Source organism: Aotus nancymaae, unplaced genomic scaffold (genome assembly GCF_030222135.1).
Source record: "Aotus nancymaae isolate 86718 unplaced genomic scaffold, 86718_ANA_hifiasm-v0.15.2.pri h1tg000058l, whole genome shotgun sequence".
NCBI lineage: Eukaryota > Metazoa > Chordata > Mammalia > Primates > Aotidae > Aotus > Aotus nancymaae.
In genome coordinates, this window is record NW_026988472.1 from 13,676,463 (window position 1) to 13,748,551 (window position 72,089).

Consider the following 72,089-nt stretch of genomic DNA (forward strand, 5'->3'; position numbering starts at 1 on the left):
AAAATAATTAAAACAATGCAAATTTTCCTTCAAAAAAAAAAAAGAAAAAATTACTTAAAGTAAAAACAAAAAACAAAATATATAAATGCAGAGTGGTAATACATATAGAATAGAATAAGAATGTTCATCATGTCTCTAATATAATTTCCAAAAGAAGGGAATACAGAACCTGAAAGAGAGACAATGTTTTAAAAGCTAATGACATTAAGAACCATACAAAGTCCCAAGCTGGATAAATAAAAAGAAATCCAGAAAATACAGCCAGACACACTATAGTGAAACTGTGGTACATCAAAGACCAAGAAAATATCTTAAAGCTATCTGGGAAAAAATAGACAGATTAAAGACATACTGACATCACATTCGTTATCCAAAAGAGGTTAACCCAGAAGGTAATGGGGAGCTGAAAGAACATAGCTGTGTCCAGCTAAACTATTTTTCAAGATCAAGGTTAAAAGAAAAAGGTTTGTGGACAACACTGAATTTAGTACCAACATAACATCACGACGTAATTTATTCCTCATAGACACTAAAATCCTGAATGGCTGCTTCTGTTTCTCAACCTGGAGCTCAGCACCTCAGGACTTCAATTTTACTCACAGCTTCACATTTCTGTTCCATTTTCTTATTTTCAGAGCTGAGTTGACTGTATCTTTTTTTGCTTTCTGTCTTTACATTTTATCACTCTGCTATGTGTTCAGACTATAGTGGTATATCAGATGTGAAATTACTATATTGTCCTGGCTAGACATTTCCCTATTTCTTTATGCCTTTATTTTATTTTTTGTTAATTTTTTATTTGAATAGCTTTAGGGGTACTGGTGGTTTTTGGTTATATGAATGAATTGTATAGTGGTAAAGTCTGGGCTTTTACTGTACTCATCACCCAAACAGTACACACTGTACCAAATAAGTGATTTTTCACCCCTTACCCCTATTCCCAACTTTCCCCCTTCTGAGTCTCCAGTGTCTATTATACCACCCTATTTGCCTCTGCACACCCATAGCTTAGCTTTCCCTTATAAGTGAGAACATGTGTATACACTTCATTTTAACTTCCACATAACCTCCAGCATGATCTAGCTCAGTGCTTCTCAAACCACCTGCAATAAAGGAGCAGTACCATGTTATTCTTTTTTTAAAATTTCCAACAAATAACAGACTAATACTTTGTCCAATTCAACTGATTACGCACTTGGAAGTGGCAGCAATGTCAAATTACTATAAAAATGTTTAGATACTTAATTTCTATATTTGTTGTATATCTATTGCAAATAGTTCTTGGTCCAGCACTGATGTGTGGACCTTGCTTTGAGTAGTACTGGTCTAGCTAAAATTTAAATCTTAAAATATCACTTAAAATTATATAATGGATCTCCATTACTTATAAGAGAAATTCAAATTTCCATATGACAAGCCATGCTAAGTCCTTTCTGACCTGACTGTCTGTCCAGTTGTTTCATCCCTTACCTTTGTCTATCTCAAACTTTAGACTCAGAAACAATTAAGCACTTAGTTTTTTAATCATTAAGAATCATTGGAAAAACTGAAGAAACCATTTCTAAGCTGAGCTTCCTTGAATAAATTCCGAAGCTGAACTGAAAAACTGGGCCACCAAAGAAGTTACTATTTCCTCTACATCAAGACACTTCTGAATCCAGAAGCATATAGCCACTGCCATAATTTAAAAGCTACCACAATCCGGATGCAATCAATAGAGGTGCCACTGCATAATCACACCATAACTGCTATAATCTACACCAGAAAAAATAATACCCCACATCTTGCCTCTCAACACTGAAGAAGCTAGTTACTTGACATTAAGACCCCTGTTAATGCTGCCTCAGAAAAACTCTGCCTTCCATATCGTACACAAGTGCATCTGGTTAGTTTGACCTTACATACATTCAGAATGCTAGCTGCAAGGGAGTCTATGAAATGTACATTTAAATTTTTCAGCCTCTGCATCACAAGAACATTTGATTAGAGATAGATGTTTAAGGGTCTTATGTGTTTGAATAATATCCTAGAATTTGGACAGTATGCTGTGCAGTGAAAATTTTTAAGCAAGAAACTGATATGAATCATTTATGTTATTTTCAAATAACTCTAGTGACCAAGTTTCTCTAATGAGAAATAGTAAGGTAGCCTAGAAAGCAGTTATGAGGCTATCACACAAAAGCAGGTAACAGAGGATGGGAGTTTAAAATGAGGCAGTGAAAAAGGTGAGCAAAAGGGGAATGCTAGTTCAAGACATCACTTAGTAGAATAAACAAGACTTAGAGGAAGAAATTAACAGTGAAGAAAATTCATCCAGGTATGTTCACATGTGACATCAGAATACTCAGAATTTTTTGATGAAAATATCATTCACAAGTTAGACATACATAGTTATCTCATTATTTGGTTAGACATTCAAATAAAGTGCTATTTTGGTATTGTTTTAGATTTATTTTAGATTAATTTAAGAAAATGAATTCACACTCCAATCTGGTCAGAATTTGATTAGCTGCCTAGTGCAATTTCACTTATTTCACAAACATAAAATAAAGCTGCTCTTTATTTATGATAAAGACATACTGGTGACTTGATACTAACAAGATGTTACAAACACAAAAGGAGCCAAATGTGGCATTTTTCCCACAAGTCTGACCACCATGAGGCACAGACTGATCACAAAATAAAGCTAACAAACCTTTTCCAAGAACCAGAGCTTGGACAACATTGTATATTGTGGCCCCTCTTGGACGGTCACTATATATACTAGCACAAGGCTCCAAAACGTCATGCAGCAAAAACATGTTCAGTTTTGCTTAATCTAGTATTTTCCATCCTCTCAAGATGATTTAAACCTTCATTATTAATTTATTAATAGTATCTATTTACATTCAGTGAAAACAGTGTAAGTTATAGTACAGTTTGAAGAATGAAAGTTTAGAAAAATGGTCTCCAAACTTTTTTTTTTTTTTGAGACAGTCTTGCTTTGTTGTCCAGGCTGGCGTGTAGTGGCACAATCTTGGCTCACTGCAACCTCCGCCTCCCGGGTTCAAAAGATCTTCCGGTCTCAGGCTTCTGAGTAGCTGGGACTACAGGTGTGTGCCACCATACCTGACTAACTTTTTGTATTTTTAGTAGAGACAGGGTTTCACCGTGTTAGCCAGGATGGTCTCGATCTCCTGACTTCGTGATATGTCTGCCTTGGCCTCCCAAAGTGCTGGGATTACAGATGTGAGCCACCGTGCCCAGCCCAAACTTTTAAATAATAAACCTGCCAGCACTATAATACATATATATTATATTTTACATATATTATACAACCACTGTTGTACTTAAGTATTATATACATGCTATAACATTCACAGAACACAAATTTAAGATTATGTAATACAGAAGAATATTTTTAAAAAATTTTTTAAATTTATTCATGGCACAAAAAATCTATACTCATATCAAAGTAGACTTAGGAGCAAGAAAAATTACAAAGGATAAAAATTGACATTACATAATGATAAAAGGATCAATTCACTAAGAAGACATACGAATTCCAAATGTGTAAACATCAAACAACAAATCTTCACATGATGCAAAATCTGACAGAACTGAAGGAAGGAGTGAATACATTCAAAATTGCAAATGGAAATTTCCAGTAACCTTTTTTTTAAACTTTTATTTTAGGTTTGGGGTAAATGTGCAGGTTTGTTAGATAGGTAAATTATGTATCATGGAGGTTTGGTGTACAGATTATTTCATCACCTAAACAGGCATAATACTGATAGGGAGTTTTATTATCCTCTCCCTTCTTCCACTCTCTACCCTGGTGTCTATTATTCCCTTCTTCGTGCCCATATGTACTCAATGTTTAGCTCTCAATTAAAAGTGAGAATATGTGGTATTTTGTTTTCTGTTCCTGTGTTAGTTTGCTTAGGATAATGGTCTCCAATTGCATCCATGTTACTGAAAAGGAAAATCTCATTCTTTTTCATGGCTGTGTAATATTCCACAGTGTAAAGGAACCACATTTTTTTAGTCTAACATTAATGGACATTTAGATTGATTCCACATCTTTGCTATTGTGAATAGTGCTGCAGTGAGCATACACGTGCATGTGTGTTTTTGGTAGAATGACTTATATTCCTTTGGGTATATACACCCAATAATGGGATTGCTAGGCAGAATGGTACTGTTCTAAGTTCTTTGAGAAATCACCATACTGCTTTTCACAATGGCTCAATTAATTTGTATTCCCACCAACAGTGTATAAGCATTCCTTTTTCTCTGCAACCTCACCAGCATGTTATTTTTTTAACTTTTTAATAATAGCCATTCTGAGTGAGGTGAGATAGTATCTCATTATGGTTTTGATTTTTTTCTCTAATGATTAGTGATTTGGGGCATTTTTTATATGCTTGTTAGCCACATACATGTCTTCTTTTGAAAAGTGTCTGTGTCCTTTGCCCACTTTTTAATGGGTAGTTTTTTGCTTGTTAATTTAAGTTCCTGATGGATTCTGGATATTAGACCTTTGTTGGATGCATAGTTTGCAAAATTTTTCTTCCATTCTGTAGGCTATTTACTCTGTTGAAAGTTTCTTTTGTTTTGCAGACCCTCTTTAGTTTAATTAGGTCCCATTTGCCAGTTTTTGTTTTTGTTGCAATTGCTTTTGACATCATCGTCATGAAATCTTTGCCAAGGCCTATGTCCAGAATGGTATTTCCTACATTGTCTTCTAGGGTTTTTATAGTTTTAGGCTTTAAATTTAAGTCTATAATTCATCTTGAGTTGATTTTTGTATGTGGTGTGGAGAAGGGGTCCAGCTTCAATCTTCTGCATATGGCTGGCCAGTTATCCCAGCACATTTATTAAATAAGGAATCTTTTCTCCATTGCTTTTTTTTTTGGTTGACTTTGTCTAAGATCAGATGGTTGTAGGTGTGTAACTTTATTTCTGGGCTTGCAATTCCGTTCCATTGCTCTATGTGTCAGTTTTTGTACCAGTGCCATGCTGTTTTGGTTACTGTAGCCTTGTGGAAGAGTTTGAAGTCAGATAACATGATGTTTCTAGATTTGTTCTTTTTGCTTAGGATCACCTTGGCTACTTGGACTCTTTTTTGGTTCCATATGAATTTTAAAATAGCTTTTCTAGTTCTGCATAGAATGTCATTGGTAGTTTAACAGGAATAGCATTGAATTTGTAAATTGCATTGGGTAGTATGGCCATTTTAACAGTATCGATTCTTGCTATGCACAATCATGGAATATTTTTCCATTTGCTTGTTTCATCTCTAGTATTGCTGAGCAGTATTTTGTAATTCTCACTGAAGGGATCTTTTACCTCCTTGGTTAGCTGTATGCCTAGGTATTTTATTCTTTTTGTGGCTATTGTGAATAGAATTGTGTTCTTGATTTGGCTCTTAGCTTGGAAGTTGTTGGTGTATAGAAATGCTACTGATTGTTGTACATTAATTTTGTTTCTTCAAACTTTGCTAAAGTTGTTTATCAGATCTATGAGCTTTTAAGAGGAGACTATGGGGTTTTTTAGTTATAGAATCATATCATCTGCAAACAGATAGCTTGACTTCCTCTCTTCCTATATGGGTGCCTTTTATTTCTTTCTCTTGCTTGATGATATGCTCTGACTAGGACTCACAGTACCATGTTGAATAGAAGTGGTGAGAGTGAGCATCCTTGTTTTGTTCCCGGTCTTAAGGAGAATTCTTCCAACTTTTGCCCATTCAGTAAGATATTGGCTGTGGGTTGATCATTGATGACTCTTATTAATTTGAGGTATGTTCCTTCAGTGCCTAGTTTGTTGAGGGTTTTTAATATGAAGAGATGTTGAATTTTATAAAAAGACTTTTCTGCAACCATTGTGATGATTATGTGGTTTTTTGTTTTCAGTTCTGTATATGTGGTGAATCACATTTATTTATATGCATATGTTGCATTAACCTTGCTTTCCAGGGAAAAAGCCTAGTTAATCATGGTAAATTAGCTTTTTGATGTGCTGTTGGATTTGATTTGCTAGTATTCTCTTTTTTTTTTTTTTTTTTTTTTTTTTTTTTTTTTTTTTTTTTTTTTTGAGACGGAGTTTCGCTCTTGATACCCAGGCTGGAGTGCAATGGCGCGATCTCGGCTCACCGCAACCTCCGCCTCCCGGGTTCAGGCAATTCTCCTGCCTCAGCCTCCTGAGTAGCTGGGATTACAGGCACGCGCCACCGTGCCCAGCTAATTTTTTGTATTAGTAGAGACGGGGTTTCACCATGTCGACCAGGATGGTCTCGATCCCTTGACCTTGTGATCCACCCACCTCGGCCTCCCAAAGTGCTGGGATTACAGGCTTGAGCCACCGCGCCCGGCCGCTAGTATTCTCTTGAGGATTTTTGCATCTATGCTTATCAAGGATATCGGCATAAAGTTTTCTTTTTTTGTAGTGCCTCTGCCAGATTTTTAGTATCAGAATGATAATGACCTCATAGAATTAGTTAGGGAGGAGTTCTCCCGCCTCAATTTTTTGGAATAGTTTCAGTAGAAATGGTACCAGCAGTTCTTTCTTTTTTTGAGATGGAGTCTTGCTCTGTCACTAGGCTGGAGTGCAGTGGTGTGATCCTGGCTCACTGCAACCTCCGCCTCCCAGGTTCAAGTGATTCTCCTGCCTCAGCCTCCCAAGTAGCTGGGACTACAGGCGTGCACCACCACATCCAGCTAATTTTCTTTAAAAAGTTTTAGTCGAGATGGAGTTTCATCATGTTGGCCAAGATGGTCTCGATCTCTTGACCTCATGATCCGCCTGCCTCAGCCTCCCAAAGTGTTGGGATTACAGGTGTGAGCCACCACATCTGGCCACCAGCAATTCTTTATACAACTGGTAAAATTTGGCTGTGAATTCATCTGGTCCTGGGTTTGTTTTTTTTTTTTTTTGGTTGATAGACTTTTTATTACGAATTCTACTTTGGAACTCATTATTGGTCTGTTCAGCAATTCAATTTCTTCCTGGTTCAATTTTGGGAGGTGGGATGCTTCAAATAATTTATTAATTTATTCTACGTCATAGATCAGTTTTTGTGCATAGAGGTGCCCATAGTAGTCTCTAGTGGTCTACAAATAGTATTATTCTTCCAAGGAACCAAGTGCTGAATTCCTTAATCTTTTGTATGGTTCTTTTGTGTCTCAATTTCCTTCAGTTCAGCTTGGATTCTTGTTATTTCTTGTCTTCTGCTAGCTGTGGGGTTGGTTGGTTCTTGTTTCTCTAGTTCTTCTAGGTTTGATGTTAGGTTGTTGTTAATTTGAGATCTTTCTAACTCTCTGATGTGGGTGTTTAGCACTATAAATTTCCCTCTTAACACTGCTTTAGCTGTCTCCCAGAGATTCTGGTATGTTGTATCTTTGTTCTTTTTACTTTCAAAGAATTTCTTGATTTCTTTCTTAATTTTATTGTTTACCCAAAAGTCATTCAGGAGCATGTTCTTTAATTTCCATGTAATTATATGGCTTTAAGTGATGTTCTTAGTAATGATTTCTATTTTATTGCACTGTGGTCTAGGGTGGAGTTGGTATGGTTTTGTTTTTGTTTTTTTAATGTTCTGAGGATTTTTTTTGGCTTATTATGTGGTCAATTTTAGAGTATGTGCCATGTGCAGATGACATGAACGTATATTCTATTGATTTTGGGTGGAGAGTTCTGTTAGGTCCACTTGGTCAACTGTCAAGTTCAGGTCCCTAATATCTTTGTTAGTTTTCTGCCTCAGTTGTCTGCCTAATAATGTCAATGTGATGTTAAACTCTCCCACTGTTGTTATGTGATTATTTACATCTCTTCATAGGTCTCTAAGAACTTGCTTTATGAATCTGGGTGCTCCTGTGTGCATATATATTTAGGCTAGTTAAGTCTTCTTGTTGAATCGAACTGTTTACCATTATGTAATGTCCTTTTTTGACTGCTGTTGGTTTAAAGTCTGTTTTGCCTAAAATTAGAACACCAACTCCTGCTTTTTTCTGTTTTCCATTTGCTTAGTAGATTTTTCTCCATCCCTTTACTTTGAGCCTATGGGTATCACTGCATGTGAGATGGGTCTCTTGAAGATAGCATACTGTTGAGCCTTGCTTCTTGATCCAACATGCCAACCTGTGCCTTTTAATTGGATCATTTTAGCCATTTATATTCAAAGTTAATATCTACATGGGTGAGTTTGATTCTCTCACCATGTTGTTAGCTGGTTATTATGCAGACTTGATTGTGTGATTGATTTATAGTGTCAATGGTCTACTACTTAAGTATGTTTTTGTGGTAACCAGTAATGGTTTTTTCTTTCCATATTTAGCACTCCCTCAAAGATCTCTTGTAAGGAAAGTCTGGTGATAACAAATTCCCTTAGCATTTACTTGTCTGAAGAAGTTGGAATTTCTTTTCTTTATAAATGCTGAATATAGACCCCCAATCTCTTTTGCTTTGTAGGGTTTTTGCTGAAAGTTCCACTGTTAGCCTAATGGGATTCCCTTTGTAGGTGACCTGCCCCTTCTCTCTAGCTGCATTTAACGTTTTTTCTTTCATTTCAATCTTGGAGAATTTGATGACTATGTGTCTTGGGGATGGTCATCTTGTATAGTATGCCACAGGGGTTCTCTGCATTTCCTCAATTTGAATGATGGCCTCTCTAGGAAAGTTGGAGACGTTTTTGTGAACAATATCCTGAAATATGTTTTCCAAGTAGTTTGCTTTCTCTCACTTTTTTTCAGTGACACCAATAGGTCATAGATTTGGTCTCTATACATAATCCCATATTTCTTGGAAGTTTTGTTTCTTCTTCTTTATTGTTTATTCCTTATTTTTGTCTGACTGAGTTATTTTGGAGAACTGGTCTTCAAGGTCTGAGATGTTTTGCTCAGTTTGGTCAATTCTGCTGTTAATACTTGGCCCTGTTGAGGAAGGCACACCCCACTCCTCCACTGGCCTGTGAACCCAGGTGTCTCATCTCTTTCAGTGATCTGAGAGTGAAGGCTCCTCCTGCACAGGTACCACCCAAGCCAGCAAGTTCTGCTTGGCCAGGAGCTGTCGGGGTAGGTGTGGTCACCTAATCTACTATTCAAGTGCTTCCCTGGGGAACATGAGGTTATGCCTGCTGACAGAGTTCAGACAGAGGCAGGATTGCTGGGCCAGAAGCTCTAGTGGGATGGCCCATCTGGCTATGAGAGGTGGGAATGGGTGGAATCACCTACCTGCTGTCTGGGTGTTTCCTGAGACAACAGGAGGTTGTACCCACTGTCTGAGTTTAAACAGAAGTGGGACTGCTGAGCTGAAAGTTCCAGCAGGCATTGCCCACCTGACTATCAGTGCCATGGGTGGTTAGGGTTGCCTACCCTGCTGTCCAAGTGCTTCCTGGGACAATAGGAGGCTGTACCCCGCTGTCTAAACACTGGCTGGGATTAGACAGAAGCAAAATCACTGGGCCAGAAGCTCTAGCAGGTGTTACCTGCCTGGCTACCAATGGTGAAAATGGGTAGGGTCACCAGCCCTGCCATTTGGGTGCTTCCCAGGACAAGAGGAGGCTGTGCCCACTGTCTGAGTTCATACAAAAGTGGGACCGGTGAGCTGGAAGCTCTGGTAGGCACTTCCTGCCTGGCTACCAGTGACAGGGGTGGGTGGAGCCACCCTTCCTGCCATCCAGGTGCTTCCTGGAACAACAGGAGGCTTTTCCTGCTGGCTAAGTTCATACAGAAGCAGGACCACTGGGCTGCAAGCTCCAGCAGGCATTGCCTGCCTGGCTACCAGTGGCAGAGAGGAACCCACCCTGCCCTACACGTTCCTCCCAGGACAACAGGAGGCCACAGCCATTGGCCAATTTCAGGAAGAAGCAGGACCACTGGGCCAGAAGCTGGTGCTGAGCCTTGTCTGGTGAGGGGTGGTGGAGTAATCTTACTGCTCCTAGGCACTGCAATTGCAGCCTCTACTGGGGCTATGGTGCTGGTGCTGGCTTGTTCCAGAGTCTAAGTCTTGTAGAGGTCCCCTTGGATTTGAGAATTACCTCTGCAAAATGTCCAGATGGCTCTCTGCCTCAGTATAGAACCATAGTGGGGACATTTTGGGGGACCCTGGCAGATTCTCCCATTCCCAGTCTTGCACAGGTCTCTGAAAAAATTTCCTCCCATTCTGTTGTCTGTTCACTCTTATGATAGTTTGTTTTGCTGTGCAGAAGTTATTTAGTTTAATCAGATGCAATTTGTCAATTTTTGCTTTTGTTGCAATTGCTTTTGGTGTGTTGTCATAAAATCTTTGCCTGTGCCTATGTCCTGAATGGTACTGCCTAGATTTTATTCTAGGGTTTTTATAGTTTTGGGTTTTACATTTAAGTCTTTAAACCACCTTAAGTTAATTTTTGTTTGAGGCCTGAGGAAAGGGTCCAGTTTCAATCTTCTGCATATGGCTAGCCAGTTCTTCCAGCACCATTTAATAAATAAGGAATTCTTTCCCCATTGCTGATTTTTGTCAGGTTTGTCAACGATCAGATGATTTTAGGTGTATGGTTTTTTAATCCATCTGACAAAGGTCTAATATCCAGACTCTACAAGGAACTTAAACAAATTTACAAGAAGAAAACAAACAACCACATTACGAAGTGGTGAAAGGACATAAACAGACACTTCAAAAGAATACATACCTGTGTAACAAACCTGCACATCCTATACGTGTACCCTGGAACTTAAAATAAATGTTGAAGGAACAAAATAGAAACTGTCAACAGAAACCTGGGCTTCCTCAGCGGAGCAAAGCCTTGAGAACACAATTCACTGCTTTGGATTTAAAAGCCCACATATGTGTTCTTTTAAAACTTTCTATTTGAACAACAACAACAAAAAACAACCTACGAAGCAATGAAGTATTGATATAAAATGGATGGATTCATTTTCCAATGTGTTAGGATAATGACACTGCCCATATTCAGGCTTCAACCTTTATCAAAGAAATTTCTGTCAACCTTTAGAGATATGTGTCAAAACTTAATAATTTGACTTCTCAAATAGTTATCAACAAATAAAATAAGTTTAAAAATATGAAAAACAAAAATAAAAATATGTCAAATAAATATATTTTGGGGTAAAATACTTCCATTTTTCTCAGGGCCTGCTATCTATCGTGTGATACTATACTAGAGTCAGGTTGGAATTTGGTATCTTATTGCTACAGAGTGTCTTCTGTTGCTTTTAAGATCTCTGTTTTAATGTTAACGCTGGTCAATTATGCTTGAATTTCAAAGGGAGGAGAGTATAATCAGTTTTATCTGACCCCTCCTTCCCATCATGATCTGAACTCTTTTTTTTTTTTTTTCAAATTAAAAGGTTAAAAGGAGGGATTTATTCAGTCAGTTGGGGACTTAGAATTTTATTTTTGCTTACAGCATACAACAGCCTTCTATGCAGATGGACTGAGTGAAGCCACCAGTGTCAGTCTGCATATTAAGTGGTGATTGTGCTTAATTTATTTTTTCTTTTCTTCCCTAATATTTTCTTCCCACACCACAGTGGATCATTCCATTCACTCCAACTCAGAAACTTCTAAGCTAAAAAATTAAGTGGCAAAAGGACGGTTATAAAGGAATTTCACCTCTCAGATGCTCCCATGGAGTTCACCTATAACAGACAAAACACATTGAGCCTGAAGTGAAACTTTGTAAAAAGTAGGTATCTATAAGGCTAAAATAATCCTTTGGAGAACACACTGCATTTTTGTTAAGTTGTCAAGCAGTAGGTCTCCATGTCTCCTTGTGTGTTGTGCTGTGACTATCTTCTAAATACCACATTCCACTGTCAGCTTGATATTTAAAACCAGCTGGCCTCACTCCACCACCATCCATTATGTAGCATTGTTTTACAAGAAATGTAACTTCTCTGGCAGCAGACATGTTGATCCCACGGAAACTGTTTCCCACATTTTACTGTATGTATTTTTGAAATATATTTATACTAGACACAGAAGAAGTAACCTTGAAACAACTGAACTTATTCAAACAGTTCATAGATTTATACATACTGCTCCATTCTCCCAGGATGATTTTATTTTAAATATTTTTAAAAATAAAGTTTAAAACCCCATCTTTATTGGCTCAGATGCTTACATGGGAGTTGGCTCAGAATGCTTTCTCATTTGGAATCATCTTCTGTTGCTAAGAGATTTGCATATGCTTAGGGATGACTTCAGATCATTGGTAGAAAATGTACTCAGAAACTAATCTATGAGAAGCCATTTTTATATAAAGAATTTTGGTTGGTTAGACTTTCAAAGAGAAAGTATTTTCCTTTCCTTTTAACAACAGTGGGAGCTCAAATCTGAAATATAAGCATAATGCATCACCACCGAGGTCAACTTGATTCAGTATTCAAGGTGACAGTTACCCTGTTAAAGTATAAATTTTCCTTCTAAATCCCAAATATTTGCTCTAAACAGAATGAATAGGAAAGTAGAAATACTTATTAATTGCACACATTTATCATCTCATATTTTCTGTGGACCAGGAATCTAAGCACAGCTTAACTGTGTCTTTTGCTTCAGGGTGTCCTCCAAGGCTTTAAGCAAGGTGTCAGCCAGAACTGAGTCTCATCTAAAAACTCAATCAGTGTAAGATCCACTTATAAGCTCACTACATGATTGCAGATGGGATTCAGGATTCTGTTCTTTTTTTTAATTTTTTTTTTTAATTTTTAGACAGGGTCTCACTCTGTTGCCAAGGGTAGGGTACAGTGGCTTGACTACAGCTCACTGCAGCCTCGACCTCAGAGTTCAAGTGATCCTGCCACCCCAGCTTCTGAGTAACGTGGACTACAGGCATGCACCACTATACCTGGCTAATTTTTAAAACTGTTTATAGATACAAGGTCTTGCTATGTTGTCCAGGCTGGTCTGGAACTCTTAGCCTCAAGTGATCCTCCTGCCTCAGCCTCCTAAAATGCTGGAATTACAAGCATGAGCCACTGCACCTAACCAGGATTCAGTTCTTTTTGGATTATTGGACTGAGGATCTCAGTTAACTGCTGGCTATTAGCCAGAGGCCCACCTCAGATATGTCTCCTAAAAAAGACACGTTGCCTCACAAAGCTACCAAAGGAGAAAGTCTGATAGCAAGACAAAGGCTACAATCTCTTATAATCTAATGACAAAATTACATCTCCTCAAAATTGAGACAGTCTATTGACTAGAAGTATGTTACTCAAGGTCATACATATTAACAGATAGGAGTATTTGAGGGCCATCTTAAACCACCTATCAAACTGAAACACAATATATTTTTCTCTTTCCTTACGGCTACTTTCAGCTTTCTTATTCTTAATGATATATATAGGAAATGCAACAATTAAAAAATCTATTTTGCTTACTAACAATAATGTACCGTGAATTTAGCCAGATTCAAGTTAAAAGAAAAAAGGCAGATAGAAATTTAGATCATGTGGTTTTCTTTTACGACTCCTAATGTCAGTATATATCTTTCTTTCTGGATTTGTAATCTCTACTACTAGTAGGGTCTGAATATATTTTTTCTTAAAGTTAAAGACATTGCCCGGCACGGTGGCTCATACCTGTAATCCTAGCATTTTGGGAGGCCGAGGCAGGTGGATCACTTGAGGTCAGGAGTGCGAGACCAGCCTGGCCAACATGGTGAAACCCTGTCTCTACTAAAAAAAAAAACACAAAAATTAGCCAGGTGTGGTGGCACGCACCTGTAATCCCAGCTACTCAGGAGGCTGAGGTAGGAGAATTGCTTGAACCCAGAAGGGAGAGGTTGCAGTGAGCTGAGATCAAGCCATTGTACTTAAGCCTGGTGACAAAGTGAGACTCCGTCTCAAAAAAAAAAAAAAAAAAAAAAAAAGAAAAGAAAAAAAAAAAACCATGATCTTATAATCAAATAGATTTAGAGTGACGTCAGATAGAGGGGGTTCTGCTCTGTTCCCAGTCTCCACCATTATCTCCTCAAGGTCTGAGGGCTGTGAAGAGCTTGCTTTATCATGACAGTTTCCTGCAATTGTTTTTTTTTTTTTTTTGAAAGAAAGAAGGAGAAAGAGAAAGTGGGAGAGAGAACAGGAGTCTTGCTCTATTGCCCAGGCTGGAATGCAATCTAAAAATAGTTATTAAGAACCTCTTTTATGCCGATAATTGTGCTTAACAGCGGGGACAGGAAGGAATAAGGGAAGAAAATAACAAACAAACAGCCAACCAATATTTCATTTAAGTCTGTGAAATGCTATGCAAATGCTGAAGAGTGATTTACTTCCAATTATGTGGTCACTTTCAAAATAGGTGTAATGTGATACTAAGAAAAATGTATGTTCTGTGGGCCTGGGGTGAAGAATTCTATAAATATTCACTAAGTTTACTTGTTCCAGGTCTGAGTTCTAATCATAGATGTCCATGTTAACCTTCTATCTCGTTGATCCGTCGAATATTAACAACGCGGTGTCAAAGTTTCCTGCTATTATTGTGCAGGAGTCCAAGTCTCTTTATAAGTCATTAAGAACTTGTCAAACATTGGATGGTTGTAGATATGTTGTGTTGCCTCCGAGGCCTCTGTTCTGTTCCATTGGTCTATATGTCTGTTTTGGTACCAGTACCATGCTGTTTTGATTACTGTAGCCTTGTAGTATAGTTTGAAGTCCGGTAGTGTGATGCCGCCTGCTTTGTTCTTTTTGCTTAGAATTGACTTGGCTATGCGGGCTCTCTTTTGGTTCCATATGAAGTTTAAGGTGGTTTTTTCCAGTTCTGTGAAGAAGGTCATCGGTAGCTTGATGGGGATAGCGTTGAATCTGTAAATTACTTTGGGCAGTATGGCCATTTTCACAATATTGATTCTTCCTAACCATGAACATGGAATATTTCTCCATCTGTTTGTGTCCTCTCTTATTTTGTTGAGCAGTGGTTTGTAGTTCTCCTTGAAGAGGTCCTTTATGTTCCTTGTTAGTTGTATTCCTAGGTATTTATTCTCTTCAGCAATTGTGAATGGCAGTTCATTCTTGATTTGGCTCTCTTTAAGTCTGTTATTGGTGTATAGGAATGCTTGTGATTTTTGCATATTGATTTTGTATCCTGAGACTTTGCTAGAGTTGCTTATCAGTTTCAGGAGACTTTGGGCTGAGACGATGGGGTCTTCTAGATATACAATCATGTTGTCTGCAAATAGAGACAATTTGACTTCCTCCTTTCCTATTTGAATACACTTTATTTCTTTTTCTTGCCTGATTGCTCTGGCTAGAACTTCCGATCTTTGACAAACCTGACAAAAACAAGCAATGGGGAAAGGATTCCTTGTTTAATAAATGGTGTTGGGAAAACTGGCTAGCCATGTGCAGAAAGCAGAAACTGGACCCCTTCCTGACACCTTACACTAAAATTAACTCCAGATGGATTAAAGACTTAAACATAAGACCTAACACCATAAAAACCATAGAAGAAAATCTAGGCAAAACCATTCAGGACATAGGCGTAGGCAAGGACTTCATGACCAAAATACCAAAAGCATTGGCAACAAAAGCCAAAATAGACAAATGGGACCTAATCAAACTCCACAGCTTCTGCATGGCAAAAGAAACAGTCATTAGAGTGATTGGGCAACCAACAGAATGGGAAAAAATTTTTGCAGCTTACTCATCTGACAAAGGGCTAATATCCAGAATCTACAAAGAACTAAAGCAGATCTACAAGAAAAAAACAAACAAATCCATTCAAAAGTGAGTGAAAGATATGAACAGATACTTTTCAAAGGAAGACATTTATGCTGCCAACAAACGTATGAAAAAATGCTCATCATCACTAGTCATTAGAGAAATGCAAATCAAAACCACATTGCCATACCATCTCACACCAGTTAGAATGCCAATCATTAAAAAATCTGGAGACAACAGATGCTGGAGAGGATGTGGAGAAATAGGAACACTTTTACACTGTTGGTGGGAGTGTAAATTAGTTCAACCATTGTGGAAGACAGTGTGGCGATTCCTCAAGGACCTAGAAATAGAAATTCCATTTGACCCAGCAATCCCATTACTGGGTATATATCCAAAGGATTGTAAATCATTCTACTATAAGGACACATGCACATGAATGTTCATTGCAGCACAGTTTACAATAGCAAAGACCTGGAACCAACCCAAATGCCCATCGATGATAGACTGGACAGGGAAAATGTGGCATATATACACCATGGAATATTATGCAGCCATCAAAAACGATGAGTTCGCGTCCTTTGTAGGGACATGGATGAACCTGGAAACCATCATTCTCAGCAAACTGACACAAGAACACAAAATCAAACACTGCATGTTCTCACTCATAGGCGGGTGTTGAACAATGAGAACACAAGGACACAGGGAGGGGAGCACTACACACTGAGGTCTGTTGGGGAGAAATAGGGGAGGGACAGCAGTGGGTGGGGAGTTGGGGAGAGATAGCATGGGGAGAAATGCCAAATATAGGTGATGGGGAGGAAGGCAGCAAATCACACTGCCACATGTGTACCTATGCAACAATCTTGCATATTCTTCACATGTACCCCAAAACCTAAAATGCAATAAAAAATAAAAATAAAAAATAAAGAAAGAACTTGTCTTATGTATCTGGGTGCTCCTATATTGGGTGTATATATATTTATGGTCATTGACTCCTGTTGTTGCAATGATCCTTTTACCATTATGTAATGTCCTTCTTTGTTTCTTTTAGTCTTTGTTACTATTAAAGTCTATTTTGTCAGAGATGAAAGTTACAACTCCTGTTTTTTTTTTTTTTTTTTTGTTTTTCCTCTCCATTTGATTGGTGAGTCTTCCTCCAGTCCTTTATTTTGAGTCTTTGTGTGTCCTTGCTTATGAGATGGATCTAGATACAGTGTACCGATGGGTTTTGACTTTTTATTCAATTTGCCTGTCTGTGTCTTTGATTGGGGCATTTAATCCATTTAAATTTAGGATTAATATTGAAATTTGTGAGTTTAATATTGTCATTTAATGCTAGCTGGCTATTTTGCCTATTAGTTGATATGGATTCTTCATTATGGAGATACTTTTTACCTTTTGGTAAGTTTCTGGGATGACTGATACTGGTTGTTCCTTTCTGTGTATAATACTTCTTTCAGAAGCTCTTGTAAAGCAGGCCTGGTGGTGATGAAATCTAAGTGCTTGCTTGTTCGTGAAAAATTTTATTTTTCCTTCATTTATGAAGCTTAGTTTGGCTGGATATGAGATTCTGGGTTGAAAATTCTTTTCTTTGAGGATATTGAATATTGACCCCCACTCTCTTCTAGTTTGTAGGGTTTCTGCTGTGGGATCTGCTGTGAGTCTGATAGGCTTCCCTTTATGGGTAACCTGACCTTTCTCTCTAGCTGCCCTTAGAATTTTCTCCTTTATTTCAACCCTGGTGAATCTAACGATTATGTGTCTTGGGGTTGCTCTACTTGAGGAATATCTTTGTGGTGTTCTCTGTATTACCTGGAGTTGAGTATTGTCCTGGCTTAATAGGTTAGGAAAGTTTTCCTGAATAATATCCTGAAGAATATTTTCCAGCTTGGATTCATTCTCTTCGTCACATTCAGGTACACCTATCAAACGTAGATTAGGTCTTTTCACATAGTCCCGTATTTCTTGGAGGCTTTGCTTATTCCTTTTTACTCTTTCTTCTCTAATCTTGTCTTCTCGTTTTATTTCATTGAGTTGGTCTTCGACCTCTGATATCCTTTCTTCTGCTTGATCAATTTGACTGTTAAAACCTGTGCATACTTCACGGAGTTCTCGTATTGTATTCTTCAGTTCCATTAATTCACTTATATTCCTCTCTAAATGTCTATTCTCGTTAGGCTTTCATCAAACCTTTTTTCAAGGTTCTTAGTTTCTTTACATTGGGCTAGAACATGTTCTTTTAACTCACAGAAGTTTCTTATTATCCACCTTCTGAAGCCTAATTCTGTTATTAGAATGCACTCGTTCTCCATCAGGCCTTGTTCCCCTGATGATGAGGAACTGTGATCCCCTGTAGAGGGAGAGGCATTCTGATTTTGGGTATTCTCAGTCTTTTTATGCTGCTTTCTTCCCATCATTGTAAATTTATCCACCTGTCATCTTTGTAATTACCGACTTTCAAATTAGGTCTCTGAGTGGACGTCCAACTTGTTGATTCCCAGAGCCAGAATCTGAGCAACCCACTGCTCCGGCTAAAACAGCAGCATTAAGATTCTTGGTGCTTTTCTGCCTGGGAATCTCCAGTCTGGCTTCCTTCTTAAGTCCCTCCTTCAATCAGCTAAATGGGCGACTCTGCCTTCCCGGAGCTCCAAACGTTGACCAAAAGGGAACCCAGTACCATTTACTCTGCACTGAGAACTGCCATGCCGAGGCACCGGCAAAACTGCCGCGCTGGCCACAAGAGTCGCACTGGCAACCTGTGGGGCTCCTCCGCTGGGAGTCTGCTGGTCCATGAGCAACAAAAATTTGTCTGAAAGTGTGGTGTCCTCTCATTCTCTGCGCTTTCACTGGGAGCTACAATCCTGAGCTACTAGTAATCGGCCATCTTGGACCTCTCTCCACAATTGGTTTCACTCTCAGCTAATCACTTAGAGAGAGCCAGCTGTTACTGGCTTGGAAAAATTTGCCTAGGGTAGTTACAGCCCTTGGGAACTCTAGGAACATGTGTATATATGGGAAAAGGAGAAAGAGGAATGTATGTTTCACAATGGAGAAATTTAGGAGATACACACTGAAGACCACGTGCGTGTGCATGCACACACATGTGCACTACACACACACACACACACACACACATAATGTGTGTCATGAGGCCCTGCGGTCCATTTGGGATAGCAAAGGATGGCCAGAAGTCTAGGCTTGATAGTAGCAGTAATCTGTCCTTCTGACCTTTTATATGTAGCTCCTTGGAGGCTGAGGCTGGAGAATTGCTTGAACCTGTGAGGTGGAGGTTGCAGTGAGCTGAGATTGCACTGCTGCTCTCCAGCCTGGGTGACAGAGCAAAACTTTGTCTCAAAAAAAAAATGTTAAAGAAATTAAAAATGGAACAAAACATTTTGCAACTTGATAGCTGCAAGTCAAGAAACTGTCTCTAGCTCTCATTAGGCAAACTTAATGACCAAATGTATTAGAATCACTGGCTTGATTTTGGATTTCTCCAATAAGCAGCCCAAGTGTTTGAGCATAGGTTTTGGGTTTTAAAAATGGTTTTGGTTGGTTGGTTGGTTGGTTGTTTTGCTGAAAGGCAATACCAGGAAACACGGATGGGGTGTAAGGAAATGAGAATGAAAGTGAACGCAGCCAGTAAAGAGTGTGTTTTTAAGTTAGTTACCATTGTGGGCAACTGAAGGTCAGTTCCTGAGGGGAATAGTGAAAGACAGTAAAGAACATACCTCAGGCAAGCTGGCACAATAGGAGATCTCAGGCTTCACTAACCTCCACAAAAGTTCAACTGGCAAATATCCATAAACAAGAACATCTTTGAAAAAACCTCAAAACATGGAAATAAACCTGATACACCTGTGTGAATGACAGAACCAAGTAAAAACCACAAGAGACGGTAAAAGAAATGGTCTCGCCGGGTGTGGTGGCTCACGCCTGTAATCCCAGCACTTTGGGAGGCTGAGGCGGGCAGATCACAAGGTCAGGATTTGAGACCAGCCTGACCAACATGGAGAAACCTTGTCTCTACTAAAAATACAAAAAAAATCAGCCGGGCGTGGTGGCACATGCCTGTAATCCCCACTACTCAGGAGGCTGAGGCAGGAGAATCACTTGAACCTCAGAAGCAGAGGTTGAGGTGAGCTGAGGTCATGCCATTGCACTCTATCCTAGGCAACAAGAGTGAAACTCCATCTCAAAAAAGAAAGAAAGAAAGAAAGAAAGAAAGAAAGAAATGATCTCACTGATTGTGTCACCCCTCTTCCTCCCCCTCTCCCAAGTTGGCACAGTGGCACAAAGAGAGAATTCCTCAGGAGTCACAGTTTCTACAGTGGGGAAAGAGAACCAGAGGTGAACATCCAGCTTCCGCAGCATTTTGAGATGCTTCCCAAGAAGCCCACTTCAGTCTCACTTCATAGGGAACACAAAAGGTATTGGCATGACTAGACTACCTAGGGTCAGGTAGAAACAAAGCAAGAACACAGAGCTCACAGTGACCAGTATACAGATATTTCTGTTAGTTCTTTGTAATTGCCAGTAATGACACCTGATCAGCGACAGCAGCCAACAGCATAGCTCATCTGCAAAGCTGAGCTGGCTATTTCTAGAATTGGTGGGGAGTTCTGCCTGGCTCGAATCTCTAAACAGCCAGCCTCCAGGCCCAGCCTTAGACACCACCCCAAGGCCCCATCCAGGGACCACAGAATTTGGCAAAAAGCAGGGACTAGTTCTGCCACACATAGGAGTTTAAACAGTGCTTGGCATGGCCTCAAAGTCCATTTGAAGACCTTGTCCTGGAAAGGTGTGATGGACTGCCACAGTGAATTCTGGCAAAGAGCAGTGGCTAGTTCTGCCACAACCAGGGGTTTAACCAGCACTCAACTCAGCCTCGAACTCACCCTGCCTAGGCGCTGCTCAGGGAGAAAGATGCCCACCACAGTGCATTTTGGCAAAGTGTAGAGGCTACTTCTGCCACACCTAGGAGTTTAAACAGTTCTTCGCCCATCCTCAAAGAACGCCTCAAGGCCCCACCTAGGCAAGGAGGCAAACCTCAACAGTGCATTTCTACTTAGCAGAGCAGCTGGTCCCATCCATCCCAAGCAGTGACTCTGACTAACCTGAGGGCCCAGCCTACAACCCTGTCCAAATACAAACCTCAAACAGTGGTGCTACCCAGCCATGGAATACACCTTGTAGTCAAGCCCAATAAAAGGTAATCACAGTAACCTGCCAGCAGCTCTGCCTGATTGAAGAGCTCAGGCAGTGATCTTACCTGACAGTGGAGCTGAGTCAGCAGCCCCATCCTAAATCAGAGCTAAGGCAGCAGCCCAGCTATCTAGAGACTCCAAAAGCAAGCTCTTCCTGCCCAGGGTCATTATGAATTCGCCCACAAAGAATCATAGGCCAGGCTAAATAGTGAAGGTTTATCCCTGACAAAGAACACCTGTAAAAGCCCAAAGAGGTGACTGTCTCCCTAAATACACAGACACAAATGCAAGGACACAAGGTTTACAAAGAATCAGGAAATCACGACACCTCTAAAAGAAACTAACAAAGCTTCAACAGTGAACCCTTAAAAATGGAAGTCTATAAAATGACAAAGAATTCAGAATAATCATCTTGAGGACGTTTAGTGAGCTACAAGAATGTGTGAAGTAAAAAATTAAATGCAGTCTGGAAAACAGTGCATGAACAAAATGAAAAGAGTTAACAAAGAAATAGAAATAATAAAAAGTAAAACTCCTAGAGATTAAAAATACAATGAATGAAACAGAAATGCAATAAAAAGCTTTAACAGTAGGCCTGTTCAAACAGAAGAAAGTATAAATGAGCTTCAAGATGACTCTATACATAGAAAACCCTAATGGCTCTGCAAAAGGCTCCTAGAACTGATAAATTCAGTAAAGTTTCAGGATAAAAAAATCAATGTACAAAAATCAGTAGCATTTTTACACACCAGTAATATCTAGCTGAAACCAAGAATACAATCTCATTTATAGTAGACACAAAAAATTTAAATACATAAGAATTTAACCCAGGAGGTGAAAGATCTCTATAAGGAGAACTACAAAACACTGCTGAGAAAAATTGGATATGATACATATAAATGGAAAAATATTCCATGATCATGGATTGGAAGAAAATATACAGTTGAAATGGCCATACTGCCCAACACAATTTACAGGTTCAATACTATTCCTATCAAAATACCAATGTCATTTTTCACATAATTAGAAAAATCTATTATGAAATTTATTTGGAACCCCAAAAGAAGCCAAATGGCCAAAGCAATCCCAAGCAAAAAGAACAAAGCCAGAGGCATCTTGTTGCCTGACTTCAAACATCTGAAAATGTCCAACCAAAGGAGCAAAAACAAAAAGCAAACTAAAAAGAATGAAGAAAGCCTATGAGAACTATGGGATACTATCAAGAGACCTAATTACCATATAACAGTAATTCCAGAAGGAAAAGAGAGAGCAAAGGGATCAGAAGCATATTTAAGGAAAAAAAAAAAAAGAAATAATGACTGAAAACCTCCCAAATCTTAGAAAAGATGCCAAAATCCAGGCACAGGTAGCAGAGAGATTGCCAACAAAATTCAACCCAGAGTTCACCAATGCACAAAATAACCAAACTATCAACAATTAAAGACAAATAAAAAATTCTGAAAGCATTAAGAAATAAGAAATACATTATCTACAAGGGAGTTCCAATATGACTATACATATATTTCTTAAGAGAAACACTGCAGGACAGTGATATAGTTGGATATTCGTACCTGCCCAAATCTCATGTTGAAATATAATCTACAATCTTGGAGGTGGGGTCTGCTGGGAGTTGTTTGGATCACGGGGGCAGATCCCTCCTAAATGGCTTCAGTCATCCCTTTGGTGATAAGTGAACTCTTTCTGAGTTCACATGAGATCTGGTTCTTTAAAAGTGTGTGTGGTGAATGCTCATTGCAGCACAGTTTACAATAGCAAAGACCTGGAACCAACCCAAATGCCCATCGATGATAGACTGGACAGGAAAAATGTGGTACATATACACCATGGAATATTATGCAGCCATCAAAAACGATGAGTTCGTGTCCTTTGTAGGGGCATGGATGAACCTGGAAACCATCATTGTCAGCAAACTGACACAAGAACACAAAATCAAACACTGCATGTTCTCACTCATAGGTGGGTGTTGAACAATGAGAACACATGGACACAGGGAGGGGAGCACTACACACTGGGGTCTGTTGGGGGGAAATAGGGGAGGGATAGTGGGAGGTGGGGAGTTGGGGAGAGATATCATGGGGAGAAATGCCAGATATAGGTGAAAGGGAGGAAGGCAGCAAATCACACTGCCATGTGTGTACCTATGCAACAATCTTGCATGTTCTTCACATGTACCCCATAACCTAAAATGCAATAAAAAAATAAATAAAATAAAATAAAATAAAAGTGTATGTGGTACCTCCCCCGACTCTTGCTCAGTCCTGCTTTCACCATGTGACATGCTTGTTCCTCCATTGCATTCTGCCATGACTGTGAGCTTCCTGAGGCTTCCCCAGAAGCTAAGCAGATGTCACAATGCATACTGCAAAGCCTGCAAAACTATGTCAATTAAACCTCTTTTCTTTATAAATTACGCAGGCTTAGGTATTTCTTTATAGCAATGCAAGAACTGACTAATGCAGAAAACTGATAGAGTGGAGTATTACTATAAAGATACCTAAAAATGTGGATAGCAGACAAAAGTTGGAAGTGTTTGGAGGACTCAGAAGAACACAGGAAGATGAAGGAGTGATTGGAACTTCTTAGAGACTAAATGATTATGACCAAAATGCCAATAGTGATATGGATAGTGTTATAAGTAAAATTTTGATGCTGCAAAAGAAATAGCACTCAAAGATAAATCCTCTCACCAAGGCAGTTTACTTCTATAGAAGGGGGTTACTCACAGATGGAGCAATGGTGACCACACATTTGGACAAGGGAGGAAAATGGATACTTATTCTTGATGGGGGGGTCACCTCTACTACTGTGTCATTCCCCTACTGGCTCCTATTGGCTAGGGTTAGACTGCACAAGCTAGACTAATGCCAATTGGCTATTTTAAAGAGAGCAGGGGTCCAAGCTGCAGTGACAGGGTGGGGAATTTGGTGGGAAGGATGGTTACAGGCAGGTCAGAGCAGGTAGCCAGGGGTGACCCAGGTCAAAGCAGGTGACTGAAGCAGGTGACTAGAGCAGGTAACTGAAGCAGGTGACCAGGATGAGTCAGGACAGAGCCGGGGACCGGGGGAACAGATGTGAACCAGTGGAGAAGGTTGTTTACTGGAACGACAAGGAAGTTAAACTTTAAAATGGAGGAGAAATAACTGAACACAATGACATACTGATTCTTTGAAGAGAAATTTAGAACTCATTCTAACCAGTAATTTCCTCCTCTTGAATTCTCCTTACAGCTCTTTCTCTTCAAAGCCAAGCAGATGTTGTCACAATGCATCCTGTAAAGCTTACAGAACTATAAGCCAATAAAACCTCTTTTCTTTATAAATTATGCCTGCTTAGGTATTTCTTTATAGCAATGCAAGAACAGACTAATGCAGAAAATTGATAAAGAGTGGAGTATTGCTGTAAAGATACCTAAAAATGTGGGAGCTGCTTTGTAACTGGGTAGCAGACAGAGGTTGGAAGAGTTTGGAGGACTCAGAAGACAGGAAGATGAAGGAGTGATTGGAACTTCATAGAGACTAAATGGTTGTGACCAAAATGCCAATAGTGATATGGATAGTGAAGTCCAGGCTGCTGAGGTCTCAGAGGGAAATGAGGAATTTACTGGGAAATGGAGCAAAGGTCATGCATGTTATGCCTTAGCAAAGAGCTTAGCTGCATTCTGTTCATTTTCTAGGAAATCTGTGGATGTTTGAACTTGAGAGTCATGACCTATTGTATTGGCAGAAGAAATTTCTAATGAGCAAAGCTCCTTAGAAATTAGTTCTTACAAATTAGTTCCAGGAACTAACACTGGAACAGAAAACCAAATGCCACATGCTCTCACTTATAAGTGGGAAGTAAACATTGAATACATATGGACACTAAGAAGGGAACAACAGACACCAGGGCCTACTTGAGGATAGAAAACGGGAGGAGGGTAAGGTTTGAAAACTACCTATTGGGTACTATCTTATTACCTGTAATATACTTATATTTACGTATATTACAAAGCTATATATATTGGTACTATCTTATACCAAAGCCCCATAATATGTGATTTATCTATATAACAAGCCTTTACATGTATCCCTGAACCTAAAAGTTTACAAATAAAAATTAAAATTAAAAAAGGGAAACCAAAAAAATATCTTGAGACAAAAACAATAATGGAAACACAACATACAAAAACTTGTGGGATGCATCAAAAACAGTTCTAAGAGGAAAATTTATAGCAATACATGCCTAACAACATAATATTATGCCTCAAGAAACTAAAAAGAACAAAAACCTAAGGCCAAAGTTAGCAGAAGGAAGGAAATAACCAAGATCAGAGTAGAAATAAATAAAATAGAGACTAGAAAAACAGCAGAGAATATCAATGAAACTGAACTGGTTTTTTGAAAAGATAAATTTGACAAACCTTTAGCTTGACTAAGAAAAAAAGAGAGAAGACACGATAAAATCAGAAGTAAAGGAAGGGAAATTACAACTGATACCACAAAAATATAATGCTCATAAGAGATTACTATGAATACTTATATGTCAACAAATTGGATAATGTATAATTAATGGATAAATTCCTAGATACATGCAACTTGCCAAGACTGAATTATACAGATATTAAAAGTATGAAGAGATCAACATTAGTAAAGGATTGAATCAGTAATCAAATGCCTCCTATCAAAGAAAAGCCCAGGACCTCATAACTTCACTGCTGAATTCTACCAAACATTTAGGAAAACTAATACCAATCATTCTCAAACTCTTCCAGAAAATACCAGAGGAGAGAATACTTCAAAACTCTTTTTATGAGGCCAAATTCAGACAAAGACATTACAAGAGAAGAAAATTACAGGCCAATATCCCTGATTAACATTGATGCAAAAATCCTCAAAAATACTAGCAAACAAAATCCACAGCACATAAAAAAAACTATTCAATATAATTAAATGGGATTTATTTCAGGGGTGCAATCATGTTTCAACATACCAAATAAATAAATGTGATACATTAACAGAATAAAGAACAAAACCATATGATCATCTTATTAAATGTAAAAAAAAAGCATTTGGCAAAATTCAACATTCTTTCATAATAACAACTCTCAACAGATTAAGTATAGAAGGAATATTCCTCAACATAATAAAAGCTAACATGACAATCAGATAGCTAACATTATACTCAATAATGAAAAGTTGAAAGCTTTTCCTCTAAGATCAAGAACAAAGATGTGCATTTACATCACTTCTATTCAACATAGTACTGGAAGTTCTTGCCAGAGCAATTAGGCAAGTGAAAGAAATAAAAGGCATACAAATAGGAAACGAGGAAGTGAAATTGTTGCTGATTGCTAATGACATGATCTCATGTACAGAAAGTCCTAAAGACTATTAAAAAAAACTGTTAGAACTAATAAACAAATACAGTAAAGTTGTAGGAAATAAAAAGTCAGTAGCATTTCTATACTCCAACAGCAAACTAGCTGAAAAAGAAATTAAGAAAGCAATCCCATTTAAACTTGCTACAAAAATATAAAATATTTAGAAATAAATTTAAACAAAGAGGTGAAAGATCTGTAAATTGAAAATTACTAAATTGAAATGAAGACATAAATAAATGAAAAGATATTCTATGCTCATGAATTGAAATAATTAATATCATTAAAACTTCCCTACTACACAAAGCTATCTACAGAGTCAATGCAATCTATTAAAATTCCCAAACATAGAAATGTAATTTTTCACAAACATAGAAAAACAATTCTAAAATTCATATAGTACCACAAAAAACACAAATAGTAAAGCTAGTCTTACACAGGAAAAAGCTAGAGGCATCACACTGCCTGACTTCTAAGCATATTACAAAGTTATGGTAATTAAAACAGCATGGTGGTGGCATAAAAGTATACACATCAACCAAGGGAAGGAACAGAATAAAAAGCCCAAAGGCGAACCCAAGCATTTACAGTGAATTGATTTTTCAACAAAAATGCCAAAAACACACAATAGGAGATAGACAGTCTCTTCAACTAAGAGTGTTGGAAAAACTGGCTATCTGCATGTAAAAGAATGAAACTGGACTCTTACCTCACACTGTATACAAAATTCAACTAAAAATGGATTAAAGACTTAAACATAGACCTGAAACTATAAAACTACTAAGAGAAAGCAGGGGAGGGAAACTGTATGATATTGGTCTGGGCAATGATTGTTTGGATTTGATCCCCAAAGCTCAAGCAACAAAACAAAAATAGACAAATGGAATTACATCAAACCAAAAAGCTTCTGAACAGCAAAGGTAATAGTTAACAGACTGAGAAGACAACCTACGGAATGAGAAAATATATTTGCAAGCCATTCATCTGATAAGACATTAATATCCAAAGTATATTTTAAAAAACTCAAAAACTCAATAGCAAGAAAACAACCTGCTTAAAAAATGGGCAAAGGGTCCAAATAGAAATTTCTCAAAGAAGGCATACAAATGGCCAACAGCTACATGAAAAAAAAAATGCTCGACATCACTAGGCATTAGGGAAATGCAAATTAAATTCACAATGAAATATTATCTCACACTTGTCTGAATGGTTACTATTAAAAAGACATAAGATGACAACTGTTGGCAAGATTGTGGAGAAAAGGGGCTTCTAGTACACTGTTAGTGGGAATGTATATTAATACAGTCATTACAGAAAACAGTATGAAGGTTCCTCAAAAAACTAAAAATGGAGTTACCATGTGAACCAGCAATCTCACTTCCAGGTACATATGCAAAGGATTTGAAATCAGTATGTCAGAGAGATATCTGCACTCCCATGTTTATTACAACATTATTCACAATAGCCAAGTCATGAAATCAACTGAAGCGTTCATCAACTGATGAATGAATTTAAAAAATATGGCATATATAAACAATGGAATACTATTCAGCCTTAAAAAGAGGGAAATTCGGTCATTTGTGATGCATGGATGAACCTGGAGCATATTATGCTAAGTTAAATAATCCAGTCACAGAAAAACAAATATTGCATATCCTCACACACATGTGGAAGCTAAAAAAATTGAACACATAGAAGCAGAGAGGGGAATTGTAATTTCCATAGGCTGGGGCATGGGGGCAAAGGTCAAAGGGGACAATGTTTTGGCAGGAGAAATAAATATTTCAGGTATTAATATTTTACTTAGCTTGATTCAATCAATCCACATTATGTACATATATCACAGCATCACCGTCCCCCATAAATATGTATAATTATAATTCATCAATAATGAAATTAGATAAGTAAATAAATAAAAGAACATACTTTATAGTTATTTTAAGAGTGAGAGCTCACTGTCATTGGTTGAAGGCTGCTTCCAGAAGCATTAACTCTCTGGCATTTTATGCTTACTGTGTGTAAGGGCTGAGTATACCCTGTTAGTGAAAGGGGTAAGAAAACCCTCTGGAAGAGTCACAGGTGTTCCCTGTAACAGCCTTCAGTAGGGAGAAATGAGTGTGGAGAAAATACAGATGGAGTACCAATAGCATCTGCTAGTTATTATAACTGAAGAGATGCCAAGAGTCCACTCAGTCCTCTGTCGGCTTTTTAAAATGGCTATACCTAAAACCACCCCTACAGAGACAAGCAACTCTTATTTCATGCCAACTTACATCACACGTTCCTGATTGCAGCAAACAAGTGGTGAGATACAACTAGAATGTGAAATCTACAGTGAGCTCTGAAACCCTCCCAAAAGAGCTTGTGCTCCAAAACAAAAGCAATGGTTCCAAGTAGCAGCAACTCTAATGCTTCATCAATCCTTAGATTGTACAGGCCCTGGAAGATAAATGACAGGCTACAAAGTAACCTGGGAAGTAATGATAGGCCACAGCAGCCCTAAGGTACCCTGGGAAGTTGGGACAAATCACAATAGCCCCTAAATGTCCTTGGGCCACATTAGCACCCCCAACACACCCTGGGAGGGAGTAATGGATTACATCAGACCCAAGGTACCCTGGATTTGGGATGGCCCACTTCAGACCCAAGGTAAAAGGAATCTCTGATTTTCTAATTCAAAGGTATATTTCACATACAGAGCACATTGGAAAATATAATCAGCAATGGGCATTCTCTGACAGGCAAGCATTTCTCCAGCCATCTAAATAGCAGCTGACCTCAAGTTATAACTAAACTAAGATTTCGAAACAAAACTAAGCTTTTCCCAAACAATAAATGGAATCAACATTTGAAGACACTGGTAAAATTATTCGTTTTGTTTACCTTTGTATCACTAGTCCAGTCACTGGGATAATAAATAGGTGTCAAATGAATGAATGAAAGCCTTAGTTTAATTTTTTAAGACAAACTATCAATACTATCAATATTTATTTCTTTGGCATAAAAGGTGTGGGAGTCTATTTTCAAATACATGCAGGAATCAATGAGTTAAGTAAAGTGAAACAGATTTCTTTACTGTACAAATTCTCAGAGCCTTTAATATGTTAAGCTGTATTTTAAGTCACCAGGCCAGGGAGACGACACATGCACAATTCCCTGAACTTATTTAACCACTAAACTCATTTTTCCCCCATGAAACATTTCAAAATCTCAAAGAATTTTGAGACATTCTAACTCCAAAGACTGACTAAAAATTGAAAAGCATAAACAATAGCAAAATTGATAGACCTGGGCACCTAGGGTCCTCACCTAGGCCCCTCTAAAGTTTAGAAGGCCCTTCACATGAGGTAAAAAAAACCACAGGACTAAGGGGGCCATATCCACTCAAAGCCCACATCTCCCCTTCGAGGTCAAGCTCTGGATCTCAGGACCCTGAGACTCCCTGCCCAACATTCCCAAGCCACTTCCAGTACCTATGCAGTTCTGTCCTTTGGGTCCATTATTCTGAGAGCAAACTGTGCTACAGGGTGGCTGGTGGGTGGGGAGATAGGAGTGATGGAATTTAGTCACATGGTCTAGAATAGCCACCAAAGGCTCCTAGTGGTTCAGGACAGAGCCAGAGGTGGAAAGAAAAGATTAGGGGCTGCATGGCTTGGGGAGTGGGGTTCTACTGATCTTGCCTCAAGCTCTGCAAATATTAAGGGCAGGCCTGCCCTTGGGAATACAATCTTCCTGTTCAATGAGCCCATGTGGGAAGTAAATGACAATGCTGCAAAAACTGTTACTTATTCCATTACAATTACTTGTGACTTCCTCATCCTTTGCACAATTATGAATTGTCAGGTAACAGCGGCATTTCCCAGATTTATCTCCAGCATCTCATTGCACTTCCGAACCTCATACTTTGCAAGTGTGTACAATGGAAACACTCACGTATATGGCTATTTTAATTATATGTAATGCAACCAGGAAGAAATTTTCAAAGGCTCCTAAATAATCAATGTGTCACAACCGTGCACTTGCATTAATTCACAAAAAATCATTAAAAAATTAAGCAGACTTTCTCATCCAATAGGCTACATTGTGATAATAGGAAATGCCATGGTCTAGCCAATGGATGACCTTCTTCTAGCTCATATTCAATCTGAAAACTGAAAAATGAAGGTGTTGAGAGGACATGAAGCCAGGAAGTATTGGCAGTATTGAGAAGCAGTAGACAGAGATTCCTCAGAGAGGGAGACAGCCACTAAGCCAGGCAAACAGAGAAGCCATTCCTAAACAATAGCTGGCTCAAATTGGCAAAGAACAGTAGAGGAAATATCTTAATATAAGTCAGAGCTGGGAGCCTTAATTGCAGATTCAGAAATAGCAGCTCAGTGCTGGGTAAGGACCACGAAGAATGCGAAAAAGAGGATCAACAAATCCTAAATAGAAAGATTTGGACCAAATCTGAACAGAAGCAAGGTTTTCAGACATATCTGGCCAAGATAAACCACTGTTAAAAAAAATATACATATATATACATATATATATATAGAGAGAGAGAGAGAGAGAGAGACAGATTAATTTCAGAACTCTGCTGAATATCATTTAAATTTGATATGTGTAAGTTAACTGTAAAGTAAACTATATATAATTCTTATTCCATGCCATGGGCTCAATTATTTTCAACCGTTTGCTGTTTTTGTAGATTCCTCCATTAAAGACTTGCCCTCAGATGCCTTTAGCAATAAACTGCTACAGTCAGTGAACTTCAACCAACCATTTCAATAAGGTGGTTGAGCCCTGAATTTTCTGTCATTTGCAGTAGTGTGACAATCATAAGACTCAACTGAATCATCTGTTAAACTGGTGGTCAAATTGTAGTGAGCATCAAAGTCAACTAGAGGGCTTGTTCCAACAGATTCTTAGAGAATCTTATACAGTGGGAATTAGGAGATTCCAATAATTTGCATTTCTAATAAGTTGCCAGGTGATGCCGATGCTGCTGGTCCATGGACCACCCTTTGAGAACCACTGTATTAAACACTCTAGATTCCCACCTCCAATCCATGGAAACAGAATCACAGACCCAGGATCCTATTTTTAACAAACATTCATGACGATTATTCTGGTCTAAATGTACCACACCTTTTATATGGGCTAAATTTCATGTTCTTTCTGTGTTGAGGACTTCCTCAAACCCTGATCAGAGTCCATTACCCTTATTCTACACAGTATTCTCAAACTCTTGATTATCTAATTTATCAACTCAGAGCAGGTTCAAAGCTATCTACTATGTGTGGTGTGGAACTTGCTCTTCTTTGTTTGTTTTTTTAAGCTATGAGATTTTTTTTGTTTGTTTGCAGAAAATGTTTTGCTCTCAGGTGAAGGGGTTTATATAAGTGATTTATTTATTACAGATACAAATTCCAAGTCTAATTTATTCTAAGCTTTTAAGTTCAACCTACAAATTATATTATTCTATTTATAAATCTAGTAAAGAATCATGCAAATATTTTTGACTGATATTTGGTCCTATTTAACTAAGTACCTTCTGCATTTTCAACTGCCCATAAAGGGATTAAATAATTTAATTTACTTTTTTTAGTTTATTTTTCTGAGATAACATTTTGCTATGTTGCCCAGGCTGGTCTCAAACTCCCAGACTCAAGCAATCCTCCTACTTCAGCCTTCTTAATAGCTGGGATTACAGGCATGCACTATCAATGTACTTTTTAAGCCCCTTAAATACCTGACTAACAAATAAAACCTTCCAAGCATTTAATTAATTTCTATGTACATAACAAATTAAAAGTATCATGAATCTTAAATTTTTCTTAAATGTCCAAACATGTTAATGGCCTTAAAATTATGGGTAAGTAGTCAGACAGGTTATGAGAAATTTATCCAGATATCATTTTAAAATTTGTAAGAATTGTGTTAAAAAGGACAGAAAACAGAGAATTGTGTCAAGTTTAAAGTATTTGAACCAAAACATGGAGACTTTCAAGTATCTCAAGATGTAAAAATTAAAACTTCTATCCTGGTAAAGGAACCAAAAACCTACAATGGGTAAAGGACACCCTCTTCACTAAATAGTGTTAGAGAAATTGGATATCTACATGCAGAAATATGAAACTCAATCCCTATCTCACCATATACAAAAATCAACTGAGGAGGGATTAAAGACTTAAACATAAGACTGAAACTTTAGGGGAGAGAGATCCAAGATGGCTGATCACTAGCAGCTCGGGCTTGTAATTCCCAGTGCGCAGAGAATGAGAGGACGCCACACTTTCAGACGAATATTTGTTGCTCACGGACTAGGAGATTCCCAGCAGAGGAGCCCCACGGGTCGCCAGGGCGACTCTTGTGGCCGGCGTGGCGGTTTTGCTGGCGCCTTAGCACACCAGCTCTTGGTGCAGAGTCCGGAGATTCCCGGGCAGAAAAGCACCATCAATCTTAACACCGCTATTTTGGCCGGCGCAGTGGATTGCTCATATTTCGGCGCTGGAATCAACAAGTTGGACGTCTGCTCAGAGACCTAGTTAGAAAGTCGGTAATTACAAAGACAACAGACGGATAAATATATAATGAAGGGAAGAAATCAGCGTAAAAAGGCAGAGAATACTCAAAATCAGAATGCCTCTCCCTCTACAGGGGATCGCAATTCCTCATCAGTAACGGAACAAGGCTTAATAGATTACGAGTGTGTTCCAATAACAGAAGCAGGTTTCAAAACGTGGGTGATAAGAAACTTCTGTGAATTAAAAGAACTTGTTCTAACCCAATGCAAAGAAACTAAGAACCTTGAAAAAAGGTTTGACGACATGTTAACGAGAATGGACAATTTAGAGAAGAATATAAGTGAATTGATGGAGCTGAAAAACACAACACAAGAACTTCGTGAAGCATGCACAAGTTTAAACAGTCGAATTGATCAAGCAGAAGAAAAGATATCAGAAGTCGAGGACCAGCTCAGTGAAATGAAACGAGAAGACAAGAATGGAGAAAAAAGGATGAAAAGGAATGAGCAAAGTCTCCAGGAAATATGGGACTATGTGAAAAGAGCTAATTTACGTTTGATAGGTGTACCTGAATGTGATGAAGAGAATGAATCCAAGTGGGAAAATACTCTTCAGGATATCATTCAGGAAAACTTTCCCAACCTGGCAAGGCAGGGTTATATTCAACTCCAGGTAATACAGAGAACACCACAAAGATATTCTTCAAGAAGATCAACTCCAAGGCACATAATTGCCAGATTTATTAGGGTTGAAATGAAGGAGAAAATACTAAGGGCAGCCAGAGAGAAAGGTCAGGTTACCCATAAAGGAAACCTATCAGACTTACAGCAGATCTCTCAGCAGAAACCCTACAAGCCAGAAAAGAGTGGGGACCAATATTTAACATCCTTAAAGAAAAGAACTTTCAACCCAGAATTTCATATCCAGCCAAACTAAGCTTTATAAGCGAAGGAAAAATTAAATCTTCTGCAAACAAACAAGTACTTAGAGAGTTCACCACCACCAGGCCTGCTTTACAAGATCTTCTGAAAGAAGCACTATACATATAAAGGAACAACCAATATCAGCCTTTCCAAAAATATATCAATAAGCAAAGAGCATTAACACAATGAAAAATTCACACTAACTAATGGGCAAAACAGCCAGCTAGCATCAAATGCCAGTATCAAACCTATATATATATTCTAATTGGATAAAAAGCCAAAACCCATCGGTATGCTGCATCCAGACCCATCTCACATGCAACGATACACAAAGACTCAAAACAAAGAGAAGGAGGAAGATTTATCAACCAATCAGAGAGTAAAAATAAACAAATAAACAAAAAGCAGGAGATGCAATTCTTGCCTCTGATAAAGTAGACTTTAAAGCAACAAAGAGCAAAAGAGGCAAAGAAGGACATTATATAATGGCAAAAGGATCAATGTAACAAGAAGAGCTAACGATTTTATAGATCAATGAGACAGAAAATTAACAAGGACATTCAGGACTTGAACTCAGATCCGGAACAAGTAAACTTAATAAACATTTACAGAACTCTCCAAATACACAAAACATACATTACCACCTCACACCTATTCCAAAAGTGACTACATAATTGGAAGTAAATCACTCCTCAGTAATCGCATAGCATTTCATAGGTTTAAATGAAATATTGGTTGGCTGCTTGTTTGTTATTTTCTTCCCTTATTCCTTCCTGTCTACATCAAGTATAATTATTGGTATAAAAGAGGTTTTCAATACCCATTACTAAACTGCATTCTAGCCTGGGCAAGAAAGCAATACTCCCATTCTCTCTCTCTCTTTCTCTTCCTTTTTCTTCCTCTTCTTCATTTTTTTTCTTTCTTTCTTTCAAAAAAAAAAAAAAAAAAGACTGAAACTTTAAAAAATACTAGAAGAAAACAGGGAAAATACCTTAGGACATTAATCTAGGCAAAGATTTCATGGTTAAGACCTCAAAAGCACAGACAACAAAAATAATAACAGACAAATGTAACTATATAAAACTAAAAAGCTTCTGCACAGCAAAGGAAACAACACAGTGAAGAGACAACCTGTTAATGGAAGAAAATATTTGCAAACTATTCATCTGAGAAGGGACTAATATCTAGAATATACAAAGAACTGAAACAACTCAACAGTTTAAACACTCTCTCTCTCTCTCTCTCTCTCTCTCTCCGCCCCCCCCCATTAAAAAGCGGGCAAAGCAGACTACATTGAGATACCATCTCACGCCAGTTAGAATGGCGATCATTAAAAAATCTGGAGACAACAGATGCTGGAGAGGATGTGGAGAAATAGGAACACTTTTACACTGTTGGTGGGAGTGTAAATTAGTTCAACCATTGTGGAAGACAGTGTAGCGATTCCTCAAGGACCTAGAAATAGAAATTCCATTTGACCCAGCAATCCCATTACTGGGTATATACCCAAAGGATTATAAATCATTCTACTATAAGGACACATGCACACGAATGTTCAATGCAGCACAGTTTACAATAGCAAAGACCTGGAACCAACCCAAATGCCCATCGATGATAGACTGGACAGGAAAAATGTGGCACATATACACCACGGAATATTATGCAGCCATCAAAAATGCTGAGTTCACGTCCTTTGTAGGGACATGGATGAATCTGGAAACCATCATTCTCAGCAAACTGACACAAGAACACAAAATCAAACATCACATGTTCTCACTCATAGACGGGTGTTGAACAATGGGAACACATGGACACAGGGAGGGGAGCACTATACACTGGGGTCTGTTGGGGGGAGTGGGGGGACAGCGGGGGGTGGGGAGTTGGGGAGAGATAGCATGGGGAGAAATGCCACATATAGGTGAAGGGGAGGAAGGCAGCAAATCACAATGCCACGTATGCACCTATGCAACAATCTTGCATGTTCTTCACATGTACCCCAAAACCTAAAATGCAATTAAAAAAAAGAAGAAAGAAAAAGCGGACAAAGGACACAAACAGACATTTCTCAAAAGAAGAAATAGTCTCCGGCAGCGGGATAGGGAGCCTTGGAGAAGAGCGGCGTGGGAGCCGGCACCTACCACTGGAGGGTGGCGACGGTAGCCTGAGTGACCTAGGGAGGCGAGCGGAGCTACCACGGTCGAGTTCCCGTCGAAAGTGAGCACAGGGACCAGCAGTCCCGCGCAGGGCGCCGGAGCGGCGCTGTCGGCGCTGAGCCGGGACCTGGGCTTCCTGTGCTCCCGCCACGGGGCGCTGCTGCTGCTGCAGCTGGTGCTGGGGCTGCTGGTGTGGGTCCGGCGTACGGCTGAGTGATGTTCGTCACTGTCTTCCTCTGGCTGATGACAGTCGTCTTCTTCATCCTCTACCTGTTTCGGCTGCATAGAAGTTGTATATGGTGCCCTAGCCACTAGTGTTAAATGATCTTTAACGTCAGCGCCACTGTTCTTTACGTCACCGCCTTCATCGCCTGCTTTGCGGCAGTTGACCTGACGTCCCTGAAGGGCACGCAGCCTTATAACCAGCATGCGGCTGCTTGGTTCTTTGCGTGTTTGGTGGTGATTGCTGAGCGAGCGCCTTCTTTAGCTACCAGGCCTGTCAAGGAGTAGGCAGCAATGCGGCCACCAGTCAGATGGCTGGCGGCTATGCCTAAACCAACTGTGCCACGGCTCCCCCCGGGGCTGAAGCTGCCGCTGGGTCGCAGAGCAGGGTCCCCCGCAAGCCCAAAGCTGGAGAGCCCTGCGCAGAGTCAGCACTGCAGGGACTACAGTTGCTCTTCTCTGCCCACCAGACACAAGCTCTCACAGCGCTAAAAAGCAGGCCCAGGCTGGCTGGCATCTGGGCTTGCAAGAGGCCAGCCGCTGAGACCTCCTACCCATCCCTCTTATTCAGTGGAGGGTGACGGAGGGATCTGAGGCTGTGTCTCTGCCTTGTTTTTAGAGGACTTCAGCGTCCAAGGCTAGGGCCCACCCTTCTCACCAGCACTAAGTGCACTAACAAGGACTTCAGACCTGCAGCCCCAGGCCCCGTAGTATAAGCCTAACAAGCAACACGTAGCACCTTCGGCTTTGTTCCAGGAGAGCTGAACAAGGTCGTGAAACCATTCTCCTTCCTTAAGACACAATTCCAACCCAACCCTCCCTGGAGCCAACCTGTAAAAAGGAGGTTATGATTGTTGACAGCATGCTCTTCCTTCCCTGCATTTCGCAAATCAGTTTTAAGTGACTTCTCAATGCTGAAAAGCCTGTCCAGGTTTCCTTCCCTTTCCCAAGCCTCTCTCTGTAATACTCCCTTTTGGCAAAGCTCACATTAGTGCGGACTGCCTCTCTGACCCTGCTGACTAGGCACATGGGGCACAAAGGAGGGAGGGACATGACAACTTGCCTGGCCAGTTGTCATGTGGTTGGTGGTGACTTTATTTTTGTTTGTTCGTTTTTTATAAAAATAAACCTGAGAGAAATTTTAATAAGAAGTCATGCCGGGCGCAGTGGCTCACGCCTGTAATCCCAGCACTTTGGGAGGCCGAGGCGGGTGGGTCACGAGGTCAAGAGATCGAGACCATCCTGGTCAACATGGTGAAACCCCGTCTCTACTAAAAATACAAAAAATTAGCTGGGCATGGTGGCGCGTGCCTGTAATCCCAGCTACTCAGGAGGCCGAGGCAGGAAAATTGCTTGAACCCAGGAGGCGGAGGCTGCAGTGAGCCGAGATCACGCCATTGCACTCCAGCCTGGGTAACAAGAGTGAAACTCCGTCTCAAAAAAAAAAAAAAAAAAAAAAAAAAAAGGTCATACAAATGGCCAACCCATATATGAAAAAACGCTCAACATCACTAATCATCAGGAAAGTGCAAATCAAAACTACAGTGAGCTATCACCTTACTCCAGTTATAATGGCTATTACTGAAAAGACAGAAAAATAACATGCTGGTGAGGATGTGGAGAAAAGGGGAATTCTTATACACTATGCAGGAATGTAAACAAGTACAGCCACTATGGAAAACAGTACGGAGATATCTCAAAAAACTTAAAATAGAACTACCAAATCATCCAGCAATCCCACTCCTGGGGGTTTATCCAAAGGGAAGAAGATCTGTATCTCAAAGGGATACCTGCACCCCAATGTTTATTGCTGCACTATTCACAATAAAAAAAGATATGGAATCAACTTAAGTATCCATCAGTAGTCAAATGGATAAAGAAAATGTGGAATACCATATGGCCATAAGAAAGAATGAAATCATGTTATTTGCAGCAACATGAATGGAACTGGAGGTCACTACATTAAGTGAAATAAGCCAGTCACTATGTTAAGTGAAATAAGCCAGAAAGACCAATGTTCTCACTCATATGTGGGAGCTAAAAAAGTCTATCTCATGGAGATAGACAGTAGAATGATAGATACCAGAAGCTGGGAAGGGTGGTGAGGATAGGAGGGATGAAGAGAGGCTGGTTAATGGGTACAAATGTACCGTTAAATAGAAGGAATAAGTTCTAATGTTTGATAGCCGAGTAGGGTTACTATACTTAGCAACTATGTATTGTATATTTCAAAATAGCTAAAAGACTTGAAATATTACCAGCACATAGAAATGATAAATATTTGAGGTGATACCCCAAATACTCTGACTTGATCATTACACATTCTATTTATATAACAAAATATCACGTCTCATAAATGTGTACATAAAAATTTAAAAAATCAACTTTTGTCCCAGGAAGGAGCAGCCTGAAGTTGCAGGATTCCATGAGTAGATAGAATAATTTGGTAATAATTAGATTGATTTGGTAATTAGACACAAATCAAAGACATGGGCTACCTGGTCATTCCTTCTTTAAGTTATGTAGTACAAGACACTATGAGTGTAAAAAGGGAGCTTGGCTTGGCAGTCATGATCAAGAGAAAAACTGCCATGTCTGGCTGAAGGTTTAGACTTCACATCCTAGCGGATATCTCTGAATACCACATAGTATCAACCGTTAAAACTTATTTGGGATGAGGTAACGGGGTTATTCACAAACCTCCAAATCTCAGTGGCTTAGCACAATATGAGTTTATTTCTCTCTCATAAAAAGTCCAATGCAGATTTTCCTGGCCTATGGTTTTCCTCTAAACAAAGACTTGGAGATCCAAGCTCGTTTAGACTTTTGGGGCTGTCATCATCAACACCTGGCTCTGAGGTTGCTATGGAATGAGAAGAGACAGAGCCTGGACAAAACATACCACCTTTTAATTACCAGATTTTATGTTTTAAATGTTTTACTAATATTTTTATTATAACTATTATATTTATGGGGTACAATATGATGTTTTGAAACATTATATAATATGGAATGATTAAATCAAGCTAATATAGCCATCACTTCACTTATTTAACATTTTTTTGTGGTGATACATTTAACATTTATTCTCAGTTATTTTGAAACATACAGTACATCGTTATTGACTATAGTCACCCTGCTGTGCCATAGATATCAAAACTTATTCCTCCTAACTGAAACATTGTATCCTTTGATCCTCAACTGCCCATTCTCTCTGCCCCACCCCCTGCCTCTGTTAATCATCATTCTACCATCTACTTCTATGAATTTAACGATTTTTAGATTCCACGCGAGTGAGATCATGCAGTATTTATCTTTCTAGACACCTAAGTTGATTCTATAACTTGGTTATTATGAATAATGCTGAAATGAACATGAAAGTACAGATATCTCTTTGACATTGATTTCAATTCCTTTAAATGCATTCTCAGAAGTGGAACTGCTGCATCATATGGTAGTTATAGTTTAAGTTTTTTGAGGAACCTCCATGTCATTTTCTATTACAGCTATACTAATCTACATTCCCACCAACAGTGTGTTAGGGTTACCTTAACTCCACATTGTTGCCAACACTTATGTTTCATCTTTTTGATAAAAGTCATTCTAAAAGGTGTGAGGTGATATCTTATTGTGGTATTAATTTGAAAATGATTAGTGACATTGAACATTTTTTCCTGAACCCGTTGGCCATTTATATCTCTTCTTTTGATAAATGTCTATTCAGGTCCATGCCCATTTAAAAATTTGGATACTTGTTTTCTTGCTATTGAGTGGTTCTTTATATATTTTGTTTGTTTTGTTTTTAATTTTAATTTTTAATTTGTGTGGGTACATAGTAGGTGTATATATTTATGGGTTACATGAAATATTTTGGTACAGGCATGTGATGTGTAATAATTACATCAGGGTAAATGGGTTATCCACCACCTCAAGCATTTATCCTTTGTGTTACAAACAATCCAATTATACACTTTTAGTTATTTTTAAAAGTATAATTTAATTATTATTATTATTGCTCACAATTGCATATTTTAAATTTCGGTACATGTTGCAGAAAGGATATTTTTCCTACACAGTTTTAACAATTTTATCTGACCTTTACCCATCTTAGCTATTAGCTGAGCAGAAATTCTTACCCATTTCAGAGATGAACTGAAATACATGGTTACCAGATACTAGCAAGGGTCATGGGTTTGAAGAACAGGGATTGGGGAGAGTTAATGGGTACAAAAAATAGAAAGAATCAACAAGACCTAGTATTTTTGACTATAGTCACTCTGTTGAGCTAACAAATACTAGGTCTTGTTGATTCTTTCTATTTTTTGTACCCATTAACTCTCCCCAATCCCTGTTCTTCAAACCCATGGCCCTTGCTAGTATCTGATAACCATGTTTCTACTTTGTATCTCCATGAATTCAATTGTTTTAATTTTTAGCTAGTGAAAATAAGTAAGAACAGGTAAAGTTTATCTTTCTGTGCCTGGCTTATTTTCACTTAACATAATGACCTCCAGTTTCATCCATGTTGTTGAAAATGACAGGATCTCATTCTTTTTATGGATGAGTAGTATTCTGCTGTGTTTATGTACCAAATTTTCTGTACCCATTTATCTATTGATGGATGCTTAGATTGCTTCCAACTCTTGGTTATTGTGAATAGTGCTGCAATAAACATGGGAGTGCAGGTATCTCTTCAATGTACTGATTTCCTTTCTTTAGGGTATATACCTAGCAATGGGATTGCTGGATTGTATGGTATCTCTATTTTTAGTTTTTTGAGGAACTTCCAAACAGGTTTCCATACGAGTTATACTAATTAACATTCCCACTAACAATATGTGAGGATTCCCTTTTCTCCACATCCTCGCCAGCATTTGTTATTGCCTGACTTTTGGATAAAGGCCATTTTAACTGAGATGAGATGATACCTCATAGTAGTTTTTGATACACAATTCTCTGATGCTCAATGATGTCAAGAACCTTTTCATATACCTGTTTGCCATTTCTATGTCTTTTTTTGAGATATGTCTATTTAGATCTGTTACCCATTGTTAAATTGTATTATTAATTTTTCCTATAAAGTTGTTTGAGCTCCTTATATATTCTGGTTATTAATCTCTTCTCAGGTGGGTAGTTTGAAAATATTTTATCTCCTTGTTCAACACCCGCCTATGAGTGAGAACATGTGGTGTTTGATTTTGTGTTCTTGTGTCAGTTTGCTGAGAATGATGGTTTCCAGGTTCATCCATGTCCCTACAAAGGACGCGAACTCCTCGTTTTTAATGGCTGCATAATATTCCATGGTGTATATGTGCCACATTTTTCCTGTCCAGTCTATCATCGATGGGCATTTGGGTTGGTTCCAGGTCTTTGCTATTGTAAACTGTGCTGCTATGAACATTCGTGTGCATGTGTCCTTATAGTAGAACGATTTATAATCCTTTGGATATATGCCCAGTAATGGGATTGCTGGGTCAAATGGAATTTCTATTTCTAGGTCCTTGAGGAATCGCCACACTGTTTTCCACAATGGTTGAACTAATTTACACTCCCACCAACAGTGTAAAAGTGTTCCTATTTCTCCACATCCTCTCCAGCATCTGTTGTCTCCAGATTTTTTAATGATTGCCATTCTAACTGGTGTGAGATGGTATCTCAATGTAGTTTTGATTTGCATTTCTCTAATGGCCAGTGATGATGAGCATTTTTTCATATGCTTGTTGGCCTCATGTATGTCTTCTTTTGTAAAGTATCTGTTCATATCCTTCGCCCACTTGGACACAGGGAGTGGAGCACTATACATGGGGGTCTGTTGTGGGGGAGTGGGGGGGACAGCGGGGGGGTGGGGAGTTGGGGAGGGATAGCATGGGGAGAGATGCCAGATGTGGGTGAGGGGGGGGAAGGCAGCAAATCACACTGCCACGTATGCACCTATGCAACAACCTTGCATGTTTTTCACATGTACCCCAAAACCTAAAATGCAATTAAAAAAAAAGAAAAATTACACTGTAGTAGAGAGGTAGGTAGGTGAAATTGTCATTGCAACATAATGTAAAAACTACTTTATTAGCAATAAGTGGCAGCTTTTCTTCAAAGACGGTACCGACAAACCCTCCCATCCTTGTATATATGTGCTGTTTGTCCCACGAAGATATCTAGAAGAACTGTGACAGCAGCCCATGACGTATGTGTGGGAGGTGGGAGGCGGGAGGTGGGGCAGCTTTGGGGAAGAAACAAGACTAAGGAGGAGCCACATTAACAGAGACTTGAGACCCGCATTCCCTTCCCTTAAATCTGGACTACTTTGTGAGTTTCAATGACCAATAAAATGATGGAAGAAGTGATGCTGTAAAAAAAAAAAAAAAAAAAAAAAAAAAAAAAAAAAAAAAAGAAAATATTTTATCTCATTCTGTGGGTTGTCTCTTAACTTTGTTGATTGTTTCATTTTCCTTTGCTGCCCAGAAGCTTTTTAACTTAATGTGATCTCATTTGTCCATTTTTACTTTGGCTGCCTGTGCTTGTGGTGTATTACTGAAGAATTTTTTACACAGACCAATGCCCTGGAGATTTTCCTCACTGTTTTCTTGTAAGAGTTTCAGAGTGTGAGGTCTTAGATATAAGTCTTTAATCTATTTTGATTTTTGTATATGGAGAGAGATAAGGTCTAGTTTCATTCCTTTGCATATGGATATCCAGTTTTCCCAGCACCATTTATTGAAGAGACTATCCTTTCCCCAATGTATGTTCTTGGCACCTTTGCCGAAAATGAGTTCATTGTAGATTAATGGATTGCTCTCTGGGTTCTCTACTGTGTCCCACAGATTTATGTGTCTGTTTTTATGCCCGAATCATGACATTTTAGTTCCTATAGTTTTGTAGTATAAATTAAAGTCAGATAATGTGATTCCTCCAGTTTTTTTCTTTGTGCTTAGGACAGTTTTGACTATTCTGCATTTTTTGTGGTTTCATATACATTTTAGGACTGCTTTTTATATTTCTGAGAATAATATCATGGACATTTTGATAGGTATTACATTAAATAGGTAGATTGCCTTGGATAGTATAGACATTTTTACAGTATTAATTTTTCTAATCCATGAAAATGGAATATCTTTCTATTTTATTGTGCCCTCTTCAATTTCTTGCATCAATGTTTTATAGTTTTTATTATAGACTTTCACTTCTTTAATTAATTCCTAGGTATTTTATTTGTAGATACTATAAATTGGATTACTTTTTTATTACTATTTCAGATCGTTTACTGTTGGCATATACATATGCTACTGATTTTTATATGTTGATTTTGTACACTGCAACTGTACTGATTTATCAGTTCCAATAGGTTCTTTTTTTTTTTGGTAGAGTCTTTAGTTTTACTCCACATCTAAGATTATACTATCTTCAAACAAAGATAATTTGACCTCTTCCTTTCCAATTTGGATGCCCTTTCTTCCTTTCTCTTGTCTGCTCTAACTAGAACTTCCAGTACTATGTTGAACAACAGTGGTGACAGTGGGGATCCCTGTCATGTTTCAGATTTCAGAAGAAAGGCTTCCAGTTTTTTCCCATTCAGTATGATACTGGCTGTTGGTCTGTCATATTTGGCTTTTATTATGTTGACATATGTTCCTTCTATCTCTAGTATTTTTAATGTTTTTATCATAAAGGGATGTTGAATTTTATCAAATAATTTTTCAGCATCAACTGAAATGATCATGATACTTTCATCCTTCATACTGTTCATATGAGTTACCACATTGATGGATATGTGTATTTTGAACCATCCTTGCATCAGTGGGATAAATCTCACTTGGTCATGATGAATGATCTTTTTAATGTGTTGTTGAACTCCATTTGCTAGTACTTTGCTAAGGATTCTTGCATTAATACTTATCAATGATTTTGGCCTGTATTTTTTTTTTCTTTTTTTATGTGTCTTTGGTTTTGGTATCAGGCTAACAATGATCTCATAGAATCAGTTTGGAAGTATTCCCTCTTCTTTTATTTTTTTGATTAGTTAGACTAGGATTGCTTTTTATTCTTCTTTAAATGTTTGGCAGAATTTAGCACTGAAGCCATTGGGTTCCAGACATTTCTTTGTTGGGAGACTTTTTATTATAGCTTTGATCTTGTTACTTGTTATTAGTCTGATCAGGTTTTGAATATCTTCATGGTTCAATATTGATAGGTTGCATGTGTCTAGGAGTTTATCCATTTCTTCTAGATTTTCCAATTTATTGGCCAATTGTTGTTCATAGTATCCACTAGTGATCCTTTGAATTTCTGTGGCACGAGTTGTAATATCTGCTTTTTCACCTCTGATTTATTTGAATTTTTTCTCTTTTTTTCTTAGATGGCCTCACTAAGGGTGTGTCAATTTTGTTTTTTTTTTTAAAAAACAACTTTTTGTTTCCTTGACTTTTTGTATTATTTTCTTCATTTCAAATTCATTTATTTCTGCCCTTGTCTTTATCATTTCTTTTTCTCTACTAATCTGGGGGTTTGGTTTACTCTCCTTCCCTAGTTTGTTAAGATACATTGTTACATTATTTGAGTTTTTCTTCTTTTTTGATGTAGGTGCTTATAGCTATTAATTTCTCACTTAGTACTGTTATTGCTATATCCCATAGATTTTGGTATATTGGGGTTTCATAATCATTTGTTTCAAGAAATTTTTTAGCTTTTTTCTTAACTTTTTTTTATGGACTCACTGGTCATTCAGCAGCATATTGTTTAATTTCTATGTATTTGTATAATTTCCAAAATTACTCTTGTTATTGATTTCTAGTTTTATTCCATTGTGATCAGAGAAGATGCTTGATAGTAATTTAATTTTTTAGAATGTTTTAATACTAGTTTTGCATGCTAACATATGGTCTATCCATGAGAATGTTCCATGTACTGAGGATAAGAATGTGTATTCTGGGAGCTCCACCAAGATGGCAGAATAGGAACAGCTCCAGAGCGCAGTTCCTAGTGTAAGCAACACACAGGGCGAATGATCCCCACATTTCCAACAGAGGTACCAGGTGCATCTCAATAGGACTGGTTGGACAGTGCGTGTAGCCCAAGGAGGGTGAGCCGAGGCAGGGTGGGGTGCTGCCTCACCCGGGAAATGCAGCGGACCAAAGGACTCCCCCTCCTACCCAACGGAGGCTGTCAGGAGCTTTTCCAGCCACTCTGGCACTCTGGTTCAGATACTGCGCTTCTTCTGCCGTCTTTACAGCCCACAGACCAGGAGACTCCCACCAACCGACAAGCGCCACGGGTTTCCAGCACAAAAACCCGCACAAATCTGAGCAGCCATTTTAACTAGCACCTGGAATGCCTGCGAGACAGAGCCGCACATTCCCCTGAAAAAGAGGAGGCTGAAGGCAGGGAGCCAAATGATCTGGCTCAGTGGGTCCACCCCTACAAAGACCAGCAGTCTGAAACACAGTGGCTTAAGAGGTTCGCAGCCGGCACAGCAGTTTGAGCTCACCCAGATGGTCAAGCTCCATGGGGGGAAGGGCATCCACCATTACTGAGGCAGTTCTAACTTTGCCCATGTAAACAAAACCTCAAGGACACTTACACAGCAGGTGGGCAGAGCCCGTGGCAGCTCAGCAATGCCTCTGCAGGCAGACTATGACTAGACTCCCTCCTTGCTGGGCAGGGCATCTCTGAAAAAAGGCAGCAGCCTGTCAGGAACTTACAAGTAAAACTCCACTTTCCTGGGACAGAGCACCTGGGAAAAGGAGCAGTTGTGAGTTCCGCTGCAGCAGACTTAAATGGCCCTGCCCAGCAGCTCTGAACAAAACAACAGAGCTCCCAACACAGCACTTAAGTTCTGATAAGGGACAGATTGCCTCCTCAAGCAGCTCCCTGACCCCTGTATATACAAAGAGACATCTCATACTGGAGAGCTCAGGCTGACATCTGGCAGGTACTTTCCTGGGATGAAGCTCCCGGAGGAGTAAACAGGCAGCAATCCTTGCTGTTCTGCAGTCACTGTGGGTGATTCCCAGGCAAACAGGGTCTGGAGTGGACCTCTAGCATTCTTGCAGCAGAGGGGCCTGACTGTTAGAAGGAAAACTAAAAACTAGAAAGAAATAGCTTCAACATCAACAGAAAGGACATCCACTCAGAGATCTCATCTGAAAGTCACCAAATTCAAAGACCAAAGGTAGATAAATCCACGAAGATGGGAAGAAACCAGCGAAAACAAGATGAAATCACCAAAAACCAGAATGCCTCTCCTCCAAGGGATCACAACTCCTCACCAGCAAGGGAACAAAACTGGATCGAGAATGAGTTTAACACATTGATAGAAGCAGGCTTCAGAATGTGAGTAATAACAAACTTCTCTGAGCTAAAGGAACATGTTCTAACCCAATGCAAAGAAACTAAAAACCTTGAAAAAAGCTTAGACAAAATGCTAACTAAAATAACCAGCTTAGAGAAGAACATAAACAACTTGATGAAACTGAAAAACACAGCACGAGAACTTCATGAAGCATATACAAGTTTCAATAGCCAAATCGATCAAGCAGAAGAAAGGATATCAGAGATTGAAGATCAACTCAATGAAATAAAATGAGAAGGCAAGATTAGAGAAAAAAGAGTGAAAATAAATGAACAAAGCCTCCAAGAAATATGGGATTATGTGAAAAGACATAATCTACTTTTGATCAGTGTACCTGAATGTGACAGGGAGAATGAATCTAAGCTGGAAAATACTCTTCAGGATATTATCTAGGAGAACTTCTCCAACCTAGCAAGGCAGGCCAACATTCAAGTCCAGGAAATACAGAGAACACCACAAAGATATTCCTCAAGAAGAGCAACCCAAGGCACATAATCATCAGCTTCACCAGGGTTGAAATGAAGGACAAAATGCTAAAGGCAGCCAGAGAGAAAGGTCAGGTTACCCACAAAGGGAAGCCCATCAGCCTCACAGCAGATCTCTCAGCAGAAACCCTACAAGCCAGAAGAGACTGGGGGCCAATATTCAACATCCTTAAAGAAAAGAACTTTCAACCCAGAATTTCATATCCAGCCAAACTAAGCTTTATAAGTGAAGGAGAAATAGAATCCTTTATGGACAAGCAATTGCTGAGAGATTTCATCACCATCAGGCCTGCCTTACAAGAGCTCCTGAAGGAAGCACTAAATATGGAAAGGAAAACCAGTACCAGCCACTGCAAAAATGTACCAAAGATACTGACACAATGAAGAAACTGCATCAACTAACTGGCAAATCAACCAGCTAGTATCAAAATGGCAGGATCAAATTCACACATAACAATATTAACCTTAAATATAAATGGGTTAAACGCCCCAATCAAAAGATACACTGGCAAATTGGATAAAAAGTCAAGACCTATTGGTATGCTGTATTCAGAAGACCCATCTCATGTGCAAAGACACACATAGACTCAAAATAAAGGGGTGGAGGAAGATCTACCAAACAAATGGAGAGCAAAAAAAAAAGCAGGAGTTGCAGTCCTAGTTTCTGTTAAAACGGACTTTAAACCAACAAAGATCAAAAGAGACAAGGGCATTACATAATGGTAAAAGGATCAATCCAACAAGAAGAGCTAACTATCCTAAATATATATACACCCAATACCCAGACATAAAGCAAGTTCTTAATGACCCACAAAGAGACTTAGATTCCCACACAATAATAGTGGGAGACTTTAACACCCCACTGTAACTATTAGACAGATCAACGAGATGGAAAATTAACAAGGATATCCAGGACTTGAATTCAGATCTGGACCAAGTGGACCTAATAGACATCTACAGAACTCTCCACCCCAAATCCACAGAATATACATTCTTCTCAGCACCACATCACACTTACTCTAAAATTGACCACATAATTGGAAGTAAATCACTCCTCAGCAAGTGCAAAAGAACAGAAATCATAACAACCAGTCTCTCAGACCACAGTGCAATCAAATTAGAACTCAAGATTAAGAAACTCACTCAAAACCGCACAACTAAATGGAGACTGAAAAACCTGTTCCTGAATGATGAAAAATAATGAAATAAATGCAGAAATAAAGATGTTCTTTGAAACCAATGAGAACAAAGACAAAATGTACCAGAATCTCAGGGACACATTTAAAGCAGTGTCCAGAGGGAAATTTATAGCACTAAATGCCCACATGAGAAGTGAGGAAAGATCTAAAATCAACACCTTATCATCCAAATTAAAAGAGCTAGATGAGCAAGATCAAGCATATTAAAAAGCTAGCAGAAGACAAGAAATAACTAAGATAAAACTAGCAGATGACAAGAAAGAACTAAGATCAGAGCAGAACTGAAGGATATAGAGACACAAAAAACCCTTCAAAAAATCAATAAATCCAGGAGCTGGTTTTTTGAAAAGATCAACAAAATAGATAAACCACTAGCCAGACTAATAAAAAAGGGAGAAGAATCGGAGACACAAAAAACCCTTCAAAAAATCAATAAATCCAGGAGCTGGTTTTTTGAAAAGATCAACAAAATAGATAAACCACTAGCCAGACTAATAAAAAAGGGAGAAGAATCGAATGGATGCAATAAAAAATGATAAAGGGGATGTCACCACTGATTCCACAGAAATACAGATTACCATCAGAGATTACTACAAACAACTCTATGCATATAAACCAGTAAATCTAGAAGAAATGGATAAATTCCTGGATATTTACACCCTCCTAAGACTAAACCGGGGAAAAGTTGAATCCCTGAATAGACCAATAACAAGGTCTGAAGTTGAGGCAGCAATTAATAGCCTACCAACCAAAAAAAGTCCAGGTCCAGATGGGTTCACAGCTGAATTCTATCAGATGTACAAAGAGGAGCTGGTACCATTCATTCTGAAACTATTCCAAACAATACAGAAACAGGGAATCCTCCCTAACTCATTTTATGAGACCAACATCATCCTGATACCAAAACCAGGCAGGATACAACTAAAAAAGAAAAGAAAACTTCAGGCCAATATCCATGATGAACATTGATGCAAAAATCTTCAATAAAGTACTGGCAAACCAAATGCAACAGTACATCAAAAAGCTTATCCATCATGACCAAGTAGGCTTCATCCCACAGATGCAAGGCTGGTTCAACATATGCAAATCTATAAACATAATCCATCACATAAACAGAACCAAAGACAAAAACCACATGATTATCTCAATACATGCAGAAAAGGTGTTTGACAAAATTCAACAGCCCTTTATGCTAAAAACTCTCAATAAACTAGGTATCAATGGACTGTATCTCGAAATAATAAAAGCTATTTATGACAAACCCACAGCCAATATCATACTGAATGGGCAAAAACTAGAAGCATTCCCTTTGAAAACTGGCACTAGACAATGGTGCTCTCTCTCACCATTCCTATTTAATATAGTATTGGAAGTTCTAGTCAGAGCAATCAGGCAAGAAAAAGAAATAAAAGGTATTCAATTAGAAAAAGAGGAAGTGAAATTGTCTCTATTTGCAGATGACATGATTGTATATTTAGAAGACCCCCTTGTCTCAGCCCAAAATCTCCTTAAGCTGTTAAGCAACTTCAGTAAAGTCTCTGGATACAAAATCAATGTGCAAAAATCAAAAGCATTCCTATACGCCAAATTATGAGTGAGCTCCCACTCACAATTGCTACGAGGAGAATAAAATACCTAGGAATACAACTAACAAAGGATGTGAAGGACCTCTTCAAGGAGAACTACAAACCACTGCTCAAGGAAATAAGAGAGAACACAAACAGATGGAAAAACATTCCATGGTCATGATTTGGAAAAATCAATATCATGAAAATGGCCATACTGCCCAAAGTAATTTATAGATTCAATGCTATCCCCATCAAGCTACCACTGACCTTCTTCACAGAACTGGAAAAAACAACTGTAAACTTCTAAAAAAGAGCCTGCATAGCCAAGACATTCCTAAGCAAAAAGAAAAAAGCTGGAAGCATCACGCTATCTGACTTCAAACTATACTACAAGGCTACACTAATCAAAACAGCATGGTACTGGTACCAAAACAGAGACATCGACCAATGGAACAGAACAGAGGCTTTGGAAGTAATGTCACACAGCTACAACCATCTGATCTTTGACAAACCTCACAAAAACAAGCAATGGGGAAAGGATTCCCTGTTTAATAAATGGTGTTGGGAAAACTGGCTAGCCATGTGCAGAAAGCTGAAACTGGACCCCTTCCTTATACCTTATACAAAAATTAACTCCAGATGTATTAAAGATTTAAACATAAGACCTAATACCATGAAAACCCTAGAAGAAAACCTAGGCAATACCATTCAGGACATAGGCATAGGCAAGGACTTGATAACTAAAACACCAAAAGCAATGGCAACAAAAGTCAAAATAGACAAATGGGATCTAATTAAACCTAAGAGCTTCTGCACAGCAAAGGAAACAATCATTAGAGTGAACCGGCAACTAACAGAATGGGAAAAAGTTTTTGCAAGTTACCCATCTGACAAAGGGCTAATATCCAGAATCTACAAAGAACTAAAACAAATTTACAAGAAAATCAAACAACCCCATCCAAAGTGGGTGAAGGATATGAACAGACACTTTTCATAAGAAGACATTTATGTGGCCAACAAACGTGAAAAAATTCTCATCATCACTGGTCATTAGAGAAATGCAAATCAAAACCACTTTGGGATACCATCTCACACCAGTAAGAATAGCGATCATTAAAAAATATGGAGACAACAGATCGTGGAGAGGATGTGGAGAAATAGGAACACTTTTACACTGTTGGTGGGAGTGTAAATTAGTTCAACCATTGTGGAAGACAGTGTGGCAATTCCTCAAGGATCTAGGAATAGAAATTCCATTTGACCCAGCAATCCCATTACTGGGTATATACCCAAAGGATTATAAATCATTCTGTTATAAAGACACATGCACATGTATGTTCATTGTGGCATTGTTCACAATAGCAAAGACTTGGAACCAATGCTAATGCCCATCAAGGATAGACTGGATAAAGAAAATGTGGCACATATACACTGTGGAATACTATGCAGCCATAAAAAAGGTTGAGTTCATGTCCTTTGCAGGGAAATGGATGAATCTGGAAACCATCATTCGCAGTAAGCTGACACAATAGAAAACCAAACACTGCACGTTCTCACTCATAAGTGGGTGTTGAACAATGAGAACACATGGACACAGGGAGGGGAACATCACGCACTGGGGTCTTTTGGGGGGTGGGGGGCTAGGTGAAGGATAGCAGGGGGTGGGGAGATTGGGGAGGGATAACATTAGGAGAAATACCTAACGTAGGTGATGGGGGGATGGAGGCAGCAAACCACCATGGCATGTGCATACCTATGTAACAATCCTGCAAGATCTGCACTTGTACCTCAGAACTTAAAGTAAAATAAAATTTAAAAGAAGTTAAAAAAATGTGTACTCTGCAGCTCTTGGATGAAATGTTCTGTAAATATAGTGCAGATTAAGCCCATTGTTTCTTTGTCAATTTTGTGTCTGGAAGATATGTCCAATGTTGAAAGTGGAGTGTTGAAGTCTCCAGCTGTTATTGTATGGAGGCCTATCTCTCTCTTTAGCTCTGATAATATTTTATTTGTATATCTGGGTGCTCCCTTGTTGAGTGTATATACATACATATATATACATATATATACACAATTGTTATATCCTCTTGCTGAATTTACCCCTTTATTATTAGTGACTTCTATTTCTTCTTATAGTTTTTGTCTTGAAATCTCTTTTATCTAAGTATAGGTACTCGTGTTCTGTTTTTGTTACCATTGGCATGAAATATCTTTTGTATCCCTTTATTTTTAGTCTATATGTGTCTTCAGAGTTGAAATGTGTTTCTTGTAGGCAATAGGTCATTGGGTTCCCCTTTTTTATCACCCATTCAGCCACAGTATGTCTTTTGATTAGAGAGTTTAGTCCCTTTACATTCAATGATGTTATTTAATAAGTACTTACTCCTGCCATTTTGTTATTTGTTATTTAATAAGTAAGTACTTACTCCTGCCATTTTGTTATTTGTTTTCTGGTTGCTTTGTGATTTTTTCCTCCTTCTTTCATCTTTCCTGCCTTCCCTTTAGTGAGAGTGATTTCATCTGGTGGTATGCCATAATTTCTTGATTTATTTGGTTCCTGTATCTTTTGTATATATTTTTTTCATTTAAGGTTACCATGAGGCTTGCAAATACTATCTTATAACTCATTATTTTAAGCTGATAACAACACCGTTTACATAAACAAGCAAAAAGAAAACAAATAAGGACTCTATGCCTTAACTTCATCTCCTAACTTTTTAACTTATGTTGTGACTATTTACATCTTATTGTACTATTTATGTCTTGAAAAGTTGTTGTAGTTATTATTTTTGATCGGTTCATCATTTAGTCTTTCTACGTAAGGGTACTTTACACACCACAGTTACAGGGTTATAATACTCTGTGTTTTTTTGTGTACTTAATATTACCAGTGTGTTTTGTACCTTCATATGACTTCTTATGCCCATTAATGTGCTTTTCTTTCTGACTGAAAGTATTCCCTTTAGCATTTGTTTTAAAACAATTCTGGTGTTGATGAAATCCCTCAGCTTTTGTTTCTCTGGGAAAGACTTTATTTTTCCTTCATGTTTGAAGGATATTTTCACTGGATATACTATTCTAGGGTAAAAGATTTTTTCCTTCAGCACTTTATATATGTCATGTCACCCTATCCTGGCCTGTAAGGTTTCCAGTGAACAGGCTGCTGCCAGACACGTTGGAGCTCCATTTTATGTGATTTGTTTCTTTTGGCTTGCTGCTTTTAGGATCCTTTCTTTATCCTTGACCTTTGGCTGTTTAATTATTAAATGCCTTGAAGTAGTCTTCTTAAGGTTAATATGCTTAGTGTTCTATAACCTTCTTGTACACAGATATTGATATATTTCTCTAGGCTTGGGAAATTATCTGTTATCATCCCTTTGAATAAATGTCTTACCCCCATTTCTTTCTCTACTTCCTCTTTAAGGTCAATAACTCTTAGATTTGCCCTTTTGAGGCTATTTTCTAGATCCCGTAGGAATGCTTCATTATTTTAATTCTTTTTTCTTTTATCGCCTCTGATTGTATACTTTCAAATAGGCTATCTTCAAGCACATTATTTTTTTTCCTCTGCTTGATCAGTTCTGCTATTAAAAGAGTCTAATGCATTTTTCAGTATGTCATTTGCATTTTTCAGCCCCAGAATTGCTGCTTGATTCATTTTATTTATTTCAGTCTCTTTGTTAAATTTATCTCATAGAATTCTGAATTCTTTCTCTGTGTTGTCTTGAATATCTTTGAGTTTCCTTAAAACAACCATCTTGAATTCTCTGTCTGAAAGATCACCTATCTGTTTCTCCGTAATTGGTCCCTTGTACTTATTTAGTTGATTTGGTGATGTCATGTTTTCCTAGATGATTTTGGTGCTGATGGATATTTGTCTGTGTATAGGCACTGAAGAGAGGTATTTATTGTAGTCTTTGCAGGCTAAGCTTGTTTTTACCTGCCCTTCTTAGGAAGACTTTCAAGGTATTTGAAAGGACTTTGGTATTTTGTTCTAAGCCCAGTGTCTTAGAAGACACTCCAAGCCCAGTAACACTGTGGTTCTTGCAGACTCATAGAGGTCCCATCTTGGTGGTCTTAGATAAGATCCAGAGGAATTCTCTGGATTACTAGGCAGACACTTATTCTCTGCCCTTACTTCCTCCCAAATAAACAAAGTCTCTGTTTCTGTTCTGAGCCATCTAGAGCTGGCAATGTAGTTATACAAGCACCCCTGTGGCCACCATCACTGGGACTGTGCTGGGTGAGACCTAAGGCCAGCACAGCACTGGGTCTTACCCAAGGCCCACTGTAACCACTACCTGGCTACCACCTATGTTCATTCAAGGTACTGGGACTGTATAATCAAAAGATGTTGCAGCTTTTCAGGCTTGTGTCCTTCCACTCAGGAAGGCAAGTTCTGTCAGGCCCCAGGCAGGTCCAGAGATGCCATCCAGGAGCCAGGAACTGGAGTCAATATCTTAGAAGTCTACCTGGTGTCCTACTGTACTACAGCTAAGCTGGCACTCATATCATGTGATGCAGTTCTTCTTAATCTTTTCTCCCCTTTCCATAGGCAAAGGAGCCTCATCCCATGGCTAGTACCACCACAGGCCCACAGAGAGTACTGTCAGGCTACTGCCAATGTTCCCTTAAGAGCCAAAGTTTCTTCAGTCAGCTTGTGGTAAATGTTGCCTGGCCTTGAACTCACTCTTCATGACAGTGGGCTCCCCTCTGGCCCAGGGCAGGTCCAGAAATGCTGTCCAACAGCCAAGTCCTGGAATTGGGGTTCCCAAGAGCCCACTTTGTGCTTTAAACTCCTGAGGTTGTGTTGGCATGTAAAGTGCAAGAAAAAGTCTGCTTTACTTTTTCCTCTTCTTTTCTCCAGCAGAAGGAGTCTTGCCCCATAGACACTACAGCTGGAAATATGCTAAGTTTCACCTTAATTCAGGAAGTCTGATTCTCACCCACGGCCCATGACATACTATCTGGGTATTACTCCTTGTTATTCAGGGTCCAAGGGCTCTTTAATCAGCAGCCAGGACTGGGTCTCTCCCTTCAAGGTAATGGATTCCCTTTCGGCTCAGTGTGTGTCTACAAATGTTGTCTGGAAATTAGGTCCTGGAAAGGAGGTCTTACATCTTTGACTGGCTCCCTATCCTACTGTGGCTGAGTTGGTATCCAAGATGCAAGAGAAAATCTTCTTTACTCTTCCCTCTCCTCCCCTCAAACAGAAGGAAGGGGTTCCTTTTGAATCCATAAGCTGTGCAGCTTGCGGTTGGGGGAAGGGTGTCACAAGCATTCCCTTAGTTGCCCCACCTGGTGTCTCAGTAGGTCATGTGCTCCACCTGGCACTGAGTTGAGTTCAGCAATAGAACTTGCCTACAAATTTCAGTCATTGTGGCCTAGACTGTTCAAGTTTATTTAGGGCCCTGGAGAACTTTAGCCTAGTGTGGCAAGGCTTGCCAGAACTCAAGTTCCAACTGCTGAGTTGGGTGACTTCCCTCTGGCTAGGGCTGGTCTAAATGCTCCCTCTGTGGGCAGGTGTTAGCTAAGTTAAGCCCAGTTTTGCTTTCTGCTACAACAGGGCAATTCTGAGTTCAATGCAATGTCTCACAATTGCTGCACTCTCCCTCCCTCTCCCATCCTCACAGATTCTCTCTCTGTGACACACGGCTACTGCCAGTGGATGGAGGATGGGCAGTGTCTGCAATTCAAGACTCTTTTCTATCCTCTTCAGTGATATGAAGTTAAAGCCAGGTACTGTGAGTGCTCACCTAATTTTTGGTTCTTATGAAGGTGCTTTTTTTGTGTAGATAGCTGTTAAATTGGTGTCTGTATTGGGGGGAGAATTGGTGGGGCCTTCTATTCAGACATCTTGCTCCCCTTACATATTTTGGATATTAACCACTTATCAGGTGTAGGGTTTGCAAATAACTTTCCCCACTCTGTGGGTTATCTCTTTACTTTGTTAATTGGAGTTTTTGTTGTTGTTGTTCTTTTTTCTGTGCAAACAGTTTTTAGTTTGATGCTATCCCCATTTGTCTATTTTGGCTTTTGTTGCCTGAGCTTTTGGGGTCATATCCAAAAAGTCTTTGCCCTGACCTATGTCGCAAAGCTCTCCCTCTCTGTTTTCTTCTAGTTCATCTACAATTTAGGTCTTATGTTTAAGTCTTTCATCTTTTTTGAATTGATTTTGGTACATGATGTAAGGTTAGGGTCCAATTTCATTCTTTATGTGGATAACCAGTTTTCCCCACACCATTTATTAATTAGACTGTCCTCCCCACATTGTATGCCTTTGGCACCTTTGTCAAAAAATCAATTTATCAGGGAGCTGTGGCTTAAGGTGCCAACATGGCCAAGTCCAAGAACCACACCACACACAACCAGTCCCAAAAATAGCACAGAAATGGTATCAAGAAACCCCAATCACAAAGATACGAATCCCCCTCTTTGAGGGGGGTTGGACCTCAAGTTCCTAAGAGATGTGTTTCACCAAGAAGCACAACAAGAAGGGCCTAAAGAAGATGCAGGCCAACAATGCCAAAGCCATGAGTGCACACGCTGAGGCTATCAGGGCCCTCGTAAAGCCCAAGGAGGTTAAGCCCAAGATCCCAAAGAGTGTCAGTTGCAAGCTTGATCAACTTGCCTACATTGCCCACCCCAAGCTTGGGAAGCATGCTCGTCCTCGCATTGCCAAGGGGCTCAGGTCATGGTGGCCAAATGCTAAGGCCAAGGATCAAACCAAGGCCCAGGCTGCAGTTCCAGCTTCATTTTCAGCTCAGCCTCCCAAAGGTGCCCAGGCCCCCTACAAAGGCTTCAGAATAGAGATCTCTGTCTGCCTACATGAGGATAGAAGGACTGGTGCGACTGACCAAGCCCACCCCCACCAGCCCGGCTGCTGTCTGCATGGGGCTGGGGTCCTCCTGTGCTATTTGTACAAATAAAACAGAGGCAGGAAAAACAAAAAAAATCAATTTATCATAAATGCATGGTATATTATTTTGTTCTCACACTTTCATAAACAATGACATGAGACTGGGTAATTTATGAAGAAAAGAAGCTTAATTTACTCACAGTTCTGCAGGCTTAATAGGAAGCATGACTGGGAGGGCTCAGAAAACTTACAATCATGGCAGAAGGCGAAGGGGAAGCAGGCACATATTAGCATGGCAGAGCATGAGAGAGAGTAAGTAGGGAAGTGGCACACACTTTTAAAGAATCAGGTCTCAGAGAACTCACTCACTATCACGAGAAGAGCATAAGAACACGGAGAAAATCTGCCCCCATGATCCAGTGACCTCACACCAGGTACCTCCCCCAACATTGGGAATTACAATTTAACATGAGATTCGGTTAGGGACACAGAGCCAAACCATAGAATTTTGCCCTGCTCCCTCCTAATCCCATGCCCTTCTCACATTCAAAACACAATCACACCTTCCCAACAGTCCCCCAAAGTCTTAACCCATTCCAGAATTAACCCAATAATCGAAGTCTAAAGTCTCATCTGAGAATAGGCAAGTCCCTTTCACCTATGAGCCTGCAAAATAAAAAACAAGTAGTTACTTCCAAGATACAGTGGGGGCACAGACATTGGGTGAATGCTCCCATTCCAAATGGGAGAAATCAGCCAAAACAAAGGGGCTATGGGTCCCATGCAAGTCTGAAACCCAGCAGGGCAGTCATTAAATCTTAAAGCTCCAAAATATTTTTTGACTCCATCTCTCACATCTAGGCCACACTGATGCAATGGGTGGGCTCCCAAGGCTTTGGGAAGCTCTGCCTCTGTGGATCTGCAGGGTACAGCCCCAACAGTGGCTTTCATTGGCAGATATTTAGTGCCTGCAGCTTTTCTGGGTGCACTGTGTAAGCTGTTTGCAAGAATCTACCATTCTGGGGTCTGGAGGACATTGGTCCTCTTCTCACAGCTCCACTAGGCAGTGCTCCAGTGGGGACTTTGTGGTGGGGGTTCCAACCCCATATTTCCCCTCCATACTGCTCTAGTAGGAGTTCTCCATGAGGGTTCTGCCCTTGCAGCAAACTTCTGCCTGGACTTCCAGGCATTTCCATACATCCTCTGAAATCTAGGCAGAAGTTCCCTAACTTCAAGACTTGGCTTCTGTGCACCCATAGGCCCAAAACCACATATAAGCCACCAAGGTTTGGGGCTTGCACCCTCTAAAGCCAAAGCCCAAGCTGTACCTGGGCCCCTTTTGGTCATAGCTGGAGCTGTAGTAGCTGGGATCCAGGGAACCATCTCCTGAGGCTGCACAGACTAGCTGGGCCATGGGTGTGGCCCATGAAACCACTTTTTCTTCCTAGGTCTCTGGGCCTGTGATGGGAGGGGCTGATGTGAAGATCTCTGAAATGTCCTGGGAACATTTTCCCCAATTGTCTTGGCTATTAACATTTGGCTCCTTTTTACTTATGCAAATTTTTGCAGCAGGCTTGAATTTCTCCCTGAAAATGGGCTTTCTTTTCTATTGCATGGTCAGGCTTCAAATTTTCCAAACTTTAATGCTCTGCTCCTCTTTTAAATATAAGTTTCAATTTCAGACCATCCTTTTGTGAATGCATATGATCATATGTTTTTAGAAACAGTTAGTTCGCATCTTGAATGCTTTGCTGCTTAGAAATTTCTTCTGCTAGATACCCTAAATTATCTCTCTCAAATTTAAATTTCCACAGATCTCTAGGGCAGGGGCAAAATGCTGCCAGTCTCTTTGCTAAAGCATAGCAAGAGTGACTTTTACCTCAGTTCCCAATAAGTTCCTCATCTCCTTCTGAGACCACCTCAGCCTAGACTTCATTGTCCATATCACTGTTGGCATTTTGGTCAAAACCATTCACCAAATCTCTAGAAACTTCCAAACTTTCCCACATCTTCCTTTCTTCTTCTGAGCCTTCTAAACTGTTCCAACCTCTGCCTGTTACCCAGTTTCAAAGTCACTTCCACATTTTCAGATATCTTTATAGCAATATCCACTCCCATAACAATTTTCTGTATTAGTCTATTCTCATACTGCTATAAAGAAGTACCTGAAACTGGTTAATTTATGAAGAAAAGAAGTTTAATTAACTAAGAGTTCCACAGGCTTAACAGGAAGCATGATTAGGAGGCCTCAGGAAACTTACAATAATAGTGGAAGGTGAAGGGGAAGCAGGTACGTCTTACAATGGCAGAGCAGGAGAGAGAAAGAGTGAATGTTGAAGTGCCACACACTTTTAAACCATCAGATCTTGTGAGAACTCACTCACTATCATGAGAACAGCATGGGGGAAATCTGGCCCCATGATCCAATGACCTCCCACCAGGTGCCTCCCCCAAAATTGGAAATTACAATTCAACATGAGATTTGGCTGGGGATACAGAGTCAAATCAAATCGCATGGGTTTACTTCTAGGCTTTCTATCCTATTTCACTGGTTGATGAGTCTCTTTTTCTGCCAGTATCATGTTGTTTTTATTACAATCTTTATATCTTGGAGTTGGGTAGGGTGGTATCTCCAGTTTTTTTCTTTTACCTCAAGATTATTTTGGCCATTTGGGGTGTTTTGTGGTTCCATTGGAATTTAATGATTATTTTTGTCTATTTCCATGAAAAATTACATTGTAATTTTGATAGGGATTGCTCTAAATCTGTAGATTTCTTTTAATTCAGCCATTGAAGTGTCACAGCCCCTCTGTTCACAATCCATCAGCAGGAACTAGTCACATGGTCCTGCCAGGTAAAAGGTGGCTGGGAAATGTAGTCTATGTGCTTAGAAAGAGGATATGGGTTTGGTGAGAATCTAACCAGTCTGTCAGAAGTGCCATAGCATCTCTTCAGGGGGTGTATTAGTTTCCTAAAGCTTCTGTAACTGTAACTGGTTGGTGATATGGTTTGGATTTCTGTCCCACCCAAACTTTATGTTGAAATGTAATCCACCTTGCTGGAAGTAGGAGACACTGGTGCGAGGTTATTGGATCATGGGGACAGTTTTTATGGTTTAACACCACCCCCCCTTGATGTTGCTGTTATCATAGTGAGTTATTGTGAGAGCTGATTGTTAAAAAGTGTGTGGCGCATGCCCCATGTCTCCCCCTGTCTCTCTCTCCTACTCTGGCCATGTAAAGTGCTGGATTTCCCTTTGCCTTCCACCATGATTGTAAGTTCCCTGAGGCCTCCCCTCAGGGAGGGGAGAAGAAGATACCACTATGCTTCCTGTACAGTCTGTTCAGGAATTTAAAGCCTCTTTTTGTTATAAATTACCCAGTTTCAGGTATTTCTTTATAGGAGTATAAGAATGAGCTAATACAGTTGGTTTACAGCAGGAATTAATTCTTAAAGTTTTGGAGGGCAAAGGCTTAAATCATTTTTTGACTTCTAGCTACATCATTCCCATTTCGGTTTTCATTTTCACATGGCCATCTTCCTTCTATGTGTATTTTGTGCCTTCAAATCCTCCTCACATTATAAAGGCACCCGTAATTGGATTTAGGGTCCATTCTAATCCAGTATAATTTCATGTTAACATAATCACATCTGTAAAGTCTCCACTTCCAAATAATGTCACATTCACAGGTACAAGGGATTAGAACTTCAGCATATCTTTTGGGGAGACACAATTCAACTCACTATAGGGAAAATATTGGTTTCCTATTACATAGTACCTGTGGATCAGAAGTGCAGGCACAAGTTAACTGGTCCTCTGTTCAGGCTCTTCCAGGCTGAAATGAAGGTATCTGCCAGGGCTATGGTTCTCACGTGAACTTCAAGCCCCTCTTCCAAGCTCACATAATTTAATTCATCAAGGTTACAGAACTGAGGTCCCTGGTTTTTGCCGTTTGTTGATCAAGAGTAAACTGCATCTTTAAAGTCAGCAGGAGCACATTTCTCTGATGCTTTGCCTTTGTTTAAAGGCTCACCTGATTAAGTCAGGCCCACCCAGGACAATCTCTGTTTTGATTAGCTCAAAGTCAACTGAGGAGTAATATAATCACAGGAGTAGTATCTCATCATAATCCCAGGTTCTAACCACACTGGAGAGGAAGCGATTATATAACAGTGTGGGTCACTGTGGGTTATCTTAGAATTTTGCCTACCACAGGGGATATATTTATTATAAACCCAAGTAGATTTAGAATTAAAATCAGAAATCTGTAAAAGAATCCATTTTGTGTTTTTATATTTTTGCATTAAGGAATCTTTGCATACTTGGTGTTTATATATTTATAATGTTTTAGAACATTCGTCTAATTAAACTGAGAAGTCAGCCTTATGACAGCATCTAAAATTATAATTGTGCAATGAGTTCAGGCAGGTTCACTATGTTGAAATCATTCTAGTATCTTCAAGTTTATGAGAGCTTAAAGTTGAGCGCTTTTCACAGTTACTATTATAGAATCCCATGTACAAGCTCTTCATACAGGTTGATATTTTCTGAGTTGAAGGGGTACCATTTTTTATTTCTTTCATCTGCTTGCAGTAATCTGTAATCCTTACTGATGCTCAAGCTAACTTCCTCGGTTTTGATTAGATTCTGAATTTTTTAAGCTGTCTTTATCCTAATGTCTGGTATCTATTTCCTGGCCCTGTAAGATATATGAGTCACTATAGAGGTAACTTAATAAGCCTATAACAAGAAGCCAAGCTGTATAACTGTAAAGTATTTTATTGTATCTTTCCTTGACCAACCCCACAAAGTTCCAACAAACACTTAATGATGCCAACTGTATTAGTCTGTTTTCGCACTACAGTAAAGAACTACCTGAGACTGGGTAATTTATAAAGAAAAAAAATTTTTAATTGGCTCACAGTTCTGCATGGTTGGGGAGCCCTCAGGAAACGTACAATTATGGCGGAAGGTGAAGGGAAAGCAAAGCACATCTTACATGGCAGCAGCAGCAGAGAGAGAGAATAAAAGGGGAAGTGCCGCACACCTCCAAACAACCAGATCTCATGAGAACTCACTCAGTATCATGAGAATAGCACAGGGAAAGCACACCCCCATGATTCAATCACCTCCCACCATGCCCCTCCCTTGACATATGGTGATTACAATTCAAGAGATGAGATTTGGATAGGGACACAGAGCCAAATCATATCACCAACTATTAAGTAAAAACAAATGAAAAATAATTACATACTATTAGTAATGAAATCTAGATTCACAAAGAGTAGAGAGAAGACTCTACCTTTCCCAGTCCCATACAACTGTTGAGTGTGGTGACCCAACTTGGCTCATTTCTGTGAGGGCAATCAGTTAGGAGTTTCTTCTTGGCACCAGGACAGACTAGAGTGAGACAAGTGAGATCCCCAGGGTGCAAAGTGCAAGGCAGCACTCACCCTCAAGCATGTGCTAGAAAAGATGCCTGAACTTCTTCATGGGGGCAGTACCTGAGAATGACACCTCCATAAATTTTTCACTCCAGGCATCTTGCTTGCCTAAGCCTATTCTCAGTCTTATTGAGCACCTGAAAATTCTTTTTAGAGTGACTCTGTTTACAAAGACTTTTTAAAATATCAAGAAAAGGCTACTCCCATCCCTTATCTTTTGGTGAGAGTTCCTGCTGGAGCTGGCTTTTCTTCCAGGTGATGCACACCTGGAGGGTTCACCTTTTGACCCAGGAATTGTCCCATCTTTCAGAGCAGCTCCACTGTTCAAACTCTCTCTTGGAAGACTCACATCTCCCATATTGAATCCATTACAAAGTCTTAAAAATGACCTTTGCAACATATTTATGTTTTAAGAAATCAGAAAACTCAGATCTGCAAAAAAGTAATAACACAAAACATCACTCGTAGTCCCTCCACCCACAAATAACTACCCTTCACATTTTGAAGGATGATTGTTTAGCTTTTTTATGCATAGACACACTTTAGTTTTAAATTTTTAGCTGCAAATTGTGTGTTATGATTGGCAGATTAAAAAGCTAGAATACCAATCTATTTCAGGAAACGAGGCTCCAGCTTTTGGTTTCACGCAAGAGGTGCTGACTGCCGCTTTTGGGATTCAAACTGCAGCTCAGCTCTGCATCCATTCAACTCTGTGATGTGGGTGCTCAGCTGGCAGGATGATCTGGGACTCATACACAAGGGCGAATATGTAAGATTCCATATGGAAAGGAAAGTCACCAAAACTGCTCCAACTTGAGCTTTCCCTCTGTGAAGGTGATGTAATTGTACACAGCCTAAAGATTCAAATATCCCCACACAGCCCAAGACCTGAAAAGATGATCCCTTTAGATTCAAGAAACTGTTTACTGCTCTATTGAATAGGAGTCCCCATAACTCTGGCATGCCCTTAATTCTGCCTCCATCAAATAGACAGGCTTTAGTTTGCTTAAAGAGAAAACGAACACAGAACAGAAATTCCAACCACAGAAATAACAACAGCCAACATTTACTAAGAGCTTACTATAAGTAGTCTACTAAGTGTTTTTTGTTTATAATTAACATTTCACAACAACTCAATGAGTAGCTATGATTCTTATCCCTATTTAACAAATGAGAAAACATGTTTAGAAAGGTCTGTGACTTGCTCAGGGTCTTGCTAGTAAGTGAAGGATGAAGAACCCTATGCCGTCTCTCTTAATCCCTACACTAAACTGCCACTCACATTTGCTTGTAGCAATTATAACTCACATCCTTACATACAACAAAAACATAAAAAATACAACAACAATTATACATAACAACCATAAAAGGTAATGTTGTGTCACGTAAAACCAAAATCACACGCAGGGTACTAGAAGTTATAAAAATGAAAAAAATTGTGAAATTCAATTTGGAAAATTTCTAAGAACTCAAAGGGAAAATTCAAATCTTTAATTCAAATCTGTTGAAGTTAGGTTTTTGCTTGCTTCAGTTGCTCATTGAGAAAACTGCATACTTCTTATTTTGGCAAGGCTTATGGGTTAAGGGACTGGGAAGGTAACAAATACTTACTGAGAGCCTCTTGAATGCCAGGAAGGTTACATGCACACACTCTGTATTTGTAGACTTTACAAATATGAGACAAAGTAGTATTGTTCCAATTTTATAGAAGTCACTGGGGCTCAGAGAGGGTGATCTTGGATCTGGCACCAGTACTAGAAAAGATGGCAGGCTTCAGACCACTTCTGTTTACTTCCAAAGTCTATAGGAGCTGTGCTCCACCCTCTTGGCCAAGGAAAGTAATTTTGAGGGTTATGGCCTAGAAGCATGGTGATACCTATGTCTGCAGGTTGTTTTTTCCCTCCATGAGAAAAAGCTTCATTTATGGATGTATTTGCCACCAACTTCCTACCCTTGCTCTTGTATTTCAAGTGTTTTCACTGTCTTCTTCTTGTCCTCTCTCATTTCGTGTATTCCATATATCTATATTCTTTTTCTGAAGTATAAACCATACTTCAGTTCTCTGAGGTAAGGACCTCTGTTTTAGAGTTAAATGTGGAAGCATGATATAAAAGCAAAGCAGAGAATCTCAGTAATCAAGATTTGGGAAACTGTGGAGAGAAGGATATTCAGTGTTTCCTGATGAGTACTTTAAGGCTGAGACAGGCTTTAAGAAAAGACATATAAACTCAAAGTATCAACTCAAGGAACATTTATTTATTACAAAGTGAAAGAGGAACTTTTACAATGGAAAGATCCAGAAAGTGCCACCTTATCCAGTGATGAAATTTGGCCCTACCCATGATGGGGAAAACTGACATAAATTGCTTCCCAAGTGAAAAAAGCACTGATGTCATAAATGTGAAAATCTTGCCCAAAATATTTTATCTAAATCAAATTAAGTAGAAACAATTATACAAATCTAGACTATAGGACATTCTATAAGACAACTATTCTGTAATATTTTTAAAAATTAATATTGGGGAGGAACTCTTCTATATTAAAGGAAGATAAAGAGAGATGACAACTATAAGTAATGTGACTTTCTTAATTGGATCCTCCATCTAAAAAATAGCTATGCAAATATTAAATAAACGTTATTATCTAAATTAGAAATTCGAACATTGTGTTAGTACATTTTGTGTTGCTATAAAGGAATATCTAAGGCTGGGTAATGTATAAAGAAAAAAGATTTATTTGGTTCATAACTCTGGATAGCTGGAAAGCTCGAGATGGAGCATCTGCATCTGGTGAGGGTCTTATACTGCTTCCACAATTGGAGGAAGTTGAAGGGAAGCCAGTGTGTGCCAAAATCACATGCCAAGAAAGGAAGCAGGAGACAGAGCAAGATGATGGAGTCGAAGGCTTCACCAATTATACCCCTGCAAGGACACCAATTTAACAACTATGTACCTGGAAAAAAAGCACCTTCATAAGAATGAAAAATCAGGAGAGCACTCATAGTTCCTTGTTTTAACTTCATAGCACTGAAAGAGGCACTGAAGAGATAAGAAAAACAATCTGGAATCACCAGCAACACCCCTTCCCCATCCCTGAGCAGTGGTGGCATGGAGAAGAGAGTGATTCCATGTGCTGGGGAGAGGGAGAGTGCAGCAATTTGTGTGGCAATGAACTCAGTGATGTTCTGTTATAGCAGAAAGCAAAACCAGCACAAATTCAGCTGACACCTGTCCATGGAGAGAGCATTTAAACCAGTCCTAGCCAGAGGAAAATCACTGATGCCAGCTATAAGAACTTGAGGTTCTACAGGTCTTGCTGCCATGGGCTAAAGTGCTCTGGGGACCTAAAGTTGAAAAGCTGTCTAGGCCACAAGGACTGCAAATCTTAGATGAGTCCTATGACTGAACTGGGCCCAGAGCCAGTGAACTGAAAAGGCATGTGACCTACTAAGTCACAAATTGGGGCAGTTAAAGGAGTGCTGGCCTCACTCCTCCCCTAACCTCAGGCTTCAGAGCTTGTGGCTTCAAAAGAGACCCCTTTCTTCTGTGTGAGGAAGAGAGAGAAGAGTTGGGAGGCCTTTGTCTTGCACCTTGAATACCAGTTCAGCCACAGTAGGATAGGGCACCGATGAGATCCATAAATCACCCTTTCTAGGCCCTAGCTCCCAGATGACACATCTAGACACATCCTTTGCCTGAAGGGAACCCACTGACTTGAAGGGAAGGACTCAGTCTTGAAGAATTCATCACCTGCTAACTGAAGAGCCCTCAGACACTGAATAACCAGCAGTGATACCCAGGTAGTGCAACGTGGGCCTTGGGTGACACTCTGAGACTTGCTGGCTTCAGGTGAAACTCAGCATATTCCCAGTTCTGGTGGCTATGGGGCAAGACTGCTTCTGCTTGACAAAAGAGGAGGGAAAGGTAAAGGGAACATTGTCTTGTACCTTAAGTACCAACTCAGCCACAGTGGGTAGAGCATCAAGCAGGTACTTGGGGTCTACGATTCTAGGACTTGGCTCTTGCATGGCATTTCTGAACTTGACCTGGGCCTGAGGGGGCCCAATGCACTGAAGGGTGATTCCCACGCCAGGCATCATTCATCCTGAACTGACTGAAGCACCCTTGAGCCATAAGATAACATTAACAATAGTCTGGCAGTACTCTCCACAGGGCTATGGTGGCATTGGCTGATGGGTGGAGCTCCTCTGCCTTTGGAAATGGGAAGGAACAGTGAGAAAGACTGCATTTTGTGGTTTGAGTGTCAGCTCAGCTGCTGTACAATAGAACACCAGATAGACTTAGATTTTTGACTCTAGTCCCTGGATACCAGATGGCACCTCTGGACCCATCCAGGATCTGAGGGAATGTGCTTCCTTGGAAGGAACAACATAGGCCTGGCTGGCTTTGCTGCCTGCTGATTGTGGAGCCCCAACACCTTGAGCAAACATAGGCGGTAGCCAGGGAGTGGTTACAGTGGGCCATGGGAAAGACCCAGTGCCATGCTGGCATCAGGTCTGACCCAGCACAGTACTAGTGATGGTGGCCACAAGTTTGCTTGTGTCACTCCATCCCAGATCCCACTGGCTCAGAACAGAGAAACAGAATCCACTTGTTTGGGAGAAAGTAAAAGAAGAGAACAAGAGTCTCTGCCTGGTAATTCAGAGAATTGTTTTGAAATCTTTTCAAGACTATCAATGCAGTACCTCTACAAGTCTGCAAGAACCACAGCGTTATTGGACTTGGGGTGCCCCCTAAAGCAGGTAAGGCTTAGATCACAACACTGAAATTCTTTAGAATATCTAGAAAGCCTTCCCAGGAATAATGGGGACAAAGAAGCCCAGATGGCAAAGACTACAATAAATACCTAACTCTTCAATGCCAAGACACAGATAAACATCTACAAATATCAAGACCATCCAGGAAAACATAATCTCAATAAATGAGGTCATAAATATACTTTAGTCAGACAGATAAGAACGTTAATGAGCAATAAGAAATTATCTGAAGGTACAAAGCTCACTGGTAATTGTAAGTGCATAGAAAAACATAGAATATTGTGATACTGTAACTGTGGTGTGTAAACTATATTTAAGTAGAAAGACTAAATGATGACCCAATCAAACATAATGACTATAACAACTCTTCAAGACATAAACAGTACAATAAGATATAAATAGAATCAACAAAAAGTTAAAAAAATCAGGGAGACAAAGCTAAGGTGTAGAGTTTTTATTAGTTTTCTTTTTCCTTGCTCATTTGTTTGTTTATGGAGACAGTGTTAACCTGTTAAAATAATGGATTATAAAATAGTATTTCCAAGCCTCATGTTAAACCAAAAAACATACAGCAGGCACACAAAAACTAAAAAGCAAGAAATTAAATTAATCACCAGAGAAAATCACCTTCACTAAAAGGAAAGCAGGAAGAAACAAAAGAAGAAGAAAAAGATCACAAAACAACCACAAAACAAGTAACAAAACTGCAGGAATAAGTCCTTACTTATCAATTATAACATTGAATGTAAATGGACTAAATTCACCAATCAAAAGACGTACCATGGGTGAATGGATGAAAAAAAAAAAGTAATGATCTGTTGCCTAGAAGAAACACTTATAAAGACATGCATAGACTGAAAATAAAGAGATGGAAAAAGATATTTCATGCCAATAAAAATCAAAACAGAGCATGAGTACCTATACTTACATCAGACAAAATAGATTTCAAGACAAAAACTATAAGAAGAGGCAAAGAAGGTCACCATATGATGATAAAGAGGTCAATTCAGCAAGCAGATATAACAGTTGTAAATATATATGCAACCAGACCTGGAGCACCCAAGTATATAAATTACATATTATTAGAGTAAAGAGACAGATAGACACCAATATTATAATAGCTGGAGACCTCAACACCCCCCTTTTAGAATTGGACAGATCTTCCAAAGAGAAAATCAACTAATAAATATTAGATATAATCTGCATTATAGACCAAATGAATCTAATACATGTTTACAGAACACTTCATCCCACAGCTGCAAAATACATATTCTTTTCCTCATTCTAAAAGATACACCATATGTTAGCTCACAAAACAAGTCTTAAGACATTCAAAAAATTGAAATAATATCAAGCATCTTTTCTGACCACAATGGAATAAAACTAGAAATCAGTAATGAGGGATTTTGCAAATTATACAAACAATTGGAAATTAAACAATATGCTCCTGAATGACCAGTGGGTCAATGAAGAAATTAAGAAAACTGAAAAATTTCTTGAAGGAAATTGTAATGGAAACACAACATACCAAAACCCACAGGACATAAGCAAAAGCAGTACTAACAAGGAAGCCTATTGCTATAAGTGCCTCCATCAAAAAAGAAGAAAGACATCAAATAAACAACCTAACAATGCATCTTAATGATCCAGAAAAGCAATAGTAAACCAAATCCAATATTAATAGAAGAAAATAAATAATAAAGATTGGAGCAGAAATAAATAAAATTGAAATAAAAAAAACAATGTAAAAAAATAAATGAAACAAAAAATTGTTTTTTTGAAAAATTAAACAAACTTCACAAACCTTTACCAGACTAAGAAAAAAAACAAGAAGATTCAAGTAAATAAAATCAGAGAAGAAAAAGGAGACATTACAACCGATACTGAAGAAATTCAAAGGATTGTTAGTGGCTAATATGAACAACTATATGCCAATAAACTGGAAAATCTAGAGGAAATGGAAAAATTCCTAGACACATACAACCTACCATGATTGAACCATGAGGAAATCCAAAACCTGACTAGATCATAATGAAGAGCCATAATCAAAAGGCTTCCAGCAAAGAAAAGCCTAGGGCCTGATGACCTCACTGAACATGTTTAAAGAACTAATAACAATTCTGCTTAAACTATTCCAAAAAATAGAAGAGAAGGGAATACTTTCAAACTCATTCTATGGGGACAGTGTTACCATGATACCTAAACCAGACAATGATGCATTAAAAAAATAAAAGTTCTAGCCAGAGCAATCAGGCAAGAAAAAGAAATAAAGGGTATTCAATTAGGAAAGGAGGAAGTCAAATTGTCTCTATTTGCAGACGACATGATTGTATATCTAGAAGACCCCATCGTCTCGGCCCAAAATCTCCTGAAACTGATAAGCAACTTCAGCAAAGTCTCAGGATACAAAATCAATGTGCAAAAATCACAAGCATTCCTATACACCAATAACAGACTTAAAGAGAGCCAAATGAAGAACGAACTGCCATTCACAATTGCTACAAAGAGAATAAAATACCTAGGAATACAACTAACAAGGAACGTAAAGGACCTCTTCAAGGAGAACTACAAACCACTGCTCAATGAAATAAGAGAGGACACAAACAGATGGAGAAACATTCCATGTTCATGGTTAGGAAGAATCAATATCATGAAAATGGCCATACTGCCCAAAGTAATTTAACAGATTCAACGCTATCCCCATCAAGCTACCAATGACCTTCTTCACAGAACTGGAAAAAAACACCTTAAACTTCATATGGAACCAAAAGAGAGCCCGCATAGCCAAGTCAATTCTAAGCAAAAAGAACAAAGAGGGAGGCATCACACTACCGGACATCAAACTATACTACAAGGCTACAGTAATCAAAACAGCATGGTACTGATACCAAAACAGAGATATAGACCAATGGAACAGAACAGAGGCCTCGGAGGCAACATAACATATCTACAACCATCCGATCTTTGTCAAACCTGACAAAAACAAGCAATGGGGAAAGGATTCCCTGTTTAATAAGTGGTGTTGGGAAAACTGGCTAGCCATATGCAGAAAGCAGAAACTGGACCCCTTCCTGACACCTTACACTAAAATTGACTCCAGATGGATTAAAGACTTAAACATAAGACCTAACACCATAAAAACCATAGAAGAAAATTTACGCAAAACCATTCAGGACATAGGTGTAGGCAAGGACTTTATGACCAAAACACCAAAAGCATTGGCAACAAAAGCCAAAATAGACAAATGGGACCTAATCAAACTCCACAGCTTCTGCACGGCAAAAGAAACAGTCATTAGAGTGAATCGGCAACCAACAGAATGGGAAAAAAAATTTGCAGTTTACCCATCTGACAAAGGGCTGATATCCAGAATTTACAAAGAACTAAAACAGATTTACAAGAAAAAAACAAACAAGCCCATTCAAAAGTGGGTGAAGGATATGAACAGATACTTTACAAAGGAAGACATACATGAGGCCAACAAACATATGAAAAAATGCTCATCATCAATGGTCATTAGAGAAATGCAAATCAAAACTACATTGAGATACCATCTCACGCCAGTTAGAACGGTGATCATTAAAAAATCTGGAGACAACAGATGCTGGAGAGGATGTGGAGAAATAGGAACACTTTTACACTGTTGGTGGGAGTGTAAATTAGTTCAACCATCGTGGAAGACAGTGTGGCGATTCCTCAAGGACCTAGAAATAGAAATTCCATTTGACCCAGCAATCCCATTACTGGGTATATATCCAAAGGATTATAAATCGTTCTACTATAAGGACACATGCACACGAATGTTCATTGCAGCACAGTTTACAATAGCAAAGACCTGGAACTAACCCAAATGCCCATCGATGATAGACTGGACAGGGAAAATGTGGCACATATACACCATGGAATATTATGCAGCCATCAAAAACAATGAGTTCGCATCCTTTGTAGGGACATGGATGAACCTGGAAACCATAATTCTCAGCAAACTGACACAAGAACACAAAATCAAACACTGCATGTTCTCACTCATAGGCGGGTGTTGAACAATGTGAACACATGGACACAGGGAGGGGAGCATGACACACTGGGGTTTGTTGGGAGGAAATAGGGTAGGGACAGCGGTGGGTGGGGAGTTGTGGAGAGATAGCATGGGGAGAAATGCCAGATATAGGTGAAGGGGAGGAAGGCAGCAAATCACACTGCCACATATGCACCTATGTAACGATCTTGCATGTTCTTCACATGTACACCAAAACCTAAAATGCAATTAAAAAAAAAAGAAAACAAAAATAAAATAAAATAAAACTATAGGCCAATATTATTGATGAATATTGATTTAAAAATTCTCAGCAAATACTAACAAGCTGAATTAAACAACACAATAAAAAGGTCATTCATCATGACTGAGTGGGATTTATCTCAGGAATGCAAGGATGGTTCAACGTATACAAATCAATCAAGGTAATATATCAACAGAATGAAAGACAATGACCACATGATCCTGCCAATCAAAAATAATTTCAATGTATTCTGAAAAACATTTGATAAAATTCAATATCCTTTCACGATAAAAACCCTCAAAAAAACTGGATATAGAAGGAACATATCTCAACAAAATAAAAGCTATATATGAAAGACCAAAAGCTGTTATCATACTGAATGGGGAAAAACTGAAAGCCTTCCCTCTAAGATTGGGAACATGACAAGGATGTCCACTTTCACCATTGTTGTACAACATAGTACTGGGAGTCCTAACTAGAGCAATCTGACAAGAGGAGGAAATAAAGGATTCAAATTGGAAAGGAGGAAGTCAAATTATCCTTGTTTGTAGAAAATATGATCTTATATTTGGAAAAACCTAGACTCCATGAGAAAACTATTAGAAATGATAAACAAATTCAATAAAGTTTCAGGATACAAAATCAACATACAAAAATCAGTAGCATTTTTACATGTCAACAACAAACAATTTGAAAACGATATTTTAAAAAGTGATCCTTTTTACTATAGCTACAAATAATATAAAATACCTAGAAATTAAATTAATCGAAGAAGTGAAAGAGTCCAACATTAAAAAGTATAAAATATTGATGCAAGAAATTGAAGAGGATACAAGAAAACTGGAATGATATTCCATACTCATGGATTGGAAGAATCAATATTGTTAGAATGTCCGTACTACCCAAAGGAATCTTGATTTAATGCAATTCCTATCAAAATACCAATGACCTTCTTCATAAGCAGAAAAAAAACTCTAAAATTTATGTAGAACTACAAAAGACCCCAAATGGTCAAAGTTAGCCTAAGCACAAAGAAAAAAAAACTGGAGGAATCATATTACCTGAATTCAAGTTATACCACTGAGCTACAGTAGCTCAA

At 39.0% G+C, this 72,089-nt stretch overlaps 1 protein-coding gene and 1 pseudogene across 1 annotated transcript in view; both read left to right on the forward strand.

The window, feature by feature from the left end:
• The window catches only part of LOC105714249 (large ribosomal subunit protein eL8-like), an 839-nt gene extending 805 nt beyond the window's left edge, over nucleotides 1-34 (forward strand). Inside the window, exon 1 of the mRNA XM_064364609.1 lies at nucleotides 1-34. This exon is cut by the window's left edge and continues 805 nt beyond it. The gene's annotated coding sequence lies outside the window, so the exon portion shown is untranslated.
• Nucleotides 35-28,816: 28,782 nt separating this feature from the next.
• On the forward strand, nucleotides 28,817-36,364 carry LOC105714280 (plasmolipin-like; annotated as a pseudogene).
• The last annotated feature ends 35,725 nt before the right edge of the window (nucleotides 36,365-72,089 follow it).